Source organism: Nansenia antarctica, assembly GCF_963989245.1.
Source record: "Nansenia antarctica genome assembly, chromosome: 5".
In the NCBI taxonomy this organism is placed as follows: Eukaryota; Metazoa; Chordata; class Actinopteri; order Argentiniformes; family Microstomatidae; genus Nansenia; species Nansenia antarctica.
In genome coordinates, this window is record NC_137690.1 from 46,095,448 (window position 1) to 46,167,536 (window position 72,089).

The 72,089-nt window shown below is 43.9% G+C and overlaps 2 protein-coding genes and 1 pseudogene across 3 annotated transcripts in view; all 3 read right to left on the bottom strand.

Annotated features, from left to right (window-relative positions):
* Window positions 1–9,265: 9,265 nt before the first annotated feature.
* On the bottom strand, window positions 9,266–23,608 carry LOC308158048 (alpha-actinin-4-like; the record flags this gene model as incomplete). Its single annotated transcript, XM_080531639.1, has 5 exons — window positions 9,266–9,449; window positions 11,910–11,997; window positions 22,569–22,688; window positions 23,278–23,392; window positions 23,549–23,608. 5 exons carry the CDS (start codon window positions 23,606–23,608, stop codon window positions 9,266–9,268), a joined length of 567 nt encoding a protein of 188 aa, XP_080387765.1.
* Window positions 23,609–23,777: 169 nt separating this feature from the next.
* Window positions 23,778–41,519, bottom strand: LOC308158049 (heat shock 70 kDa protein 12A-like; annotated as a pseudogene). The gene is made up of 5 exons: window positions 41,238–41,519; window positions 40,858–41,082; window positions 40,536–40,702; window positions 39,502–40,100; window positions 23,778–23,876 (listed from the first exon to the last, which is right to left on the bottom strand). The product of its transcript is annotated as a heat shock 70 kDa protein 12A-like (transcript).
* An 18,976-nt stretch (window positions 41,520–60,495) lies between these two features.
* Window positions 60,496–72,089, bottom strand: part of LOC308158050 (calpain-9) — a gene marked incomplete at both ends in the record, with an annotated part of 44,703 nt that continues 33,109 nt past the window's right edge. The window contains one exon of the mRNA XM_080531640.1: window positions 60,496–60,522. Coding sequence (XP_080387766.1) covers window positions 60,496–60,522 — 27 coding nt within the window. The remainder of the gene's footprint in view (window positions 60,523–72,089) is intronic.

Below are 72,089 nucleotides of genomic sequence, written 5' to 3' on the forward strand. Positions count from 1 at the left end.
ACAGCAAGGACGTGTCGTCCATATAAGCATAGTGCTTATACAGTGCTTACCCAACGAAAAAATAAAAAAGGACCGTGAACATATTAAAATAAAAGTGCATGTAACCATTTGTTTGTTTTCATTAAAAGAGTCGTATTTTAGGTCCCAGGGCAGCAGGAGTCATTCATTTTGACGTTGCATTTTTAGCGCCACCTGCAGGAGTAATCACTTCCTACTCTGCTTGCATTGCGTTACATTATAAGCACTTCTCTCTCTGCTTCCCTCGCGTACATTCGAATGCGTGAAAATGTCTTTTAATTTTTTTTCTGATGCCTCAGCCCGCTGTTTAATGTGGCCAGGGTAAGCATGCTTACAGCCAATCAGTAGTTCTTTAATTCCGATAACAGCTACTGATTGGCTCTTAGCACTTTCAAGTTCACTTAACATTTCACCTCTCGCCCGGCAGAATAGCTTATGCTAGCTAGCTCAAACGATCTAAATAATAATAATCAATAAGGATAACTTGCTTGATTTTGTGAATATGGACATTACTGTCAGCGACCTAAAGGGATTTCGTAGACTGGACTGGACTGGAAAAACAGAACTACTGGCTAAATGCCGCCCAAAGCCACCGCTCACCGATCTTCACACCCAGAAAGGGAGAGTCGCTAGGGGGTTCCAGCAAGCCTGGTATGAGCGGTTTATATGATTTATATGATTCGCGAGGCTGGTGGCGATCTGTGCTTGTTTATATGGTTTGAGTACTGCTGTGCTGCTGGTTATGGCTTCTTATTGACTTCCTCTGCTTATACCTTTGAATGTAGGCCTGTGCCATTGTGTTTGGAGAGAGAGCTGCTTAATCAATCGCTGAGATAGGCCTAATGTCGCTGTCCGTGCCATTGGTTCTGGACCAAAAGTGTTTGAGAGAGATAGAGAGGGAGGGTTTGTGATGTGATGTCAAGTGCCTGTGTGACAAAGTGTGAAAAGAAAGTGTGTTGTGAGTTTACTATGGAGGATGGAAACGGTGTGTGTCTGTGTTGTGCATGTGTGCGTTTGCGATGTTGAAACTGGACTTGTAGATTTCAGCAGGCTGGTTACTTGAAAAGATCTTGGTTCAAAAAAGATTGAACAATGAGCACCCCTGATATAGTCGAAAGTGGCAACTGTTTTTTTTGTTTTTGGTAATCTGATCACAAAGTGACACTACAGTTTATTAGCGGGTTCTAGGGCATCAAAATTGCATTTCCTTGAAACTGCGTTCACTGATAGCGTGTATGTGTAATTATGTGTATTTCTATATCTTATGCTTACCCAATCTAAAAGCTCACGGCACGTGCCTGACACACAGACACACACACTGTACACACAGACAGACACTGTACACACAGACACACACTGTACACACAGACAGACACTGTACACACAGACAGACACTGTACACACAGACACACTGTACACACAGACAGACACACTGTACACACAGACAGACACTGTACACACAGACACACACACACTGTACACACAGACAGACACACTGTACACACAGACAGACACTGTACACACAGACACACACACACTGTACACACAGACAGACAGATACACACACAGTGCTTTATGCTTTTTATATTTTTTTACGCCCATTTTATATCAGGTAAAGTATTGTAGCAACCGTGTAATAATATGTTCATTAATGTTGCAATTAATGCTCAGAAATTCAATGTTAGCACTGTTACTGTGAGCTGTGTTGTGTGCCAATGCATTCCTGTGATTGGTGGAGGTCACGGGGGGGGGCGGGTGTTGCGTTGAGGAAAGGAGAGCTTCGGTGAACTGGCGGTTTTGTATGTGGAAGTTTGCAATTAAACGCACGGATTGTAAGACAACCTATCTTGTCTTTGGCTTGGGAGGACTTCTGATTTCAAGACATAAAAGTCTGAATGGTATTTGATGTACTGTACATGACCACAGATTGCGTACTTGTAGGCATCTAGTGATTTATATGCTCTCAATTTCTCACGGGCCTACACGCTAGGCAATGCAAACTTTTCAGACTTTTCACAGGCAGGTAATGGCCAGGTAATGGATTGGAACAATATCTCGTTAACTCCGACCACTCCCCCAGATTTGTTTGTTTAAAGAATAAATATGGGAGTTTAATATTACAATTGTATGGTGCCACTCTGTTGTGTTGTGATTGGTAGCACTGGGACATTTAAACAGGGATTGTAATGTTAGTAGCCTAATTAAAGTATACAATGGGTAGTGGAGACAGAAATGGTAATAAAAAGCACAAAATGGTGCATACAAATTGACCAGAATGCAGGGAATTAAGTGTTAAATTCTCAAAATTGTGCCACCCATGCCAGCCCGACAGGCGCACATAACAGGCACACCCTACCCCAATGTCACGTCGGAATTCGACGTTTGGATGCGAACGACAGACGTCGAATCCTGACGTCTGCCGTGTGAGACCAGGTTGCACACACACACACATACACACACACTGTACACACAGACAGAAAGGCAGGCAGACAGACAGACACACAGTTACACACACACGGAGACAGAACAGTTTCACAGGCGGGCCTGAATGGATGGACATGGGGGCGGTGTCACATACAGGCAGACACTCAGACACTGCGGGGGGGGGGGGGGGGGGGTAACAGAAGGGTAATGATGGGCTGGGGGGAGAAGGGCGTGGGGGGGTTAATAGAAGGGTAATGATGGGCTGGGGGGAGAAGGACGTGGGGGGGGGGGTGTAAGGGGGCTCTGTGGGTGGTGATGAACACAGCTGCAACCATACCATCCTGCTGGGGGTGGGGGGCGGGGGGGCTTCATGGAAAGGTAGTCATGTGCAGTAGAACATATTATGATCATGACACAGTAATACACACTGAACATCACACACACGCGTGTTCAGACACACACACAGACGCTCGCTCACTTCTCTCACGCACACTGCAAACACACATGCACAAGCATCCTTTTTTCATCATTCGCTCTCGCACGCACACTCACACGCACAGACACACACCCGCACAGACCCACACCCACCCACACCCACACCCACACCCACCCACACCCACCCACCCACACCCACACACACACACACACACACACACACATACACACACCTTCTGCGTCCAACATCTTGGGGATATCCAGGTACTTCTCTGCCACCTCGAAGGCGTTGTTCAGGTTGGTCACGGGGTCGTCCTGGGCAACCAATCAGAGCGTTAGGATTCCACTCACACACAGGACCAATCGGGCCAACGAGGGAGGGCGTGACAAGACCATGACTCGTCGTTCCAGTCTTCGCATACGGGAGGACTGTTTGTTTGTTTGTTTGTTGTTGTTGTTGTTGTCACTCACCCTCCTCAGCTTGTCGTAGTCGATGAGCTCGGGCCTGTGTCTGTGGATCAGGGCGTTGAACGCCATGCCATCCTTCCAGCTGAGGGGGGAGGGGAGGGGGGGTAGACACAGAGACATGGGTGAGGAGAGGAGGTGGGAGGAGAGAGGAGACGGGGGAGGGAGGGAGGGAGGGGCGAAAAGGAGAGGAGGGAGGAAGGGGAGTGAAGGACAAAGAGAAGACATTTTTGGAGGATTGGAAGAGAAAAAAACACAGTTCTAAGACGTGTGTGTGTGTGTGTGTGTGTGTGTGCCATTTCACCAGCAGAGGGCAGCCTTTCTAAAAGAGCATTGCGGTCCTTTAGGTGTGTGTGGGTGGGTGTGTGAGTGAGTGTGTGAGTGAGTGAGTGAGTGAGTGAGTGAGTAAGTGAGTGAGTGAGTGAGTGAGTGAGTGAGTGAGTGTGAGTATGTGTGTAAGTCTGAGTATGTGTGTAAGTGTGAGTGTGTGTGTGAGTGTGTGTGTAAAGCCCAATTTATACTTCTGCGTAAAATCAACGGAGTAGCCTACGCGTAGGCTTGCGGAGGCCCGCAGCCTACGCCGTAGGCTACAGCGTAGGTTGACGCGCACCTCTCCAAAAATGTAACTACGCGGCAGTGCCTACGCAACCGTAAGCACTGTGATTGGTCCGCTTGGTAGCACATGATTCCGATATGATTCTGACTCTCTCGTAGACCAAAATGCGGAAGCCATGACAGAAATGACATTTACTTTTTCTGTAATTACTTATTAATAAAGATTTGAAAAATTATGATAACTGTAGAGTATTTGGGTTTGCATCTATTGCTCTAGCATTGTTTATTCTACCTGGCCTGAGTACGTTACGTCACTACGTTATTACGTACCTGTTGGACGTACCTCCCAGCATTCCTATGTAGGACGTGACATGCAATGTAACGTTGTCATTACTCCAAGTAAAGAAGCTAGTAAACTACAGTCCGTTTCTCCGTGTTTATTTGAGTAGCCTACTAACCACAGTAGGTACACAACAGTGGCGACGAGGTGGTTGGAAAGTGAACCCTGTCTCTGATATGACCGAACTTGTTTCGCGGGAACAACAAACTGAGACTAGTGACTCCGACGTGAGTAGTGAAAGTGAAAGTCCCGTTATACAGCGTGGCAAGATGGCTAGAATTGGATCAATTGACCCGTTTGGCGGCGCGACGGATGACTGGGTCGAATATACGGAACGCATTTCACAGTATTTCAAGGCAAATGACATTGAGGATGACAAACATCAAACAGTGTTGCTGAGTGCAATGGGGGGGAAATCATATGGCCTGTTGCGCAGCTTAACTGCCCCAGAAAAGCCTTCCGTAAAAACATTCCAGCAACTGGTGGAGGTAATGAAAGAACATTTATCCCCAAACCACTACTAATTGCTGAACGTTTCAGATTCCATAGACGAAATCAACATGAGGGTGAATCCATAGTCAGTTACGTGGCTGAGCTGAAGAGACTCACTGAACATTGTGAATTTGCAAATGGACTGAATGATGCGTTGAGAGACCGTTTGGTATGTGGCATTCTTGGTGAGGCCATACGGAAGAGACTGCTAACAGAGGCCGGCCTCACGTTCAAAAGGGCAGTGGAAATCGCAGTCTCAATGGAAACAGCAGCCAGGGATGCTGTTGAACTGCAGACAGGAGTAAAGGCAGTAAATGTAAACAAAATGGCAACCGTCACACAAACAAGAGAGCAAGAACTGTGTTACAGGTGTGGGAGGGGCTCACATTCCCCATCACAGTGTAGGTTTAAAGACGAAGTCTGCAGACTATGTAACAAAACTGGACATATCCAGAGGGTGTGTCGCTCGGGAAAATCAAGAGTGAACAAAAATGAAAAAAAGACACAGTGGAGTGCGCAAAAGAACAGGAAAGTGCACAACATGGAGGAGGCTGCAGACGACGAGTCAGACGAGGAGAGTGAACATACCAATAGCTTGGATGTTTACCATGTCAAAGGAGGCGGCAGGGAAGCTATCTGGCTTGCACCACAGGTGAATGGCAAACAAGTACAAATGGAACTGGATACCGGCTCTGCAGTGTCAGTGATGGCACACATTGACTTTGTGAAGTACTTTGGAGACCAGAAGCTGAACCCATCATCTATCCTCCTAAAAACATACACTGGAGAGAAAATCAAGCCCCTCGGAGTACTGCCTGTGGATGCCAGGGCTGCGTCCTGTCTCCAGCACTATTCTCCCTCTACACCAACAGCTGTGTCTCCCGCCACCCCTCGGTCAAGCTCCTGAAGTTTGCAGACGACACCACCCTGGTGGGCCTCATCTCCGGGGGGGACGAATCTGCCTACAGGGGTGAGATCGAGGGGCTGCAGAGATGGTGCAGCTTAAACAATCTGGAGCTAAATGCTCTAAAAACAGTGGAGATGGTGGTGGACTTCCGAAGGAAAGCAGCCCTGCCCCCTCCCATCACGCTGGGAGGTACCCCGGTGGCCTCCGTGGAGTCATGCCGCTTTCTAGGCATGACCATCTCCCGGGACCTAAAGTGGGAGCAGAACACCGAGGTCCTCACAAAGAAGGCCCAGAAGAGGATGTTCTTCCTCCGGCAGCTGAGGAAACTCAGGCTGCCGAGGTCCATGATGGTCCAGTTCTACACGGCCATCATAGAATCCATCCTCACCCACTCCATCATCACCTGGTTCCCTGCTGCAACGACCAAGGACAAGGCCAAGTTGCAGCGGGTGCGACGTTCAGCAGAGAGGGTGATCGGCTGTCCCTTGCCCTCCCTCAACTCCCTGCACGACACCAGGGCTCTGAGGAGGGCAAGGAAGATCATGGCTGACCCCTTCCACCCCGGCCACGGCCTCCTCACCCTGCTTCCCTCTGGAAGAAGGTTGCGGCTGCCTAAGGCACTTAAGGCCCGCCACAGGCTCAGCTTCTACCCCTCAGCCGCCAGGCTGTTAAATGACTCTGGCTTCCCCCCGCCCCCAAGTCTGCCCAGGACTGAACTGGACTCTGTAAAAAAAAAAACTCTGCACTGCACTTTACTTTATACCGCACTATCCAATGCACTGTTGTCTGTCCTGTGTTGTTGTTGTGTTGTCCTGTTTTTTGATATGTGAAAAAAGTATAAACGCACTTGCTGTGGTGACGAAGCAAATTCCTATATGTGTAACGCATAGTGGCAATAAACGTTATCTCAATCTCAATCTCAATCTCAATCTCAATGTACAACACAATGGTCAACAATGCATTTTGGACTTGTACGTCGTAAGAAGAGGAGGACCAGCGTTGTGGGGGCGAGACTGGCTGAGGAAGCTGCAGCTGGACTGGAAATCCATTAAGAGCCTGCAGGTGGCGCCAAACCCCACTCACAAGTCCACAGAGGTGAAACTGGAGAAAGTCTTGGATGCCGCAGCACCTGTATTCCAAGACGGCATCGGGACGTTAAAACACATCAAGGGAAAAATCGTTCTCCAAGACGGAGCCAACCCACGTTTCCACAAAGCACGCCCAGTTCCATACGCCATACGACAGAAAGTGGAAGCTGAGCTGGACCGCCTGGAAGCTGATGGGATCCTGTCCAAGGTAGACTGGAGTCCATGGGCCACACCCGTTGTCCCAGTAGCAAAGAAGTCAGGGGCAGTGAGGCTGTGTGGAGACTTCAAGATCACCATCAATCCTGTGCTACAAGCAGAACAATATCCATTACCCAGGATTGAGGACATCTTCGCAAACCTGGCCGGTGGAAAACGGTTCACCAAGGTGGACCTGGCTGAAGCCTATCTACAGATGGAGATAGAAGAAGACTCGAAGATGTTCCTGACGATAAACACTTTGAAAGGCCTGTACCGATACAACAGGCTGGTCTTCGGAGTGGCCTCTGCCCCGGCCATATGGCAGCGAGCCATGGATCAGGTGTTACAAGGGATTCCAGGCACACAGTGCTACTTAGATGATATCATTGTGACGGGGGCCAACGATAACGAACACCTGGAGAACCTCCAGAAGGTCTTACAGAGACTTCAAGACTACGGACTCCGGGCCAGACGTGACAAGTGTGAGTTTTTAAAATCATGTATCACATACTGTGGCCACACCATCGATGCACAGGGCTTGCATAGATGCAAAGAGAAAATCGAGGCCGTCATGGAGGCTCCTCAGCCACAGGATGTATAGCAGCTGAGGTCGTTTCTCGGATTCATCAACTACTACAACCGGTTCATGCCTAACCTGTCCACGGTGCTCTACCCGTTGAACCAACTACTTCAGGCAGAACGGAAATGGAAATGGACCACAGAATGTGAACAGGCCTTCCAGGAAGTGAAGAAGCTTGTGACATCGGAGACAGTACTCACACACTACGACCCCTCCTTGCCTGTGAAGTTAGCATGCGACGCTTCGCCGTATGGTATAGGAGCCGTTATGTCACATGTGATGCGGGACGGGACCGAAAGACCAATAGCGTTCGCCTCACGCTCCCTGGCCCCGGCCGAGAAGAATTACTCTCAAATAGACAAGGAGGCGTTGGGCCTGGTCTGGGGCGTAAAACGGTTTAACCAGTACCTGTACGGCAGGGAGTTCATCCTGGTGACTGACCATCAACCGCTGGTCTCGATATTCAACCCCCAGAAGGCGATTCCCGTGACAGCTGCAGCACGGATGCAACGCTGGGCCCTGTTCCTAGGAGGGCACCGGTACAAGATCGAATTCAAGAGAACACTGCAACACGCCAACGCAGACGGGTTGTCCCGGCTGCCACTTGACACAGCAACAACGACAAAGGGGGACAAGGAACCGGTGGAGATGTTCACACTCATGCAACTCGAAAGCCTCCCGGTGACGGCGGAAATGATTGAGAGAGAGACCCGGAAAGATGCAACTCTCTCACAAGTGTACAGAGCAACGCAGACTGGCTGGACAACCCACAAAGGGTCTCCCCTTACTCCCTATTACCGACGTAGGGACGAGCTCACCATTGACTCTGGATGCCTTATGTGGGGAATGAGGATCGTCATCCCCACCAAGCTCAGGTCCAGGGTGCTGGAAGAGCTACACAGTTGCCATCTGGGAGTGGTGAAGATGAAAGCACTCGCCAGGAGCTACGTCTGGTGGCCGGGGATTGACCAACAGATAGAACAGCTCGCCATGCATTGCTCTGGCTGCCAGCGTGTACAGAATGAGCCGACAGTTGCACCTCTCCATGCCTGGGAATGGCCTGCATCGCCATGGCAACGTATCCACATTGATTTCGCCGGTCCATTCATGGGGACAACATTCCTATCGATGCATGTTCAAAGTGGCCAGAAGTGTTCACCATGAGCTCCACGACAACAGCCCACACGATCGACGTGTTGAGAAGCCTCTTTGCAAGAACTGGTATCCCCGAACAGTTGGTGAGTGACAATGGTCCTCAATTCACGGCTAATGAATTCCAGATGTTCCTGAAGCTCAATGGAATTCGCCACATAACATCAGCCCCCTATCATCCGGCTACCAACGGGCTCGCCGAGAGGTTCGTACAAACCCTAAAACAAGGTCTGCGAGCTATGGCAGATGCCTCTCTCTCTCTACGTCAGAAGCTGGCCAATGTCCTGCTTGCCTACCGTAACGCCACTCACGCTACTACCAACCGGACACCCGCCATGCTGTTCCTGGGACGTGGGTTACGCTCAAGACTGGCCTTGCTTAAGCCAAATCTGCGGCGGACTGTAATGGATCGGCAGATCAGACAGGGTCTAAGGGCGCACGACAGGGAAACACGTCAACTAGAGATTGGACAGACTGTGCTGGCCAGGGATTACCGTGGAGAACACAAGTGGGTGCCAGGCATAATCAAAGAAAGACAAGGGCCCTTGTCCTACACTGTAGAAGTAGCTCCTGACACTGTCTGGCGACGCCACCTTGACCAACTACGGAGGTCAGAGGTACGCACTGCAGAAGAGGTGGTGGATCCTGCTGCACGTATCACCGCTGCTCAGGAGAGCCTGAGCCTGCCTACCTCCAACACTGCTCAGGAGAGCCTGGGCCTGCCGACCTCCGACCGTGAAACGGGGTGTCTGCCTAGCCCTGGTCGGCCCCTGACCCCACGCCTGGGTCTCCCTGCTGGTGGTGCGAGCCCGGGGGTCACACCCCCGGAGGAGAGACGTTATCCAACACGCACCCACAGACCTCCAGACAAACTATCTCTCTGAATAAGACACTAGTGTTATTAGTTATCCGTTTAAAGCAAGGGTATTGTTAGTTATGTTCAATCTAGTAAATGCTATGGTGTTTAATGTTGTTGTTATCTAGAAGGGGAGGAGTTGTAGAGTATTTGGGTTTGCATCTATTGCTCTAGCATTGTTTATTCTACCTGGCCTGAGTACGTTACGTCACTATGTTATTACGTACCTGTTGGCCGTTCCTCCCAGCATTCCTATGTAGGACGTGACATGCAATGTAACGTTGTCATTACTCCAAGTAAAGAAGCTAGTAAACTACAGTCCGTTTCTCCATGTTTATTTGAGTAGCCTACTAACCACAGTAGGTACACAACAATAACCAGCGTATTATCTTAGTTTAATGTCATTTCAATGCATCATAGAACTTTTATTTACAACAAGCATAACAAAAAGAAATCGCTATTATGCCGCTTTGAGTACACCGTTCCAACGGAGCGCCCTATGGAAGTGTCAGGCACAGCCTTCCTATAAGGAGCGCGATTCACATTTACGAGATGTACAATCCTGTTTATTTAGAAATAAATTATTAGTTACAGGGAGCCCCATGGCTGTTCGTTGGGTTTAAATTATATTTATGATAGACATATTTAATGTAAAGTTATCTATAAGAACTGTGATTGGTCCGCTTGGTAGCGTCACATTCCGACTCTCTCGTAAATGCGGAAGTCATGACAGAAATGTCATTTTCTTTTTCTGTAATTACAAAAATACGTTTTTTGATCGCTATTATGCCGCTATGAGTACACCGACCAACGCGACGCGACGCGACCAACGTAGAACTATAAATTGGGAGAGCCTTGCGTAGCCCACGGCGTAGGCGCGCGTAAATTCGACGCAGAAGCATAAATTGGGCTTAAGTGTGAGTGTGTGTGTAAGTGTGAGTGTGTGTGTAAGTGTGTGTGTGTGTGTGTGTGTAAGTGTGAGTGTGTGTGTAAGTGTGAGTGTGTGTGTAAGTGTGAGTGTGTGTGTAAGTGTGTGTGTAAGTGTGAGTGTGAGTCAGTGGCGTAGCGGACGGGCCCGCAAGCGACGCACCGCGGGGGGGCCCCAGCCACTAGGGGGCCCCCTAACATTGGATCCAACTTTTTTTTTTTTTTTTTTTTTATAATTAAAAAATATATAAAACAAAGAAAATAAGTGGCCATTCATTGTTTCAACCTTAATTTCAATATATAGGCCTATATTAAAAAATATATACATAGTTAGCCGTATCCAATAGCAACATTACTTTGACGTCACACGTAGGCAGCGAGACACAAGGAAAATGAGCAAGCGAAAATACAATACAAAGTACAATAAGGATTCTTTAGGAGGTGGTAGATTCTCTATTCGGACATTATAGCCGCTATATGTGGGACTGTCGGTCCGATATTGTAAAAAAAATCTAATAAAAAATGTTTACGGAAGTACATGTCTCAAGTATTATCTCGGCGGTTAGTCGAGTGAAAGAAAAACAACATACAGATGATAATTCACACAATATAATACCACGAAAGCGTACAGCACTAAACAATAACATTTATTTGGGCAGCATCATACTCAAACTCAGGCAGAAGGGCAGGGTCCGGCCAGGTTCACAGTCACAGGCTGTCAGTGCATCATACAGGTACATACTGTAATTCAGCATGGTTAGGCTATATATAGCTGTTTCTTTTTCTATTCTACTATTCTATTCTACTTCTGCTGTCTGCGTCTCCCTGGGTATTCCTAGACCAGATGGCAAACAGTAAAGAAATGCCACAATATACCAGGACTTAAGAAACGAGATGTCCAACAAAGGATTTGACTAACCCTAACCCAATTTTACGCAACAAGTAGACTCTGATGCAGCGGAGACAGGGTTGCCAGATGGGCTGGTTTTTGGTGGATTTAGAAGTTTTTAGATTGGTTAGGTTGGAAATTCTCAATCCCATCTGGCAACCCTTAGCGGAGAGTCTACAGCTTGTAGGCCTATGTTTACAGATATCGCGCTGCTGTGCACACCACACTTTGTTAAAAGAAATAAAGCTTGTACTTTTCTACTTACATTCTACTGATGTAGTCTACCATTTGGTTTTAGTTATTGCTCTCACTTGTTTGTACCTTTTGCTAAGTCAAGCATTTAGAATGTAGAGTGCATATTGCGAAATTTCGCAACGTCAATAACGCATCGGCTTTTTTTTTACCTCCGTTGCGAAAGGGCCCCCGCCGCCACCTTGCGGGGGGGCCTCGGGATTTTGCGCTACGCCACTGGTGTGAGTGTAAGTGTGTGTGTGTGTGTGTGTGTAAGTGTGAGTGTGTGTGTGTGTGTGTGTGTGTGTGTAAGTGCGAGTATGTGTGTGTGTGTGTGAGTGTGTGTGCGTACCTGATGTGGAAGTTCCACACGTTGACGTTTTTGTAGGGCGCGGTCTTCCTCTGACACCACAGGAGCAAGCCCTCCTTGGCAGAGGTCTCTGTAGGGGGGGGGGGGGAGAGCGAGGGGGTGAGGGAGAGAGGGAGGGAGAGGGGGTGAGGGAGAGAGAGACAGAGATGGAGGCACCGCTGGACTGGCCATACAATCTTTCTGCCCGCTGGCAGATGGGCCGCGCTAGTTTTGGGCCGGTCGGGCCGCCTGACCCCCCCCCCCCCCCACCCCCCAAAAACAAAACAAAAACAAACAAAAACTAACGCGGCCCAAAATAGCGCGGCATCAACTAGCGCTGAATCAAGCGGCGGCCCCCGTTTATACTAACACATGGGCTGGCCCAATCACATGCTTAGGCCCTGCTGTCCATCGGCCCCCTCCCCCACTCTGATCCCTCGGCCGACAACCCAAGTACAGTGTCATGTTCGTAGATAAGATAGTGAAAGGGGGTGCCCAGAAAATTAGGGAGAAAAAAAGTAAGAAGCTAGCAGAGGATGCCTCAAAATGTCAGAAACTGACAGATATGTTCTCTGCATCGACTGTGGGGGCTAGGCCTACTACAGCTGCGGCTGCCACAGCAACATCTTTACCGCTAACTAACGTTAGCACTGATGTGCCGTTAGCAATTGAGGAGGAGACAGAGGACACAGCTAGAGAGGTAAGCAATGTTGTTACTTGGTTTTACAAAAGCAAAGTTATGTTAGTCGCTTGCATTGGCCAGATTAAGGGAGCAGCAGCAGAGAATGTCTTATGACTTATGCTAACCCGTACAGGCAGCATGATTGCATTGCGCTTCACCAGGACTTGGCTGGAATTCATGCACACACAGTGATCTCTCTCGTGGTGTAACGTTAGTGCTGCTTGGCTGTGGACTCTATAGCTAACGTTAGATGGGGGTGTTCTGTTCAAACAGACTGAAGGACTGCTTCTACCACAGGGCCGTCAAGGCCCTGAACAGAGAAAAGGCCTAAGTTCTGGTCCCAGGACAGTCCAGACGGATTGTATGGCAGCTAGTGCTGAGGCACAAACATGTACATTTTCAAGCCTGCAAACTGTGACACTTTAAAATAATGTGAAAAAAATACTCTTTGTGCAATATGACAACCCTAGTTGACTATCTGTGCAGTATAGTACAGTGGATTGTGTACATAGCCTTTATTGATGTAAACCTGCTCCTTACCTTCTTGTGATTCTATGCATTTATGCTTTTTCTAAAAAAAAAAAAAAAAACAATCCCTTTCCTAACACCAGGGGAGCCACCCCTCCTAAATTTCGTTGTTTGGTACCTGTACTGTAGCAATGACAAATAAAGTCCATTCCATTCCATTCCATTCCATTCCATTCTGCATTTTGTGACTTTCTATTTTGTTGCTAGCTAGCAAGTTGAGGTATCACTGTCACTGACATAAATGCAATACCAACAATGGGTGTTAATAATACTTTTTATTTGAAAATAAAATATATATTTTTTTAAATCTACACTAGCCTAGTTCAGAACTAATGGATGCTTTTTATTGCATGGAGAAATAAAACTCATGCAGTCTGCAACCCAATAATGTTGTCTTGCAACCTTCCATTTGAAATGACTGGGCTTCTGGTGTAACATAATGCAATCATGCAGCCTGTGTGTACATGTAAATGAGAACTTTGCTGATTTTGACAACCAGTTAGTTTACTTCTCTGTCCATGTCTTGTTGAACCAGGTTGAGCTGCTGCTGCCCTCCCCAGAAAAGCAGAGTGTCAGGGAAAGAGAGGAAAAGGAGAGAGAAAAAGATGAAACAGAGGAAACAGAGTGCCACGTTCAGGACTTCAATTACTTTGCCTGTCCTGAGCCTTCCATGCTAGATCACTTTTTAGATTACCACCCTCAGCAGAGAACCAAAAATACAGCGGCACAAAAGTATTTCACATGTGCAGATGGCACCAGTAGGAAGTGGCTCACATATTGCGAAGAACAGCATACATTGTTTTGTTTTGTCTGTATGGCATTTGGCAATAGCACTGACCCCAGAAAATGTAGTACTGGAATGACAGGATGGAGACGTGCGCAACAGAATGTGGAGGAGCATGAAAAGAGTGCTACACACCGAAAGTGTGCTGAAGCCTATTTTCTAAGAAGTAGAAAAGGAGATATCCAAAGCAAGTTTGCTGGCAGTCAGATGTCTGCTCATAGGCAGCAAGTAAGAAAGAAACGCCAGGTTTTGGAGTGTGTTGTGGATGTGGTGAAGGTGATAGGCAAGAGGGGCTTGAGCTACAGGCATGTGGAGAACGAGGCAGCATACAAGTGGGACGACAGTACCCTGGATCATGGCAACTTTTTGGAGCTCATCCTTATAATAGGAAAGTGCAATGTTAGCCTCAAAGAGCATCTTGAGGAGTGCATTAAAAAGAGCAAAGAATTGCATGCATCCAGTGGAACAAAAGGTAGAGGGTCCCTCACTTTTTTCCGTTTGTGTTGGTTGATCTGGAGTTCACAGGCAGCGTTTTGACTTGGTGAGTATACACTATATAGACATGCTGCAAATCAGTTTTTTGATTCCCAGAAGATTCTGATCTGAATCAGTTATGTAATCACTTATCATGTCTTCTCACTCCTTGTCTCTTTATCTCTGCAACTCCCTCTACTCTGTTCCTCTCACTATCTTTTCGGATATGGCCATTAATTGTCCAGGTGGAGATTGAAAGGGCTGAGCCTTTCGGAACTGGGTGAGTATCCAATCTTTTCAGCTATAGCCATCTTTTACATGTGTTGCTGTACCATGTCTCACATTTCTCTTGTGTGTGTGTGTGTGTGTGTGTGTGTGTGTGTGTGTGTGTGTGTGTGTGTGTGTCTGTGTGTGTGTCTTTCTCTCTCTTCCCTATTGCATTGTCTGCATTTTTTTTTACAGTGGTGTTATATTGAGTGATATTTGATATTGTTTGTATTTAAAATGTTAATAAATAATTGTACTACTTAACAGTATTAGAATGTTAATAAATAATTGTAATTATTCCTATAACTGCCGAGCTTTTTGTTATACAACTACTTAACAGTATTGATTAAGGGTATTGTTTGCTCAGCACAGCAGCCATGTCTCATCACCGTGGAGTACGTCAACAGTGAGTGAGTACACTGGTTCACACTTGCATTGGTATACTTGCTGTCCATGTCACTTACTCCGCTCTATAGGGGTTTTTACAAATGGTATATTCAACAGACTGCCAGCATGTTGATCGGCGGTGTCGGACCGATTGTGTTGGGCCGGTCTGAGCCACATGGCAGGGCCTAATTTTTGTCCCAGTCCAGCCCTGATTATGATATGTGTAGCCTATGTACAGTTATGAATGATACACTGCACAGTATGTACCTATCAAGCTGTGTGGTATTACATAGGTACCACAGCAAAGTAGTTCATCAACGAATATTATATAACAAACGGATATTTATAATATTGTTTATAATGTATTTTTTGTATATCACTGTAGACCACGTTGTAGTAGTAGCCAATTGCAGAGTGTATTCATTATTTTGTTTGTTTGAATCCTCACTGTGTTCATGTTGTGCAGTGAACAAACAATTGTTGGGAGAATAAACTGTCTCTTGCCGTGAAATGTGTACATCAAATAAAATGATGTCGGCGATGATTATGCCTGTAATCATATAACGAACTGATATTTCTGAGTGGGGCAGTCCCAGATATAGTGAAGACAGACAGGAAAGTAAGGAGAAGAAGGGAGAGAGTATTGACAATTGATAATAAGATATTGATAATGTAGGAATAAGTGTGTTCATATGCAAACATATTCAATGGCATGTAATTAGTAGGCAATTGTTTATCACAGATGAACGGGGGGAGGGATGGGGGGAGGGTTGATGGCCCGATCAATGAACAAAGACATCGGGTTTCCCCCGCTCCACCACGTCCCAACGGTGTGTTTCTGTAACCATTTTCTCCTCCTCCAAGTCGCTCCTCTCAGGAGACCACTATTTATACATAATAATCCACAGATAGGCACAGTCACAGTGCTACATGAAAATATCTAGCCACACACCACATATCATAGCTCCGCCCTATATGTATTTATCATCATATTTCTCAATATAAAACGGAGGTACAATATATGGTACATTTGATTATGTAATCATCAACGATTGATTAGTAGGCCATTGTTTATCAAAGATGAATCCTGACAATTGAATGCCATTTGAGATCGAGACTCGGTAGCCTAATAGTGATAATGAGTTCAATCTGTAAACAGTTATCATCTCAATAGGACGGCCAATGTAATGCGTTGTTTTTTTGATTTTGCATTCCTTGTTTCGTGGTAAACTAATCTCTTTCTGATCGTCCCGTTCACAAAAACCTAAGGTGGGACAACTCGTTTCTAAGTTACAAACTTCTGAGCTACAATCACTTGATGTTGATGGGGGGAGGGATGGGGGGAGGGTTGATGGCCCGATCAATGAACAAAGACATCGGGTTTCCCCCGCTCCACCACGTCCCAACGGTGTGTTTCTGTAACCATTTTCTCCTCCTTCAAGTCGCTCCTCTCAGGAGACCACTATTTATACATAATAATCCACAGATAGGCACAGTCACAGTGCTACATGAAAATATCTAGCCACACACCACATATCATAGCTCCGCCCTATATGTATTTATCATCATATTTCTCAATATAAAACGGAGGTACAATATATGGTACATTTGATTATGTAATCATCAACGATTGATTAGTAGGCCATTGTTTATCAAAGATGAATCCTGACAATTGAATGCCATTTGAGATCGAGACTCGGTAGCCTAATAGTGATAATGAGTTCAATCTGTAAACAGTTATCATCTCAATAGGACGGCCAATGTAATGCGTTGTTTTTTTGATTTTGCATTCCTTGTTTCGTGGTAAACTAATCTCTTTCTGATCGTCCCGTTCACAAAAACCTAAGGTGGGACAACTCGTTTCTAAGTTACAAACTTCTGAGTTACAATCATTTGATGTTGATGGGGGGAGGGATGGGGGGAGGGTTGATGGCCCGATCAATGAACAAAGACATCGGGTTTCCCCCGCTCCACCACGTCCCAACGGTGTGTTTCTGTAACCATTTTCTCCTCCTTCAAGTCGCTCCTCTCAGGAGACCACTATTTATAAATAATAATCCACAGATAGGCACAGTCACAGTGCTACATGAAAATATCTAGCCACACACCACATATCATAGCTCTGCCCTATATGTATTTATCATCATATTTCTCAATATAAAACGGAGGTACAATATATGGCAGATATATGTATGGTATATTATGGCAGTTTCTGGCGCCTGTCCCGTTCTGTTGTTCAAAGAATATAATATAAAACGCATCACATGTTTGTCATTGTGTGAAAATACAGATACCTGGTCCACACAGCTTCAGATTCCAAGGAAATTACTTGGAACTATGTGTGAAGGGGACAACATTGCAATATATATTACAGTTATTTTTTAATAATGCTAATCAACTTTCATTCGTTAGTAATGAAAACTCCCGCAGTCTCGATCAATCTCCTAGATCAATCTCCCCCGCGGTGTGTTTCTGTTGCGTGTTCACGCTTCTTGCGTGACATCGCCATCCAGCGATTTTTGTGGGTCAGTACACACACCCCCATTGTGATTAGTGGTCGTGTGATTCCACACCTCGTCGCGCTTTAGTAGGTAAAAAAACGTCGGCGCCTCCAGTGTTAAATGCCGACCCACATACCTCCCGAGGGAATTCAACGCGGTGTACATAACATCTGTTTACATTGCGCCTAGCGCGGATGGTAGCCTAGCATTGGCGCGGCTATATGACGTCGTCAGTGGTCAACAAAGCACAGATCCACAGGCAATTCACATTATAGCAGGAGATTTCAATCATGTCGACCTGAAGGCAGTACTACCCACGTTCTATCAGCATGTTAAATGTGCAACAAGAGGAGAAAAAACACTGGACAAGGTATACACCAACATCAAACGTGCTTACAAGGCTAGTCCGCTAGCTCATCTAGGCATGTCTGACCATGTGTCAATCCTCCTGATCCCAGCATACACTGCCATGGGGAAAAGTGCTCCCATCACCACTAAGACTGTCAGAACCTGGCCAGAAGGGTCCGCTCCACTGCAGATCTGCCTAAATGACACCCCATGGCAAGAATATGAGCATGAGGACCTGGAACAGTACACGTCGTCGGTTCTGAACCACATAGTGAACTGCACCAACTCAGTCACCGTGGACAAACGGGTCCAGGTCTACCCCAACACGAAGCCATGGATGACTGGGAAGGTCCAAAAACTGATCAACGAGAGGGACAACGCCTTCTTCGCAGGGAAGAGCACACCGCTGTACAGCACCACCAGGGCTAACCTAAAGCGCGGAATCAAAGCGGCCAAGGCAGACCACAGAGAGAAGATTGAGGAATGCCTCCTGAGCAACGACTCCAGGCGGATGTGGCAGGGGGTTCAGCACATGACAAACTTCAGAGCCAACAGGCTCACAGCCGCAGAGGACGACCCCCTGTTGGCGGGAAAGCTGAACACCTTCTACGCCCGGTTCGACGAGGGGCGAACGGAGGTAACCACAACACAAACACCACTCTCTCCAGCTCTCAGCAGCCTCACCCTCACAGAGCATGAAGTGAGACGCGTGCTGAAGGCGGTGGACCCCGGATGGCGTCCTGGGACGGGTGCTGAGGGACTGCGCCGACCAGCTGGCCGGGGTTTTCACCAACATCTTCAACCAGTCCCTGTCCCAGGCCACCATCCCACCCTGCCTGAAAACCTCAACTATCATCCCAGTCCCGAAGAAAAGCACGGTGAGCTGCCTAAACGACTACCGCCCGGTGGCACTCACACCAATCATCATGAAGTGCTTCGAGAAACTAGTCCGGGCCCACATACTCACACGCCTCCCGCCCAACCTGGATCCATACCAGTTCGCCTACAGAGCCCACAGGTCCACAGAGGACGCCATCGCGACGACTCTCCACGCCACTCTATCCCACCTGGAGAGGGGAAACAGCTACGCGAGACTGCTCTTTGTGGACTTCAGCTCCGCCTTCAACACCATCCTTCCAGACAGGCTAGTGACCAAACTACTAGACCTGGGTCTATCACACTCTATATGTGCATGGATCAAGGACTTCCTGACTGACCGCCCCCAGAGGGTGCGGGTGGGCCCCCACACCTCCACAGCCCTCAGACTCAGCACTGGGTCCCCCCAGGGCTGCGTGCTAAGCCCCATCCTCTACAACCTCTACACCTACGACTTCACCCCCGTCCACCCCAGCAACTCCATCGTAAAGTTTGCAGACGACACCACCGTGGTGGGATGCATCTCGGGGGGGGGACGAGGCGGCGTACAGGGATGAGGTAGAGCAACTGAGCAAGCTGTGCAAGGTTAACAACCTGCTGCTGAACAAGTCAAAGACCCAGGAAATCATCGTAGACTTCAGGAGGAAAAAGTCCGAGATCCAGCCCCTGCTCATCGACGGAGAGAGCGTGGAGAGAGTCTCAACCCTCCGATTCCTGGGGATGCACATGCGGGATGACCTGACCTGGAAGGACAACACAAAAGCCACCATCAAGAAGGCACAACAGCGGCTATACATCCTGAGAGTCCTCAGGAAGGAACACAGCAAGCAGGAGATACTGGTGACCTTCTACCGCGGCGCAGTGGAGAGCATCCTCACCTACGGCATCTGCAACTGGTTCTCCAGCTGCACAACCGCGGAGAGAAATGCGCTACAGAGAGTCGTGAGAACAGCACAGAAGATCACGGCGCCCCCCTCCCCTCTCTGGAAGAGCTGTACAACACACGCTGTCTCAGGAAGGCCTCCAAGATCTCCAGGCACCCAACCCACCCTGGTTACGAACACTTTACCAGGCTGCCCTCGAAAAGGCGGTTCAGGACCTTGGCCGCAAGGACAAACAGACTGAAGAACAGCTTCTACCACAGGGCCGTCCAGGCCCTGAACACTGCAAAGACCTAAGTTCTGGGCCCTGGACAGTCTGGACGGATTGATGGCAGCTGCTGGACTGAAAAAATCAGGTGTAGTGCTGAGGCACAAATATGTACATTTCAAGCCTGCAAACTGCGACACTTTAAATAAATGTGCAATAACACTATTGTGCAATATGACAACCCTAGTCGTCTATCTGTACAGTATAGTATAGTGGATAGTGTACATAGCCTTTATTTATGTAAACCAGCTCCTTCCCTTCTTGTGATTTTTTTAAAAGTGTTTTTTTTTCCTTTCCTAACACCAGGGGAGCCACCCCTCCTAAATTTCGTTGTTTGGTACCTGTACTGTAGCAATGACAATAAAGACCATTCTCATTCATTCATTCATTCATAAAGAGGTTCTCAGTATATTTCTCAATATAAATCACAGTATATTTCTCAATATAAATCACAGTATATTTCTCAATATAAATCACAGTATATTTCTCAATATAAATCACAGTATATTTCTCAATATAAATCACAGTATATTTCTCAATATAAATAACAGTATATTTCTCCTGGGTCAGGGTCCTCTTGAGTAGAAGGACCTGGGTCAGGGTCCTCTTGAGTAGAAGGACCTTCAAGCAGACATATGATAATAACCAGAAAACCTTTACCTTAAACGGACATACTGTATATCTGCAATGTCACACAAATAATTGTGCTCCTACATAACACAGTATAAAGTATGAAACATTACTCACCAGCAGCAGTAGTAGGATCTACTGGCTGGGTTGTCACATCAGCTAGAGGTGGGGGCCCACTCAGGAATTTCAACAAAGCTCCTACAGGAATACAGCCAAAGCATACCATTAATTAACTTAATCAAATAAGTGTAACGTTACATGATGTAGGCTATATTGAGAACATTTCAGAGGGATTTATTCTATTCTGATTTTTTTAAATAATAGGTTTTTAAAAATATATATAATGTAAAGAAAATCATTTTATTTGTATTCACATTGAATAAAACAATGTAGGTTATGTTTTATCATCTTGGGGTATGGGCATACATTCGTTACGTTTTTCAGTCACGTATTCACACACCCTCCTGTCAATCTCCTGGAAGGGGAATCTTTTTGGTCTCACCATCTTCTAACATTACACTCTGTAATTAGGGCTGCAACGATTAGTCAACATAATCGACGACGTCGATCATAAAAACTCGTCGACGTGGAATTTTTGTTTCGACGCTTCGTATAAAAAACAACGTTGGAAAACAACGTCTCATGGACAGGGCTGTACATGCTATGAGCGTTTGTGCTATTCATTTATTTGCCCTGTGGCACGCGTGTGACAGACAGAGGCGCTTGTATGTAACGTTACGTAGCAGGGGTTTTCCATGTTGAAGCCAGGAGAACGCGAGATGAAATGAAGTGAGGGGTGGTCGCTATTAAAATACCAGGTAGTCATGGTGGATGATCATGAATGATGCTTGATAAGTGAATGCTATTTCAATTATGTTGAGTCCACCAGCGAGCTGTCTGTAAGATAAACAGCGCCAAGCGTAGCCTACTAACGTGAGCTGTCTGTAGTCTAGCCAGCAATGCTAGCTAGCCAATCAACTAGCTCTGTGAGCAGCTGTAGCTTGGCGTAACGTTAGGTTAGATAGCTAGTTAAGCCGGATTTATGCTTCTGCGTCGCCATTTACGCGCAGCGAAAAGCCACACGACTAATCGGAAAAATTATCGACAGATTAGTCGACTACAAAAATAATCGTTAGTTGCAGCCCTATCTGATATCATATTTCTGGGCTGCTCGACAGTTGTTTGATGCCTCTGCTTCATTGATCATCATGGTCTTAAAAATTGGCATCGTAACTTGACTAACTTTAGAGCCACTTTGTCCGAGCTGGTCCTAGTGTGTCTCCATCCCTCAACTGGCTAAGCAGCAACATTAGCTAGCTAGCTAGTTAGTCAGCTAGAGTTAGCTACCATCCTCCTCCATGCAGCACACATAAATATTAAATAATGAAATTCAAGGACAGGACATACATACATACCTCTACTTTTGGCTTGTTTTTCTTCATCTTCTCTTTTTCTTTTTGGGTGCCAGAGTGATACCCGACATACTTGCACAGACAGGCTCTTGAGTGACGGAGTTGACCGTTGCCCACTCAGCCCCGCCCACTCACACCCCAGTGATCATTCAAAATACAAATAATAATAATAAACACAAGACTTGTTTGGCTCAATTGCGAGGTTTCACAATTCCCGACATTAGGACCGTGTCACACATATATATATATATATATTTTTTTTTTACTATGAGTGGGCCCCCCCCCCGCCTTTCAGGCCCCAGGCGACCGCCTGTATGGCCTATAGGACGGGCCGGCCATGGTCACGGCGCTGAAAGGTCAAGGTGATGCCGTCAGGGTCGGACACACACGGTCGTTTCTCTCCTGATTCACTGCCTTACTGAAGGACCTCCCTGCCCCCTACCCCCCCCTGAGCCCCCCCCCCCCCCCCCCAGAGCTTACTCCCTCTCCAGTTAAATGTCTTCCTTCCAGCGTGGGAGCTGGATTGGCACAATGTTTACCTCGGAGTGTTTGTCAAGTGTGTGTGCGTCTGTGTGTGTGTGTGTGTGTGTGTGTGTGTGTGTGGGGGGGGGGGGGTAAACTGACCCTCTGCACCGATGGACGCCAGTTTGACGCCCTTGCCGGCGATATAGGCCAGCGCTTTGTTGACGTTGCTGATCTTGTGGAGCCTCATCTTGCCTCTCTCGGGCTTAGGTAACCGTTCCCCTGTGGACACACACACACACATACACACACACACACACACACACAGAGAGAGAGAGCGAGAGAGAGTCAAACACAGAGAGAGAGAGAGAGAGAGAGAGAGAGAGAGACAAACAGAGAGATAAACAAAACGCAGTGAGCCCAGAGACTCCTGTGACAAAAACATCTCTTTCCACTGGATCAGCAAAATGACAGGCAGGCCGAGCTCCAGTTAAAGTCACAGCATCGATATTAAAACAAAACATGGCTGCCCCTCAGACAGACAGACAGACAGCATCCTTTCCAAAGCCCTGGGGTCCCCCAACAATCTAGCATGACCCCAAGTCCCATTCAGAAGTCTAAGTCTCATTCCGACACTTCCACTTCACTTGGTTTGGACGACGGCAAACGGTCGGAACAGTTTCAGAAGTGCAAAATCTAACAAGGTGAACCAAGTGCACCTGGACTTGGGATCGGTGCAGGAAAAAAGTATATGATCTTAACATCTGGATGCAACGAACTAATGGGCCTGAGCTATCCGCATGGCACGGCGCTTACCCCCACCCACCCCCTTACCCCCACCCACCCCCCTTACCCCCACCCACCCCCTTACCTGATATGACCTCCAGGAGGAGCATGAGCTTGAGGCCATCCCTGAAGTCCTCCTCGATGTTCTCGATCTGCGTGCCGGCCTTCCTCAGTTGGGAGTTGCACCAGGCCGTGAACGTCTGCAAAAAAACACACAGGGAGTGAGGTCAGAGAGAGGGCCAAAACACAGGAACAGGAACACATACAGATAGATTCGGCGTAAAGTAACCAGGGCCCAGATTCAGTCCCCGACCTCTCCCTGTTCCCAAAGCCCTGCTTATTCCCACTCCTCCTACCTTCCGCTGCTGCTTCTCCCAGGCCGGGTCCAGCAGCAGGTCGCGGTCCCAGTCGGACATGTCGGTCCCCCAGAAGAATTTTAATTATTTGTCGCGTGATAATCGACCATATCAGCGACGCCAGTGAGGGTTTCGACTAGTTGATGAACTATCAAGACGACAAACAAAAGGGAATATGACCCAGTTGCGGTACACAACTCTCCTCTCTTCTTGAACTGCGTTCGTTCGGTCAGGAATATCCGACAATATCCCCTCTCTTAAAGAATGCTTTCTCCACCCGAGCAGGGAATGGTGTGGTGCAGGGAATGGTGTCGTCGACTCCTACAATCTGGAGTAGGGAAGGCCCAAATAGTTCATGAATATTCACGACTGTTTCCTGACTTGTAGAAACACTGCCCCCGATTGGCTGAAGGAGACATGAGTCTCAGTTACATTGTTGCCGTAAGTGTTCCCATAATAGTGTCAGACGCAAACCTGTTCATGCAATTTATTTCTTTATGTCTCAGATATCAAAATGTATAGCCAACATTTGGCCTCTTGAAATAATAATACAATAGCAACTATTAGCAACGGCAGTTAGACCTCTCTGCACAATTTAAAGTTTGATTGGTGTGAAAGGCTTCAAAGTTGAAGGAGGCAGCTCATCATATGAGCGTATCTGGGATCTGTTGAGCTTGATATTGGAAAACAAAGGGTTGGAAACTGTGTAGTCTGGACTTATGTAATGAAAATATGGTTTTGTAAAATGAATGTATTCAGTTCTATGTGTGGTTTCCTTATCATACTTAATATATCGTTTGAAACTGATTCTGCTACAGTATGAATAGCCTTATAGCTCAGTATTTCCTCAATGCCAAAAATAAATAAATAGTGGTACCTGTTTTCTGGTAATTAAAGGAAAAGTTGTATTTGTCATAAAAAGTGAAGTAAGTAAAAAACCTTGTCTGTGTTTATTTTCGTTCTTTTTTGAGAGCTCTCTTTTCATTATTTCAGTTTATGTTCAGTGTCCTGTCATCGTCCTGCTTATTGTTTTGTAAATACGTGTACAAAAATGCCAACAATATTTCTACCTAGTTCCACCTAGTTTCTACTAGTTCCACACCTTGGGCATGCACCTCAACATTGTTGTCCTCTTCCCCTCTCACACCACCATAACAGTGTCTCCCTGACTAACACATTTTCTAGTTTATGCAATATACTGGCCATCAGGGCACACACAATAAAGTATTTTCACACTGCACTTCAAGACGTTTTCGCTAAAGGAAGTCATGCCAATGCCACTATCTAAGTACCAGATAATGATCTGTGAGATACTATCATCACTGCTCAAAATAGGAATGTAATTTACTGATAAGACACATAGTTGTGTGGAGGATTGGCATTAAGGTATCTGTACAGAATGCTGTAGAGAAAAAACATCCTCATATTTGCAGTGGAAAATTCAGATTTGAACGTATTCCAAGTCTTTGATGTATCTCAACATCGTAGATGTCTCTGATGAGGAAGATTAATTACATTTACATTACATTTTTGGCATTTAGCAGACACCTTATTTTATTTTTATTTATTTTTTACACAAGAGAGACAGTACAAGGGGAGGAAGTATAAATCTTAGGAGACACAGTATAGGGGGAAGCAGATGTCTCAGGAGGCACAGGGGTAGTAGATGTCTCAAGAGGAGCAGTTAGGTGTAACCTGAAGAGATGGGACTTGTGGAACATGGGGAGTGACTGCAGTTCTGACAGCCGTGGGAAGCTCATTCCACCAGCGGGGAGCCAGTATAGTGAAGAGAAGTGATCGGGCAGCGTGACGGCCGTGTTGGCATAGAGGTGGTGGAGCCAATCGGCCAGCCGAGGTGGAGGAGCGGAGTGAACGGGCTACTGTTTAGGGGGTGACCATTGCCCGCAGGTAAGCAGGGGCTATCCGTTTTGTTGCCTGGTAGGCAAGCACCAGGGTCTTGAATCTGATTCGAGCTGCTATCGGGAGCCAGTGCAGGGTGAGAAGGAGCGGGGTAACATGAGAACATTTGGGGAGATTGAACACCAGACGGGCAGCAGCATTCTGGATGAGCTGCAGAGGTCTGATGGCGGAGGCGGGGAACCCGGCCAGGAGTGTGTTGCAGTATTCAAGGCGGGAGATGACCAGTGACTGGGTCAAAAGTTGCGCTGCTTCTCTGGTGAGGAATGGTCGTATCCTTCTGATGTTGTAAAGGAAGAATCTGCAGGAGCGTGCTATCACTGCATGTTCTCCGCACAGGATAGGCGGTTGTCCAGGATCACGCCAAGGTTCTTGGCTGTCTGGGAGGGGGTTACAGTAGAGTTCTCCACTGTGATGGAGAAGTCTTGTTGAGGGCAGACTTTCCCAGGGATGAAGAGTAGCTCAGTCTTGTTAAGGTTGAGCTTGAGATGGTGGGCTGATATCCATGTGGAGATGTCAGAGAGACATGCAGAGACATGTGTTGCCACATGTAGGTCAGAGGGGGGGAGGTACAGGAAGAGTTGAGTGTCATCTGCGTAACTGTGGTAGGAGAACCCATGTGAACAGTAGGGGCCCTAGGACAGAGCCCTGTGGTACCCCAGTGATGAGGGTTCATGGAGAAGACAAAGATTGTTTCCAAGTCACCTGGTAGGAGTGACCCGCCAGGTAGGAAGCAAGCAAGGAAGCAAGTGTGTGGTGCCAGAGATGCCCAGTTCTGAGAGGATGGAGAGAAGGATCTGGTGGTTGCCTGTGTCGAAGGGAGCGGACAGGTCCAGGAGAATGAGAACAGAGGAGAGGGAGGAAGCTTGAGGAGAGTGGAGGGCCTCTGTGACAGCAAGGAGAGCAGTCTCAGTGCAATGGCCAGCCTTGAAGCCGGATTGGTTGGAGTCCAGATGTTCCATCTTCCGGATATAGTCAGTCAGTTGTTTAGATGCAGCACGTTGAAGGGTTTTGGAAGGGAAGGAGAGAAGGGATACCAGTCTGTAGTTGTGGACAGAGGACAGGTCACAGGTAGGTTTCTTGAGGAGAGGCTTGACTCTGGCTACCATGAAGGCAGCCGGGACAGATCCTGTGGATAAGGAGGAGTTTATAACGGTGGTACGGTAAGAAATGGATTGGAGAAGAGAGGAGGGGATGGGATCGAGAGGGCAGGTGGTTGCCCGCTTGGATGTGATCAGTGTGAGAATCTCATCAGGGGAGAGGGGGGAAAAAGATGATAAGCCAGAGACCGAGTGTCGAGCAGAGAGTCTGGAAGGGGTGTTAGTAGCGTTGGTAGGAGGAGGGGAAAAGTTGCCGCTAATGTCACCAACCTTTTTTTCGAAGTAGGTGACAAAGTCATGAATGTCATGAATGTGCTGCTGGATGTAGTCTGATCCAGAAAGACAAGTTTCTCTCGAACATTGCTGGCATACTGCAAATCCATCCTCACCAACACCAGGGGTGTCAACACACACACACACACCAGGGGCCTCATTTCATTTGGAATGTTCACTGAAATCCCTCAAAGCTACTCCCTAGTAATTGGTTTTGACAGAGAGAGAGAGAGAGAGAGAGAGAGAGAGAGAGAGAGAGAGAGGGGGAGAGAGAGAGAGAGAGGGAGAGAGAGAGAGAGAGAGAAGGGGAGAGAGAGAGAGGGAGGGAGAGAGAGAGAGACACACAGAGAGAGAGAGACAGAGAGAGAGAAAGGGAGAGAGAGGGTGAGAGAGAATACATAAAGGGGAAGGAGGAAGTAAGAGAGGTAGAGAGGAGAAATAGAAAGTGTGTGTGTGTGTCCTAGCCTCCAGGACCTGGGGCCTCATTTATAGAAAGTACTTTGGATCAAATGTGATCATACCCGTGTTGTACGTAGAAAACCACGTCAAAGTAGTGATTTATAAAATGTCAACGTGAGTCAATTTCAACGTGAGTCAATTTGACCGTGGAAACGATCGTAGCTCTACGTCAGGTATTGACTTGACGTATGCACATTACCTACTGGTTATGCAGAGTTATTACAGGCCTGTGAGCCGCACTGCCTACTGTAATTCATGTGAAGTGGCTCTTAATAAAATTAACGATGTTGTTATCAGCCGAGAAAATTCGTTTAATTCAAGATTTAAAGGGAACTGATGTTTATGATTGTATTTCAGTCTTCCTTTATATCCCTCCGGAGCTGTCAAGGCAACGCCATCTCCCCTTCAACATGCCTATAGTGCGCTCCACAACGGACCTTGCCCGGCCATGCGCTAAATTATACAGGATTTCCTCTGGTGTCTGGGGGTTCGCAGGGAGTGAGCAGCCATGTTTTCAATGTCACCTGAATAAGACCATTATATTATTACATTATAAGCATTTGCCTGGTTAGTTGTCATGATCAAACGTGACAAATGCAACTTACAGAGAAGCCACCCTTCTCTGCCCTCTCCCGCTTCCAGACGAACGTCTACCCTATATTATACTGGTTCTCCAGCTGCACAGCCGCAGAGAGAAATGCGCTACAGAGAGTCGTGAGAACAGCCCAGAAGATCACCGGCGCCCCCCTCCCCTCTCTGGAAGAGCTGTACAACACACGCTGCCTCAGGAAGGCCTCCAAGATCTCCAGAGACCCATCCCACCCTGGGTACGAACACTTTGCCCGGCTGCCCTGGAACAGGCGGTACAGGACCATGGCCGCAAGGACAAACAGACTGAAGCTCAGCTTCTACCCCAGGGCCATCCAGGCCCTGAACACAGCAAAGACCTAGGTTCTGGGCCCTGGACAGTCTGGACGGATGGATGGCAGCTGCTGGATTGAAAAATCAGGTGTAGTGCTGAGGCACAAATGTGTACATTTCAAGCCTGCAAACTGCGACACTTTAAATGAATGTGCAATAACACTATGAGCAATATGACAACCCTAGGGTACATAAGGTTGCAGAGAAATAGGAAATGTTAGAATAGGTATAGCATAGCATAGAGTACAGCACAGTGTTTTATCTGTACAGTATAGTATAGTGGATAGTGTACATAGCCTTTATTTATGTAAACCAGCTCCTTTCCCTTCTTGTTTTTTTAGTTTTTTTTTCTTTCCTAGCACCAGGGGAGCCACCCCTCCCAAATTTCGTTGTTTGGTACCTGTACTATAGCAATGACAATAAAGACCATTCATTCATTCATTCATCATTCATTCATTCATTCATTATAGCACTTGGCTTAATTCAGCCGCTATAATTGAGCCGCTATCACAGGGCGTAAATACAAAGCTCATTCACCTGCGTTCAATTTCAAGTATATTTGGTATTTTTAGACGGAAGTACGTACGCAATTTTAAACAAGCGCAGCCCGTTTTATAAATAGAAAAATGTGCTTACGTGCAAGTTAAAGATGACCTTGTTCATATTTATAAATCACTACTTTGACATGGTTTTCTACATACGACACAGATACGATCAAATTTGATCCAAAGTACTTTCTATAACCCTTTAATTGCCAGACCAAGAAAAAAGCTATGGAAAAAATATTTCTTTGCATTTTCTTGTCAATTGGGACACAAATAACCACAGACACATTTTTTTTATGAGCCTCTACTAAATGGTCGAGCTGGCCTTCTATGGTAAAAGTGCATTTTCAACAATTATCATACATTTTTACGCATTAAACTGAAATAAAATACATCTTTGTCTTAAGGTGTTTCAGTAGATTAAGTCCCGTGGAAAGGAAAGATTGTCAACTTAGAAACATAATGTGAATTTTGACATCAAGTTTGATTGTCTCAGTTGTATTTGAAGTTATTTGAAGTTATGTCCGTGGCTGTGGCTTTCATTTCTGTGGAGCCAAACTTGATTTCTAACCTGACTTTGCGGGCCTTGCCCCCAAGGATGTCAGGCATCGGAACAGTGAAGGAGCCAATCTGTTCTATTCCCCACTCATCTACATACTTGATAGATTTAGGATTACGTCTACACTGTAAAAAAAAAAAAACTACGCTTTATTCAGTAGAGTTAGTATTCTGAATTGTTCAGATAGGAACATTTAAATTACTATGAGTGAACGTAAAAATGTACATCAGAGGAATGGAATGGACCCCAATAAGTTCTAAACATACAATTGTGAATAAACTGAATTTGCAATTCGTTGTTGGCATATCTGGTTCGTTGGTATAACAGCAGCGCATGCGCACAAGGCAGAGACCGAGTGTCGAGCAGAGAGTCTGGAAGGGGTGTTAGTAGCGTTGGTAGGAGGAGGGGAAAAGTTGGTAATGTCACCAACCTTTTTTCGAAGTAGGTGACAAAGTCATGAATGTCATAAATGTGCTGCTGGATGTAGTCTGATCCAGAAAGACAAGTTTCTCTCGAACATTGCTGGCATACTGCAAATCCATCCTCACCAACACCAGGGGTGTCAACACACACACACACACCTGAAGACAAACACACACACACCAGGGGCCTCATTTCATTTGGAATGTTCACTGAAATCCCTCAAAGCTACTCCCTAGTAATTGGTTTTGACAGAGAGAGAGAGAGAGAGAGAGAGAGAGAGAGAGAGAGGGAGAGAGAGAGAGAGGGGGAGATAGAGAGAGAGAGGGAGAGAGGGAGAGAGAGAGAGAGAGAAGGGGAGAGAGAGAGAGGGAGGGATAGAGAGAGAGACACAGAGAGAGAGACAGAGAGAGAGAAAGGGAGAGAGAGGGAGAGAGAGAATACATAAAGGGGAAGGAGGAAGTAAGAGAGGTAGAGAGGAGAAATAGAAAGTGTGTGTGTGTGTGTGTGTGTGTGTCCTAGCCTCCAGGACCTGGGGCCTCATGAGTCATTTTCAACGTGAGTCAATTTGACCGTGGAAACGATCGTAGCTCTACGTCAGGTATTGACTTGACGTATGCACATTACCTACTGGTTATGCAGAGTTATTACAGGCCTGTGAGCCGCACTGCCTACTGTAATTCATGTGAAGTGGCTCTTAATAAAATTAACGATGTTGTTATCAGCCGAGAAAATTCGTTTAATTCAAGATTTAAAGGGAACTGATGTTTATGATTGTATTTCAGTCTTCCTTTATATCCCTCCGGAGCTGTCAAGGCAACGCCATCTCCCCTTCAACATGCCTATAGTGCGCTCCACAACGGACCTTGCCCGGCCATGCGCTAAATTATACAGGATTTCCTCTGGTGTCTGGGGGTTCGCAGGGAGTGAGCAGCCATGTTTTCAATGTCACCTGAATAAGACCATTATATTATTACATTATAAGCATTTGCCTGGTTAGTTGTCATGATCAAACGTGACAAATGCAACTTACAGAGAAGCCACCCTTCTCTGCCCTCTCCCGCTTCCAGACGAACGCCTACCCTATATTATACTGGTTCTCCAGCTGCACAGCCGCAGAGAGAAATGCGCTACAGAGAGTCGTGAGAACAGCCCAGAAGATCACCGGCGCCCCCCTCCCCTCTCTGGAAGAGCTGTACAACACACGCTGCCTCAGGAAGGCCTCCAAGATCTCCAGAGACCCATCCCACCCTGGGTACGAACACTTTGCCCGGCTGCCCTCGAACAGGCGGTACAGGACCATGGCCGCAAGGACAAACAGACTGAAGCTCAGCTTCTACCCCAGGGCCATCCAGGCCCTGAACACAGCAAAGACCTAGGTTCTGGGCCCTGGACAGTCTGGACGGATGGATGGCAGCTGCTGTATTGAAAAATCAGGTGTAGTGCTGAGGCACAAATGTGTACATTTCAAGCCTGCAAACTGCGACACTTTAAATGAATGTGCAATAACACTATGTGCAATATGACAACCCTAGGGTACATAAGGTTGCAGAGAAATAGGAAATGTTAGAATAGGTATAGCATAGCATAGAGTACAGCACAGTGTTTTATCTGTACAGTATAGTATAGTGGATAGTGTACATAGCCTTTATTTATGTAAACCAGCTCCTTTCCCTTCTTGTTTTTTTTAGTTTTTTTTTCTTTCCTAGCACCAGGGGAGCCACCCCTCCCAAATTTCGTTGTTTGGTACCTGTACTATAGCAATGACAATAAAGACCATTCATTCATTCATTCATCATTCATTCATTCATTCATTATAGCACTTGGCTTAATTCAGCCGCTATAATTGAGCCGCTATCACAGGGCATAAATACAAAGCTCATTCACCTGCGTTCAATTTCAAGTATATTTGGTATTTATAGACGGAAGTACGTATGCAATTTTAAACAAGCGCAGCCCGTTTTATAAATAGAAAAATGTGCTTACGTGCAAGTTAAAGATGACCTTGGTCATCTTTATAAATCACTACTTTGACATGGTTTTCTACATACGACACAGATACGATCAAATTTGATCCAAAGTACTTTCTATAACCCTTTAATTGCCAGACCAAGAAAAAAGCTATGGAAAAAATATTTCTTTGCATTTTCTTGTCAATTGGGACACAAATAACCACAGACACATTTTTTTAATGAGCCTCTACTAAATGGTCGAGCTGGCCTTCTATGGTAAAAGTGCATTTTCAACAATTATCATACATTTTTACGCATTAAACTGAAATAAAATACATCTTTGTCTTAAGGTGTTTCAGTAGATTAAGTCCCGTGGAAAGGAAAGATTGTCAACTTAGAAACATAATGTGAATTTTGACATCAAGTTTGATTGTCTCAGTTGTATTTGAAGTTATTTGAAGTTATGTCCGTGGCTGTGGCTTTCATTTCTGTGGAGCCAAACTTGATTTCTAACCTGACTTTGCGGGCCTTGCCCCCAAGGATGTCAGGCATCGGAACAGTGAAGGAGCCAATCTGTTCTATTACCCACTCATCTACATACTTGATAGATTTAGGATTACGTCTACACTGTAAAAAAAACAACTACGCTTTATTCAGTAGAGTTAGTATTCTGAATTGTTCAGATAGGAACATTTAAATTACTATGAGTGAACGTAAAAATGTACATCAGAGGAATGGAATGGACCCCAATAAGTTCTAAACATACAATTGTGAATAAACTGAATTTGCAATTTGTTGTTGGCATATCTGGTTCGTTGGTATAACAGCAGCGCATGCGCACAAGGCAGCTCAGACCTCAACGCTAACCCTAACCCAAAATGTGTTCATGGACATTGGCTCTGATTGCACACAGCGCGTGGGATCTCTGAAGAACAAACTGTTGATTTAATGCTTGTTTGGACAATAACTTATTTGATTTGTTTTGTTATCTTGATTTGGCATATGTCCACGGTGACATACTTTTAATTTAGGGTGGAAAAAATATTTCACCCCACTTTTTCACCCAAATGTTATCGCCTGGTTACGCGTTACAGCGAGCTAGCTAGTCACGGCTACTGTTAGGTTCACGACTGTTGTTCGTTGTGTTGTTGTTGTTCATTGATTGGTCGCTTGGCCACAACTGATTTGCACATTAGCGGCCCCAAAGGATTATGGGCACATTCTATGTAAGTTTTATGGGTCAAACCGTAGCTGCGTCGTACAGGGGGAAGTATGGGGTAGTTCGAGTTTAAAGGGATAAACCAAGCAAAAACCGTGCCTTGAAATGTGACTGTGTCAGTGTTCGATGCCATGCAACAGCCAAAAAAAGCTAGCGTGATTACACTTGGTGTGCGGAGTTAAATCTATTTCCACGCTCCAGTATTAGTGATTCATTTCAGAATTTAGGTTATATAATTATCTTGGCTAATGACACCATTTATTGAACAAAAAAATCTGCATTGGCAGAATGAAGAATTAAATGTGATGACCATTGGCAGGACAAACTAATATTAGTTGATTGATTGATTGATTGTACTTTATTGTCCCCGAGGGGAAATTTGTCTTGGGCATGATGGTACTTTCATGCTTCAAGTGCAACAGTGACGATACATACAACATACAGTAGACAAAGTAAACAACAGGACAGCAACAAACATTGAGTGACATTGGCAGCAGTTTCCACCTGGACATGGCATCATTTGGTATAAATATATATTGCACATAACCCTTCAAGTGGTGTTTTCGAATATTGCACATGGCCCTTCAAGTGGTGTCTAAGATAAAGTGCAGGTGCTGGTGATCATGTCCTAATCATCGTTTCTGCTTGAGAGAATTGATTAGTTTAATGGAGAATGGGACAAATGATAGTTTTAAGAGCTTATAGTTACATCTTGGCATGCGAAGCCTTCTACCTACGGGGAGAACTTCGTATTCTGTGGAGAGCGGATGTTTGGGGTCTGCGATTATCTTGTTAGCCTTGTCCAGGACAGCTTTTTCATATAGTTTATTTAGGATTCACCTACAATTTTCATAGCTGTTTTGTGAATGCTGACTAGTCTGTTTTTTTGTTGTACAGTTAAGTTGCCAAACCACACAATTATTCCATATCTGATTACACTTTCAACAATGGACTGATCGAAAATTCTCATGATCTGCTTTCTCACCCCATAAAGTCTGAGTCGCCATCAGTGTTTCTCAACCCTCTCCTCGGGGCGCCCCAGCCGCTCCACATATTTGATCTGTTCCACCACCAGCACACCTGATTCAACTAATCAAGTCCAAATCATAATTGCTTTGGACTTGATTAGTTGAATCAGGTGTGCTGGTGGTGGAACAGATCAAATATGTGGAGCGGCTGGGGCGCCCCGAGGAGAGGGTTGAGAAACAGTACTTATAAGAGGGCACCTGGATGATTGTTTGGTCTTTAACGACCACAGGCTCATGGGGTGCTTAGGTGGCGTAGCGGGTCCCCGGTTCGACATATCCCCGGGGACATATCCTGCATGTCATCCCTCCTCTCGCTCTCACCCATCCTTCCTGTCATAATCTATACTGTACTGTCAATAAAAATGAAAAATATGAGTGGGACTGCCCCACTCAGAAAATATAACTTATAGATAGAAAAAAAAAAATAATATTAGTTGGAACAACATTCTAATATTAGTTGGACCAACGATCTAATATGAGTTGGACCAACATTCTAATATTAGTTGGAACAACAAACTCAAAATTCTTAGTTGGAACAACAAACTCAAAATCCTTAGTGCATAAGGTTGCCTTGAATTTTTTAATATTCTCAACTATTCTTTTTTTAGAGTGTATCTGTGCTGTAAAAGGTGAAGGTCATTCCTGTCTGATCAGGGACCTCATTTATAGAACGTGCTTAGATCAAATTTTGATCTTACCCGTGTCGTACGTAGAAAACCACGTCAACGTAGTGATTTATAAAAATGTCAACGTGAGTCAATTTGACCGTGGAAACGATCGTAGCTCGACGACGTCGAGTATTCATTTGCTTACGCACATTACCTACTGGTTATGCGGAGTTATTACAGGCAGGGTGCGAAATAAGGGGGAGCTCGGGGAGCTACAGCTCCCCTAGTGGTGACATGAGCTCCCCTGGAAACATGGTTTGTGAAATTTTGGGGGAGCTCTAAAATATTCCAAATTGCGATGGATTTATTCCAAGTTGTGACGGATTTTACCTGGTGTAATATGATTTGTAGAGGCATACAATCTATTTTGATGTTGGTATTAGGTATATAAATGATATATAATAGCCTATATAGCCTACATATAGGCCTTTATTGGCTACAACTATGCGAAGGTAACAGAGCGGGGTGCACTGACGCTGAACCCCTCATAGTGATAAGTAGGTGGACATGGTGCGTGCTGCTGAAATAGCCGACATGCGGTGTGTGGTTTGAAAAAAGTAACGCCAGCTCAGTAAATAATTCAAACTTAATGTTTACTTATAGGCTATGTGAATGTGACTGCACCACACATGTGAACAGTAACAACGCAAATGCAGTTTAATTTTATGAAAAACATTGACGCTGAATCCGCTTAGCCTATATACTAATTTTACTAATTTTGCCATTTAGCAGACGCCTTTATCCAAAGCGACTTACAATTACGAATTATATGCTCCTGAAACGACAGAGCAAACACGCTACATTACCAGGGATAATAATTACAATGAGCCATTCATTAAAAATAGAAAAAATAATATTAGGCTATTAAATCTCACTTAATGAGAAAACTGGCATCTCCCATCGGTCACTATTTGTTGGCTATCTGGTGATATGGACGTCTTTGAGTGTCTAGAAAAGCGCTATAAGTCTAATGTATTATTATTATTTATTATTATTATGGACGTCACTTTAATCCGGCAGTTCTCAAGGTTTTTATGCACAATCGATTCCTCTAGTCAGTGCGTCTTTATCACATTCATTGACGAAAAGGACGACTCGCATGTATAGGTGGAAGGGAACATTCATTGTGAGCACGGAAAATGTGAGTCTCACAACGGCTTTGCATTGATGAAACCAGGTAGGATGAACGCATAGTTCACTGTCCATTCCTAAATGCTCTGTTTCCACCGTCAACTTTCCTCTTTAGACCTTTGGAGAGTGAGTGACATGATGTTTCTCTTGCTAGCAGGTTAAATGTTTAGCTAACTTCACCCGGCACGCAAACAACCAATCCAATAATAATGTGACCTTGTAAGTCTGGGAGGAGGGGGGAATAATTATCACAATAAAACTATGTTAAATAATTATTAGAATAAGTTAGGCTGCGCTACATCGTCAGTCCACACATTTATTATTCAAAAATATGGAAAAGGGTGAAACTACGTTTCAACGTTGTTGAGAATCACAACACAAACTTGCTAGTCAAGCCAAAATACTGCAACGTAATGGATTGGACTGCTACCTAAATAACTACAACACTACTTTACATTGTTAGCAGGCTCATAAAACAAGCCGTGTTAGTTGACTAGCGATGTGTCATTGATTTTCGACAACGCGGAAATGTATTCACATTTTTCGAAAGAAAAGTCAAAGCATTAGAACGTAGAACGGAACATCGCACGCGCGCTTTGCGCACGGAAAGCCACCGGCCCCGATTTGGCCAGAAATTTTTTTTCCGTCAGGAGATTTTGTTTGTTTGTTGCTTTAATCCCTGGGCTCCCCCGCACACCGTGATTTAATTCGCACACTGATTACAGGCATGTGAGCCGCACTGGAAAAACGTTGCCTACTGTAATTCATGCGAAGTTTAAGTGGCTCGTAATAAAATTAACGATGTTGTTATCTGCCGAGAAAATGAGTTTAATTCAAGATTTAAAGGGAACTGATGTTTATGATTGTATTTCAGTCTTTCTTTATATCCCTCCGGAGCTGTCTATCTCCCCTTCAACATGCCTAGTGCGTTCCACAACGGACCTTGCCCGGCCACGCTCTAAATTATACTGGAGTTTCTCCGGTGTCTGGGAGTTCGCAAAGGGGGTTCGCAATCCTGTTTTCAATGTCACCTGATAAGAATAAGACCATTATATTATTACAGTATAAGCAGCACTCGAGTTGAGGCGGGATGAAAACAGTCAAAATCGTCCCCCTTCTAAAACTGCCCTCCCCTCTTTCCATACGTTATGTCATTTATCAATGAACGTGGTATTACTGCTATTTCAAGGTGCGAGGGGGCACGCACACATGCAATGACATTTTTACTGACACTGAAGTCACTGACTAGGGCAGGGGTCCCCAAACTTTTTTCTGTGAGGGCCACATCATTTTTCCTTTCTGTGATGGGGGGCCTGGGTCGGTCTCTAACATAAAATAATATGGAACGGAGTGAAATGGAGGCGGTTGCGCAAAGCAATTGCGCGCAGGAGAGCACTGGTGGATGCAAACAAAGTCTAAACAGTTGAATTTGGATGGAATTTATACCTATAGTGATATGTCAATGAAATATAATCAGTTTTACAGTCTGATACATGAGGGAGGACCCTCATCATACACGGGGGGACCCATGAAGCAGGGCTGTCTGGGGGTCCTTAAACGAGCATCAAACACTTAATTTCTACCATTCTGGTGAATTGATATGCACCAATTTGTGACCTTTCTGCATCAATTTATGGTGGAAGTCATTATTTATGTAAAGGAAAACACAATATTCAGGCACCAGATGATCAAAATATAATGTAATATAATGCAATATAAGGCTCTCAGGCATTCTGTACTTTCAAATATGTATTCTCCTTGAGCAGTCAACATCAACTATCAGCTATTTCGCTAGCAAAAACGAAAGCTAACTTATTTGTGAAACAGCGCCCCCGCCACCACGTCGGCGCAGTGCCGCTATTGCAGTTAGAAATGACAGAAACGCTTGTAGAAAATACGACCGTCAGAGTTTTGTTGAGAGCTGAAGGCGGCTAAAATATGACGGAGGCGGCCGCCTCATAATTCTCTATGCAGGAAAAACCCTGCTTGACACAGATCATGAACAAATTATTTTGTTTTCTCTTGCAGCTGGGCATCTACACTATCCCCCATTGTTTCAATTCATCTGGTGCCGCGGGACACACCTCCTCCGCGATCACATTCATACATTTATTGACAAACTTCTTTGCATTTAACAATAATAATCACTTGTGCACTGTTGGTTAAAAACCCTGCATTCTGAATCAACTTTTCTCTTTACCAACCGTTTGGCCATTTTTCATCTCTCTGAATTTTCGTTCTAGCTCGCGTGCACCTGCTATAGATCCGCATTCTGTGGGCGGGTGAAACTACGGTAACTAATAATGTTATTAATGAAAATAGTTTATAACTAAGGGACATTTTAATTTGAAAGCCAACCTTTAATATCAAATACAGATATGATATGATTAAAACATATATTTAAAGTTTAATTTTCAAAATATGTTTCTGGCATTGTTGAGAGTGTGTGGGGGCGACGTTGTTCAAAGGGCCGGTCCAAGTGTGGGGGCGGGCCGTGTTCGGCCCGCGGGCCGTAGTTTGGGGACCCCTGGACTAGGGGATGCTAAAATTGTCCTCATATTATGATAAAATCCACCATCCCCCCTGATTTTCTTTTACAACTTGAGTAGCCTACTGAGTATTAGCATTTGCCTGGTTAGTTGTCATGATCAAACGTTACAAACGCAACTTACCGAGAAGCCACTCTTCTCTGCCCTCTTCCAGACAAACGCCTACCCTATATTATAGCACTTGTCTTAATTCAGCCGCTATAATAGAGCCTCTATCACAGGGCGTTAATACAAACCTCATTCACCTGCGTTCAATTCCAAGTATATTTGGTATTTATAGAAGGAAGCACGTACGCAACTTTAAACCATCTCAGCCCGTTTTATAAATAATGCTTACGTCCGTTTAGAAAACTGTGCTTACGTGAAAGTCAAAGATGACGTTCAAGTACTTTTTTATAAATGAGGCCCCTGTTTTTATGGGAGAGAAGGTGTGCTCCCTGACTTCATCACAACCCACAGACTGATCCATATAAACCAGTTTCTCATATATGTCATCACACCACTCTCCGTCTACATTTGTGATCTTCTTTTCAGGTTTGTGAATGAATGAATGAATGAATGGTCTTTATTGTCATTGCTATAGTACAGGTACCAAACAACGAAATTTGGGAGGGGTGGCTCCCCTGGTGCTAGGAAAGAAAAAAAACTAAAAAAAACAAGAAGGGAAAGGAGCTGGTTTACATAAATAAAGGCTATGTACACTATCCACTATACTATACTGTACAGATAAAACACTGTGCTGTACTCTATGCTATGCTATACCTATTCTAACATTTCCTATTTCTCTGCAACCTTATGTACCCTAGGGTTGTCATATTGCACATAGTGTTATTGCACATTCATTTAAAGTGTCGCAGTTTGCAGGCTTGAAATGTACACATTTGTGTCTCAGCACTACACCTGATTTTTTCAATCCAGCAGCTGCCATCAATCCGTCCAGACTGTCCAGGGCCCAGAACCTAGGTCTTTGCTGTGTTCAGGGCCTGGATGGCCCTGGGGTAGAAGCTGAGCTTCAGTCTGTTTGTCCTTGCGGACATAGTCCTGTACCGCCTGTTCGAGGGCAGCTGGGTAAAGTGTTCGTACCCAGGGTGGGATGGGTCTCTGGAGATCTTGGAGGCCTTCCTGAGGCAGCGTGTGTTGTACAGCTCTTCCAGAGTGCGCCGATTCATCAAAGATGGCAGAAACAGAAATCCCATAAGTCAGGCCACTTACTCGTGCTGACATCACCTTAGGGTTTACCCCAAAAAGGACAGCTCCCTTGACAATGACTTCCTGGGGATCAAGAGGGCAAAGCACTTTGCACTGATTTCCAAACTTCTTCTTAATGTGACTCTGCAGGATCTTACTTGAGGCATAACCTCCCACTAAGACAATTAATTCAATCATGAAACCTTTTTTCAGGATTTCCTTAACACTAGTTATTCCTCTAAGGCTCTCCTCAAAGAAGGAACACAGTTTCTTACTTGTGATTTTGATTGACCCCTCATCCCAGGATGCCCCATTGACCTTCTTGAAGAAGCTTTCCATGTCTTGCCTTTTCTGAGCTAATGTTGCCAAGTTAAAAGGGCAGGGTACCTCTATGTCATCATCTGTACGCTTAAGTACAGAGAATTCATACATTAACTTTTGCATCTCGCTAGGATACTCTCTCTCATACTCATCCCAAAGACCATCAGAGAATATTTCTCTGAGGAAAAGTTTGAACTTCTTGTCCACAGTTTCTCCTCCCATGTCATTTCCAGAGGCCCTAGTGAGCTCCTTCAGTTCTCCACCTGGCAGCATCTCATGAACAGTGATGTCGATAGTTCCACCTGGGGAAGCACAATATTAGACCTATAATACAGTACAACATGCTTTAAGATAGACTTCTCCTCTAGGCATTTTTAATAATGTACCTGAACTGAAGCATTAGTATATATCAGCAATATATCAGCAGTATATCAGTTTATTTTTAAAACAATTGGCTAACGTATGTACAGTATATATACGTATGAATTAATAAGGATATGCATAGTATTTAAATTGAAGCAGGACCCCAAACTGAAATGTCCATATTTATAGAGATTGAATGACAAATGCCACTAATTAAGGCAGTCTTAGGGATGAACAGCGCAACACAAAACAATAGTAACAGTAATAGTTACTACATACAAATGTTATTACTGTGGCCATTCATATCAATATCGATTTTGTTTTGTCACAATACCAAGTTGTGGCTGTCATAATAAATACTTAAATGACCATACCTCCGCAGTCTACAACGATGTGTCCCAGGTTTTTGCTCCAGTGTGTTCTGGTTTATCTTGTCTGCTATGAAGCCATCAGATGGAAGCTGCTTACACCAGACTGAAGCTGCCTCTGGCTCCAAGGCTATAATCAACTTGTTGGAGTTTGTCTCCATCACAAGACCAGCCTAGAAATGAGATAGTAGAACATAATACTTTAATGTGTCGGAAATATGGACTGTTTATGAAACCTCTCAGCAATACAATCAAACAATACAATCAAAGATAATAGAACACATTTTTGCCTTGAATGGGGAATTTGCATGTAACTGTCCAATCTCACCTCTGTTGCTGCTTCTCTCGTGAACTGCTTGGCTGCACCGTCCCATATGGCTGGAACAGTCAGAACTCAGGAGAAATCAGAGGCCAGGAACTGTCTTCCGGACGTGTGTTCTGCGATTGTTTTCAGTGCATGGTCCTTGAGATACCGCAGACGCTCTGTGATCACCTTCATGGCGCTCATCGATTTACCATTCTTTGCAGCTATCATAATATCATTATTCAAAGCCTGTAAAATAATGAAAATTATATGTTTTTTAAAAGAAAGAAAATAAGTATATATAATTGTTATATATATATATATATATATATATATATATATATATATAGGCTATTCTAGTGAATAGAAGATAATCATGAAGATAATTTATTAATAGGCCTTACTTTGCCGTAAAGGTCCAATTTGAAGTTTTCAAAGAGATAATTTGTCTTCGCATCTGGTCCTTTCATTTTTGTGTATGCCATTTTAGCATAATAACCACATTTTTGGAATTCTTCATTTTGATCAAACAAAATGCAGGTAGGAGTCTTCGGGGTGTTGTAGCCATGCTCCTGTCCCCAGCGCGGTACCCTGGGTTTTGGTTCCGAACCTTTTGTCAACACACAAAAGGAATATCCACTATATGCAGTGCCAAAGTCAATTGCTACAATAAATGAATCACCCATTGCATAACCAAAGGCTAGCAGATTTGAGTTAGAGAAATTATAATTCTACTGTAGGTAGACTGTAACAACTACAGTATATCTCAAAAGTGAGTACACCCTTTAGATTTTTGCAAATATTCTGTTATATCCTTTCAGGGGATAACATTATCCTACTGAAACTTTGATATAACTTAAAGTAGTCAGTGTGCTGCGTGAATAACAGTATAGATTTATTGTCCTTTGAAAATTACTCAGTACACAGCTGTTAATGTCCAAACAGCTGGCAACAAAGGTGAGTACACTCCATAGTGAACATGTCCTAATTGTGCCCAATGATGTTGTTTTCCCGCCCTGGTGTCATGTGACTCGTTAGTGTTACAAGGATTCAGGTGTAAATGATAAGCAGGGCTGTTAAATTTGGTGTTTTGGGCACAATTCTCTCTGAATGCTGGACATCATGGCACCTCATGGCAAGGATCTCTCTGAGCGGCTGAAAAAAATGATTATTGCGCTTCACAAAGATGGCCTTGGCTATAAGAAGATTGCCAACACCCTGAAAATTAGTTGCAGCACAGTGGCTAAGATCATACAGCGGTTTTCCAGGACAGGTTCCACTCGGAACAGGCCTCGCCAGGGTCGACCAAAGAAGTTGAGTCCACGTGCTCAGCGTCATATCCAGAGGTTGGTTTCCAAAAATAGACGTGCGAGTGCTTCCAGCATTGCTGCAGAGGTTGCAGAAGTGGGATGTCAGCCTGTCAGTGCCCAGACCATACGCCGCACACTGCATCAAATCGGTTTGTATGGCCGTCGCCCCAGACAGAAGCCTCTTCTGAAACCGATGCATAAGAAAGCCTGCAAACAGTTTGCTGAAGACAATGAATCCAAGAACATGAGTTACTGGAACCATGTCCAGTGGTCTGATGAGACCAAAATAAACCTGTTTGGGTCAGATGGTGTCCGGCGTGTGTGGCGGCACCCTGGTGAGGAGTACTGTAAGGCGATCAACTTCTCCAGAATTTATTTAATTGAGTCGTCACTTACAAGCGAGTTCGTTTAATCTCAACGAGACGTCCTTGATATAACTTCTTAAGATAAAATGATCCAATCAAATATTAGGCACCACTACTGAACTGTTCATTAAGAGAATATTTATTCAAGCACATCAGCAAGCAATAATAGTTCATTTCCATGGAAAAGTGGTCTCATCTAGTTTCACCTCCGCAGGCCAGTATCATCTAGCCGTCAACAGGTTAACTGCAGAAGCTCCACCAAACAAGAACCCCGTTTAGCCTTGGTACATAGTACTTTATACATTTGATTTAACATTTGGGGCTGGGCTGTCCCTCCCCCTGCTATCTGGTAGTTTTTTAATTGTCAGCATAAAATCTGTTGCAGCTGTGACCATTTGATTTGTAAGCAAGTGTTTTAATTAGTCATGTGGCCTTCAACTCTTTTCTGTGTGTTATCTTCTTCTTCTGGCCTCCCGTTGTCATGATGATATACTTGTGTGAGCACTGAGCAGGTCAGTGTGTCCTTATCAGAATAGCTTGTGAAAACATAACTGTTGAAGTTACACAGTCCTATGACTTAGGATTCGATTAACAAGTTAAAATATAGTATAGAAGAATAGACTTATCATTAATCATTAGTTATGAAAGTATAAAATCAGTACAGAAAAATAGAATATCATAACAGCAGGTGTCTCGGAAATGAGAAAGACGTCAAATTCGTCTTTAAAGTTTTTTTTTTTTCTTTTTCAGATTTTCGTTTTTTTAGCTAACATTCAACTCGAAGATGTGAAGTACCCACTCGTTATTTTTCCGAACAGTTTTACGTTCATTAAATAACTGTAATCTATAACACAATGACTTCGTTTCTTGTTGTTTGATGGGGATTCATTATCTTTGATGGGGATTTTCTGTGCTTAGTGATTTCCGGTATAGCAACTTTCAAATACTCATGTCGTCTTCAATTTGTTTCCGATTTCAATGTATGATGCATCATTTGAAAGCTTACAATCTGTAGTTTAAGCACATGTAAAAAACAGAAAAATGATTTCGCCTACAGGTAGCCCTTTTCATTGGGCTGTGTCACAAATGGTTGTTAGCACATAGGTAAAAATAAGTAATTTACAGGCGGTTTGAGTCATAAAACTTTCTTTTAGTCAGGAGCTTGTCTTCTTCTTGTCGCTCAAAAACAGAACCTCTCTTTTGGCTAATTGCGAGACCTTCCTATTGTTCTCAACTGACCTCAGTCACATAGTATTTAAATGAGCACATAGTACATGATTTATCACTTCTAGTTATTTTAATACAAATTCCCAACAAACCCCCCCTTGGTCATAAACAAAATTATGACCATTACAGATCATTTGTAGCCAGACATGGTGAGATGGGTCGTAGACCGCAAATGCCTTTATTTACACCATTCCTTCACAAACCTCCATAATCACAACATATCTTCAACTCCTGTTTCATGATCCATGATCTCGTCACCCTCAAACAGCGACTGCTGCTACTCAGCAATAAGCATTTGTAATTGCATCTGTGTTCCAGCATCAACCTTGGTTAGGGCCTCAGTAATCAGTCGCTGGGTCAGGCCTCTAATGCAAGGGATAATACAGCAGCCAAACAGGATCAACACCGTGGCAGAGATGAGGAGGGCAGTGAGCATAGACATAGACAGATTTTTTCATTTACCAAAAACAGAGTCGAACCAGTCACCAATAACAGTGCTCCAGCGTTTGCATACACCTCTTGTAAACATCCTCATCACCATCTACCAAATTTCTCATTATCAGCGCCCAAGTGTCTCGCACCGACCCATGAGTGGGACCATGTGCCTCAGCACCAATAAAATAATTTAAATTTAATAATTTTGCCATTTAGCAGACGCTTTTATCGAAAGCGACTTACAATTACGAATTACAGGGACATTCCCCCTGGAGTAACTGAGGGCTAAGTGCCTTACCCAAGGGCACACTAGTAGTGGTGTGGCTTCAGGCGGGATTTGAACTCACAACCTTCGGATCACAAGTCCAACTCACTATCCACTAGACCACCACTACCCCTAATAACATTAATAACTGTTAATAACAATAACATTCATTAGACCTGCACGGGCCACTATTCTTCCGTCATGCGCTCTCCACAACCCGTAGCCCTTTTCAGAGGACCAGCTTTGCGTCACCCCCCTTGTTACCCACACTGACCTTTATTGGGGGGAGGCGGCCCCCTGTATGTCATCTATAGTCTGTACAGAGCATTTAGGTTTGTCTAGCTGGATTGAAACCAGCTGATGTTCTCTGGGGACATATCAATGGACTGCACTTACATAGCGCCTTTATCCAAAGCGCTGTACAATGGCTTCTCATCCACCCATTCACACACACATTCACACACCAATGGTGGCAAGCTGCCATACAAGGCGCCGGCCCGCTCACTGGGAGCAATTTGGGGTTCAGTGTCTTGCCCAAGGACACTCTGACATGTGGCCTTCCGGGGCTCGAACCGCCGATCTGCCAACCTTGCAATCATTAGATGGCGGCTCTACCTCCTGCGCCACAGCCACCCCCTCCTGATTTAGCTGCTGCATCTGCAGCATCATTTCCTTTATCTTCGTCTGTGTCGGCTTTCGAGTGTCCCTTCAGCGGTGCCTCCAATCTAAAGGCAGATATTCTAAGGAAGCAAAACAAGTTGCAAGGCACTTGGACAAGAAACTGTAAAGTGATGATTAGGCCCAATGGATCTCTTGAAACCTCCAAAGGGATTATGGTGAGAGAACAAATAATGACTGTGAAATACCTGAACAGACAATTGACTCAAATCTGAGTGGAAATACTTGAACAGACAATGACTGCCAAAATGGGAATGGACAAGGATTATTCCTTTCCACTCAACGATATAAATGATGATGAGTTTGGAGAAATGGGATCACTGGACTGTGTGGATTATAATCCAGCTGCACCTAAAAACTATGAAGAGTTGAACTTTGAAAACCTTTGACTTTACAGAGCACAAGATGTATGACATTGAGAACAACATCGACCCAGAGAACCACTTCTACAACAATAATAACTGTCTGCAACTGTGAATATTACACAGAGGAACAATTCAAAAGTAATATAATATTGGATGGTATCTTATCAACAATACACTTCAACAGTAGAAGTCTTTATAGAAACGTTACGAAAACTAAGGACTATTTGAGACAGTTCACCAAGTTCAGCATCATTGCTGTATCGGAGACATGGCTCAGTAAAGAAAAAGAAGCCGATGTGGAACTTGAGGACTATGAACTATTTACCACCAACAGAACAAACAAGAAGGGAGGAGGAGTTGCCTTGTATGTAAATAATGACTTTGACTGTAAAATAGTAAAAAAATATGTCAATAACAATAGAAAACATTATGGATTGTGTCACTGTAGAAATAAAATATGGAGAAATCTAAGACCATAATAATAAGCTGTGTATATAGAACTCCAGGATCCTGTCTTGACACATTCAAAGATATGATGGTTGATATGTATGATAAACTAAATGACAGAAAGACGGTCTTTGTATGTGGGGACTTAAATATAGATTTGTTCTTAATAGATGGAAGATAACACCTGAATCCTTAATGAGTAGAGTAGAAAGCGTCAAAATGATGATCCTTCCACAGTTTCTGTTTTTATTTCAAACATTACCAGTTCCCATTCCACACGGTAGCTTAAAAAAATGGAATACAATGCTCTCAAATTTCATTTGGAACTACAAAAGTAAACGGAAAAAACGTAGTATACTAACTCAAACCAGAGAAAAAGGAGGGTTTAATTTCCCTGATCTAATGTCCTATTTCCATGCAACTCAAATAGATACAATAATGAAATGGATGAATAACTCGGTTCAAACCAAATGGAAAGACATAGAAAGACATAGAAAAACAAGTAATATCATACATAGAAAAACAAGTAATATCAATATCAATATCAATATCAAGGCCGTCAAGGCCCTGAACACAGAAAAGGCCTAAGTTCTGGGCCCAGGACAGTCCGGACGGATTGTATGGCAGCTAGTGCTGAGGCACAAACATGTACATTTTCAAGCCTGCAAACTGTGAAACTTTAAAATAATGTGAAAAAATACTTTTGTGCAATATGACAACCCTAGTTGACTATCTGTGCAGTATAGTACAGTGGATTGTGTACATAGCCTTTATTGATGTAAACCAGCTCCTTACCTTCTTGTGATTTTATGCTTTTATGCTTTTTCTAAAATGTGTTTTTTTCCCTTTCCTAACACCAGGGGAGCCACCCCTCCTAAATTTCGTTGTTTGGTACCTGTACTGTAGCAATGACAAATAAAGTCCATTCCATTCCATTCCATTCCATCAATAGGAACACTACCTTTTCTGAGTCTAAAGGATATTCAAAAATATAGTGGGAATAACAGATGCATAGAAAATACCCTCATAAATTGGAAAACTATTCGTAAAATGTATAAATGTGATGACAAATGTATTTATTTGAGAGAGATAGCCAGTGATCCAGACTTTTTACCTAATAAAACAGAAAATATTAGAAGGATGGGCTAGGAAGGGACTACAAGTGTACTCACAGATGGTTACAAATGACATGATAGACTCATTTGAAACCTTGGTTAATAAATGTAATATAAGTAATAGCCATTTCTTTAAGTACTTACAAATTAGAAGCTACCTTATAACACAGCAGAGGAGACAGGAACAAAGATCACATATACTAATGGAATATCTGAGCAAAAATAGAAACAGTGAAAAGACAAAAATCTCAAAACTTTACAAAATCATGCAAGAAATCAAGACACAAGAAGATAACACTAAAGAAAAATGGGAAAACGAATTAGCAATAACAATTACGGATGACGATTGGAAAGAAGCATGCAAAATAATATTTAAGACAACACAATCAAAATTCTGGAAAGAATTTGCTTGGAAAATAAATATGAAGATCTTCCTAACACCGAAAATGTTGTCAAAATATAGGCCAACAGGCAATGCAGAATGCTGGAGGAAATGTACGGAACGAGAAGCCAATCACACACACATTTTCTATACATGCCCTAAATTGAAAAGGTTTTGGGAGGCAGTTCAAGTAAAAATAAAAAATACATTTACCTTACAAAATCCTATACATCCAGTCAATATTATACTCGGTCTTATTCCATTAGATATACACAGGGAGGGAGATAAATATTTGTACACCATATTACGTATCGCGGCTTTAAAGCAAATCACACGTAAATGGTTGGACTTAAACCCACCATCTGTTAATAATTGGAAAAAAACTGTTGAAGAGATAAAAGAAATGGAAAGAATTACTTATAAAGTGGGAAACCGTGAAGAGCAATTCACTATGAACTGGAGTAAATGGACCGAATGAATGAGTAGGAAGGAAGCCCCCCCCCCCTCCCCGATCCCACCCCTCCCACCCCCTCCTTTTATCTCTTACTTTTCTATCTCTATCTCTATAATTTCTCTCTTCTTTTTCTGTATTTTCTCTCTATTCTCTATTCTTTATTTTTTATTTTTTGTTCTCTTTATAAAAAATAAAAAACAAACAAAAATGATGCAGGATGAACTTAAACAAGTGAAGAAAACTTGTAAAGTGTATGAAATGAACTTGTGAAATGTAATGTACAGCCCTGCAATAAAGTATATATATTAATTTAAAAAAAAATATATATATATATATATATATAGATTTGTTGAACCCAAATGAACACAAATTTTTTTTTACAGACTCCATGGACACAATGTACAGTATAAGTATATTTCCTACAATCTTAAAAGCAACTAGAATAACAAGTAACAGTGCTACTTTAATAGATAACATTTTTACCAATGAAATTGGGAGTAAAATAGTAAGTGGAATGCTATTAAATAAACAGAGCTGCCTATCAAGACCCAACTAACAAATGATTCATAAACACCTATGATCTCAAATTTAAAGAATTGGTGGACTTCAAAATGGCACAAGTAATGTACAAAGTAAAAAATAAGATGCTTCCAGACTGTATCCAGAGACTGTTCCAAGTTAGACAGACTAATTACGAACTCAGAGGAATATGTATGTTTATGAAAACAAAGATTAGAACAAATGCAAAACAAAGATGTATAACAGTTAAAGGAGCCAACCCATGGAACACCCCCAAGGAAATGAAAATGTGCAGCACCACTTTGTTCCTTCAGACCTCCCCTCTTCCCAGGGCGCAGTCTCAGGCTGGAACCCTTTCCGATGGAGGTTTACTGCCCTCCAACCCCTTCTTGGGTCAGGTCTACCTCCACCCCTTCCGCTTCCCAGACGTCTCCTTTTCAGAGCTCTGATCACGGAAAGCACTGCTCGCTTACTAACGCATTCGGTTTCAGCTTACAGTGGCCTGACTGTACATTGAGCTGAGCGCAGCCGCCATTTTCCTATGGCTTAAGGCTTTGCGACCCAACCGACCGGTGACCCAGTCGATAGCGATCCCCAGTCAGTGTCTAAACACCAACCCTGTAGCGGTGATTGGCCGCCCAGTTGGGAACCGACGGTCTGATCCCTAGCCCACTTCGCTATGGGTCTAGAAACTTTGACCGTTTACACCAGCCTTGCCTGTTCACGGGTGTGGCCCTCACATCCCGCTAGGTGTGGGCTGTCGCCCACGTACCACGCACTGCCCACACACCTAGATGCGACAGGTGCGCCGACTAGGCGATACCACGGTAGTATGTTCATTCATACTTCATCAGACACGGGGGCCTTCAGTCCTCTCCCCAGCACTATATGGAGTCTTTAACGTGCCCTCGGAACTTTGCAATTCCACCGTCGCCTGTTTTTGGCTAGGTTCGGGGTGCCTAATCCCCTGCCTAACCAAAAGGACTCCAAAAATCACTAAAAAATAAGATGATTAACAAGTATAAAAACAGAGGCATAAACACAGCCCTTGTTTGGTATCCTTGAACCCCCCGCCAACATGCGCAAGTAAACTCCTGTTCACAAATGTTTCCCTGTCTTGACCATGCACTCATGAACATACTACAGAAGTGCGTAGCATTAAGGCGTCCCACACCACCCCCCTTTCCCGTTCTCTTAATGCAGTCATAGCCTTTTTCTAAAAGTAAGGGGTGATGACCCTCATATATCATGGGGCCTTTAGTTCTATTCATACCGGGGCAGTTTTTTCTATAGAGAGAGTGGCTGACAGGTAGGCCCATCAACAAATTGCAGTCGTACATACCCTCACTACCAACACTAATTGAAAATGCCCCAAAACCAGCTATTTGTTTTCCCCCTTGTCCTACCCCTACTGGAGAATTTGAACAATTATCAGGCTTGTAGGGGGAGGGAAACAGTCTATTCTCTCTAGGTTGTTTCAAGCAGACTAAACATTTCACCTTAGAAATGGTGGATATTGTGTAGTTTACCCAGTTGTACCAAACATTTTAATTTGATTTGATTTGCTCTCCATTTATCTCGAACATTTCAACCACAAAAACACACAAATCTGCAACAACAAAAAACAACAAATATGTGTGGTTTCCAGCAGAGTTTGTGGTCTATTTAAGACACCCAAAAACTTGATTTCATATACTCTATCGATTTTGACATTTTCAATTTCCAGATGGAGTTCAGTATTTATATTGCAATTTCCAAATAGCATGAATTTGTTTTTATTCAGATTTAATGATAGCTTGTTTGTATCAACCCAGCATTTTAATTTGTACAATTCCTTCTTTGCCACCTTTAAAAGCTGCTGCAGATCATCCCCATAACATAAAATATTTGTGTCATCTGCCAAGACAACCAATTTGACCCCTGTGGGACACCACAGGTAATATTTAAGCACCTTGATTTGTTCTGGCCTATTTGAACAAATTGCTGTCTATTACTAATCGTGCGACTAATAAGTGCGACCCCTCTGACACCATACCTGTCCATCTTTTTAAGTAGAAGCTCATGATGTATTGTGTCGAATGCTTTTTTAAGGTCAATGAATATACCCAATGCGTATTTCTTTCTCTCTGTACAAGTTGTTATTTGCTCTACTAGCTCCATTAATGCCATGGCAGTAGATCTAGCTGTTCTAAAACCATACTGATTATCCATTAATAGTTGATGTTTTTTAATGAAATTGGCCAGTCTTTCATCATATAGTTTCTCAAGTTTCTCAGTCTTTCATCATATAGTTTCTCTAACCCTAACCCTAACCCTAACTGTTATAATAAGGATACCGGTCTGTAATTGGTGAAGAGGTGTTTATCTGTTGAAGTTTTGTTCATACATTTGTTTACCATATCAGTATATCCAGTAAAATATTTTTATTATTTCCTATAGTTCCCAAAGATATTGAGTCAGTGATTCTCTCTCCAGTCCTCTTTTTTTTTTTTTTTTTTCCATCCACCACCTCATTTATAAGGCTCATTTTCCTGTCATTGTCTGTAAAATGTTCCACTTTGTTCCTTTAACATTATTTTTTATTCTCATCTAATACTTTGGTATAATAATCCTTCTTACATATTCTCATAATACTAATTCTTTTAAATATATATAGATATTTAACCCCTGCCTCCTTTGTTTTATGCTTTATAAATAACCTGTATAGAGTATTCTTTTTCTTGTATGCATTTTGAATGTCCTTGGACATCCACAGATTTTCTGAATATTTATTCTTATTGCTACATTGTTTTAGTGGGCAGTTTTTGTCATATAGAACTTTAAATGTTTCTAGGAATAACCCATACGCTTTGTCCACATCTGATTCTTCATATATACTCTTCCAATTCCATTTTAATAACTCATTTCTAAAAGCAGATATGGATTCCTCAGTTCTTATTCTCTTGTATGTTATTTCCTTTAACTCCCTCTTCTTTCTATAATTACATTCATAAAATGAAAAGACAGGCAGGTGATCGCTAATATCATGGATTAATACACTTGTTGTGTTACTTTCCACATTATTTGAGGCTAAGTCATGAAATGCTTTATCGGAACCCAAACCCCCCCCCCCCCCTGGGACCCCAGTAAACATCACCATTGAAAGGAGGGTGCATGCTGACAGTCGCCAGGAATTTGAAAATTGTATACCTCTTTCTGGCCTTCTCTGATTTTCAGCCAGATTTTATGTGGTGGGTCTGCTTTGGTACAGTGTGACAGGAGAGGCCACTCTGCACCCGGTTTACCTTCGACTTTGACAGCGTGTGAGGTGGTCAATACTACCTCCCACGGTCCTGTCCACCGCGGTTCGTTCCACTTCCTTTTGTGGACTCTGATTCTTACCCAGTCGCCTGGGTCTAAAATAGGAGTCTGTTTTGCGCCGTTGTCTGCTTTCTCCGCAGCATTCAGTTCCTGTGAAGAGAAAACTCGATTGAGATTAGTTAGAGTTTTGACATATATACATTCATTTCCATGGAGAGAAGGTCCAAGCCACCTCCCTCTGTCTCTGTATCATGCCTGTCGGCAAGCTTTCTTTTAATAGATTGGTTAGCCCTCTCAACCAGCCCCTGTGACTACTGGGGGTGGTAGACTGAACCAAATCTATGTTTAATCCCCATTGCTGTCTCAATTGCAGCCATATGGACATTTTTGTTTGTTTGTTTTGTGACCCATTATGCCATTTTGTGACCCATTATCAAAGTGTATTATTGTAGGGAAACTAAACCATGAATTCCTTTAAGAGGCACTTTATTACAGACTGCAGCATCCTCCCGTTTACACGGATATGTGACAGCGTCTGATTAATAGGTCCCCATCTCGGCCATTTTGAAACCTCGCAATCGAGCCAAACAAGTCTTGTTGTGAAAAAATGTGTTTTCCGGTTTTTGGCATAGGACGACAAACGAAGCGATGAAGAACCCACTCGATATCATATCCAACAGTTTTACATTCACTAAATACCTACATTTAGTTAGCAAAGTCGGGTGGGGGGTATTATTCGTTTCAGTGTGACAGTGTGTGTAGCCACGCCCACCCCAGCTGTATGTAAGGATCCACCTGCGTTTGTTTACAAGTTTACAAGATGGATGCTGAACCTCTCGCTAACGCTATCAACTGAATTTCAAAAGCAGGCAGAAATATCGACAGTGGGCAATTAATGAACTCATATTGGACTATACATAATGGGAACTCCGAACTCCGATGACAACGGAATGTCAGACATTGATCTCCACATCAGTTCACTATTCTTGGGACAGTTGTCTGCACAGACCTTCTGCTGTGTTCTTGGGTAAGTTTTAGTGAGTTACATGTGTTGTTTACTAGGATTTTGTGTTGTTTACTTAGGATAGCCAAACAGTTATTTGTTGTTTTGTGAGTAAGGTAGCATCAGCCCCGTTGTTAGCATCAGTTATCAGACCACCTCCCACCATCACTAATGAGATGGTGGGAGGAAGAAATACGTTGTCAAAGATAAAACATAATGAATAAATACAACTGTTGCAGACCTACTAAACATGCAACATAGTGTAATATGTGTCATGCACCATTTTAGTGTGTTTGTGTGTGTGTACCAGCTAGCCAAACAAGTGTTAGCTTGTTAGCTAGCTAGCTAGCTTTGTTAGAGATGTAATAGATTATAGAAAAAGTAAATGCTTTTGTAATGAACGCTAATGTTATGTGGAATCAAAAATAATGATTCATTCATTGATATGTAGATTTGCTGTAGAATAATACTGTGAATTGAAATGATTTCACTAGCCTACTCCTTACAGTACAACAATAGTACACTGAGTCTATGGAAAACCTATACTAGAGAAGAGTCCACACCTCTGACCTGAAATGTGTGTTACAGAGAATGAGGAGGTGAGAGGTTCTGAGAGATGACACCTTGATGAGAGTCACCAGCACTTCAGGTATTTGTCATTGTCATTGTATGCAATTCTATTTTATGAAGATAGTAGTAGGCTATTTTGTAAAAGTGGTGTTGGTCACAGTGGGCAATCATTTTAAATGTACTGTCTTCTTTTTTTATTACAGCTTTGATGCCCAGATGGGATGGGAAGGAACTACACCGAAGTCCCACTAGATGCTTTATGGACTATAATGATAAATGCATACACACAGACACAACATTATAATTTTTTACCATTCTATTATTGTATTGCTCAATTGTATCTTGCCAAAAATGTTTCATTGCCATTAATTTTACTGTTGTACTTGTAATGGGACGTAATAAACTTTTGGCACACATGGCAATAAAATGATGATGAATCATGAATCTTGAATTATTATTATTATTATTATTATTATTATTATTATTATTATTATTTAGCTATTTAAACATGTCAGCCCTGCAATTTTGCTTCCTGAGGGTTAGCTGACAACCCCACTGACAGATGACAGGTAGGTAATGACAGGTAGTGTAATGAGGGAGTGGTTATCTTGAGGGTGTGGTTGTCTTGAGGGAGTGATTAGGGTGGAGTTAACCAGCTATTGTTCCCACTCATTACCTCTGTGAAAAACGTCTCTGAAGAAGTTTGAGGCTAGATATCTCAGTACGGTGGTTCAGGGGGTATCACCATTAAACTATCCATGACTTCTTCAACTTGTTTCAGATTTCAATGTATGACACATCATTTTAAAGCTTACAATCTACCCTTTCATAATCTGGAAAAAACAGAAAAAATATTTTGCCCTAGTTGAGGACTTTTTAACCATGCCCTGTCACATATGCTTCAGGCCACCTTGAAAATCTATCAATCACTCCCATGTCCGTGAAGTCAATACATATCTCTCGGAATGGACATCGGATATGTGTACATTTAAGTACTGTTTTAACGGGTTGTGTTTGTTACACACATCACAGTCTGAGATGACATTCTTAACCATCTCCATACCATATGGGGTCAATTCCAACAATATTATTATTGCCAATCAATGCTAAACAACCTGAACAACTAAACAAAACCCCCATTTAATCAAACACACCAAAAATACTACTATTACATAGACGGCGAGACACAAATCACTGTGCGTCAATAGAGACACTCCTGCTGTCTGCGCTTCAATGGTGGACCACACCCGCAGCACAACACTTCTTTAAACACCTTGAACGAGGCATTGATTGATTGATTGAAAACTTTATTAGAAGATTTGCAGAAGTAGGTACATGAAAGTACATATTACATACAAGGTCAACTAACAGGATAAAAACCCAAGAAAGCCACTGGCTTATTTCAATTGGGGTCCTTGATTCTCAATTCATCGTTACATGTAAGACAGACAAAAAAACTAGTACTATCTACAAGATAATACAGACAAATAACTAGTACTATCTACAAGATAAACATACATCCATCATGGGAAGAACAATACAACAAAACATAAGGTATGTACAGCGGGTAGGACAGGTGGGGACATACACCACAGGTGGGGGCGGGGGACAAAACACAAAGTATGTACAGTGGGTAGTTCGGGTCTTTTAATCTGATTTAGAGGGTCCAGTTACGGATTGCAGCCTCCTGTAAATGTTTTTTGAGAGTGGTTTTGAAGGTGGGCAGTGTTTTGCACTCCTTTAAGATTATAGGAAGGGCGTTCCACATTTTTACTGCATAGTTTGCAAACGAGTTTAACCCCTTGTTTGTGGTGCAACGCGGTTGAACGTGGTTCGTGGAGCTTCCTCTGGTATTGTATGTGTGGACGTTGTTCACTTTTTGGAAGTATGTTGACAGGTACTTGGGTGTCTTTGTGGTGTAGCGTATCTTGAAGACCAGGCCCAGTGCAAGCTGCTGCACTCTGTCAACTACTCGTAGCCAATCAAGGCTCAAAAAATGAGCAGCGGTTAGATGTGTCCTAGGGTTTAGGCCTAGCAGAAGCCTAACCAGTTTATTTTGGGCTGTCTGGAGTCTTGTTTTTTGGGCCTTTGTGGTTCTATAGTACCATGATGTTACGGCATAGTCGAAGTGACATTGAATGAGAGCTCCTGATAGGGTCGTCAGTGTGTTTTTACTGACAAGTGAGGATATCCTGTACAATAATCTAGTTCTATGGTTCACTTTTTTGATTACTTTTGCTGCCATTTTATCTCCGGAAAGATTTGCCTCTAAGATGGAGCCCAGGTATGTAATATCCTCTTTTCTTGTGATATTAATGTTACCCACTTTTATTTTGAAATTTACAGCCTTTCTGAGTTTAGATGGGGATCCGTATAGGATGGTTTCAGTTTTACCTAGGTGTATTGATAGTTTATTGTCAGCTAGCCAGATGCAGATTCTACTCAGTTCAGTGCTTAGCGCTTTTTCCACCTGCAATATGTCCCTGTCAGAGACCAGCAGAGCCGAGTCATCCGCGAACAGGAACAAATTGTTCTAACAAACAAACAAATTGTTATAACATATTTTATAAAGTTTGCAAGTGATATTTGAGTGATACCAAGCCAGGGAGCACTCAGCCTAGACCAGTTGCTCCAGGGCGCTTTACTCAACTATCCATTTTAATGACAACAATGACAATAATAATAACAATTCTAACACTATTATTTACAATATACAATTTGTCTCTTACACACTATGTGATACATGTCATACATTCATACACTACTATATATTATTTTAGCCCCCCCAGTGAGTGTAGTCACGCTAGTATGGGACCTGCACCTGTGGTACACGCTACCCCACCCGCAATGTACTACACCCTCAGTGAGTGTAGTCACGCTAGTATGGGACCTGCACCTGTGGTACACGCTACCCCACCCGCAATGTACTGCCCTCTCACTTGGTTGCAAGGTATTTCAACCGGGGCCTGGTTACCCCTGGGGCCTGGTTACCCCTTAATATCCAGGACCTAGTGTCCCTTCCTTAAGCCTAACTTGGATCTCGGCGGGCCTGGTTACCCCTGAAATCTAGTATCCAGGACCTACTGTCCCTTCCTTAAGCCTAATCAGATCTCGGCGGGCCTGGTTACCCCTGAAATCTAATATCCAGGACCTACTGTCCCTTCCTTAAGCCTAATCAGATCTCGGCGGGCCTGGTTACCCCTGAAATCTAATATCCAGGACCTAGAATACTGTCCCTTCCTTTAGCCTACTTAGACCTCGGCGGGTCGAGGTCCATCACACGTTAATACATGCTTATATCAGACAGTGGTGCTCAATCATTTATAGAATGTCAATTTAATTCATTTGTCAATTTAATTAATTATTCTCCTTACTTTGTGACGGATCTTCACAGACGCAGATCAGAATGGGTTTGACACACGATTCAGGCCCAGCACTTTCACCTAAAACACTATTGTCTACCTAAGCAGATTTCATCATCAATGGCTCTGCTCACCTGATAATCATTGGATCCGTGAAAGTGCTCAGCCCGAATCCAGCCTCGCCCACTCCTCCTTGCGTCCCGTTGAGATCACGTCGGGGTCACCAATTTTGTAAGGCGATCAACTTCTCCAGAATTGATTTAATTGAGTCGTCACTTACAAGTGAGTTCGTTTAATCTCAACGAGACGTCCTTGATATAACTTCTTAAGATAAAATGATCCAATCAAATATTAGGCACCACTACTGAACTGTTCATTAAGAGAATATTTATTCAAGCACATCAGCAAGCAATAATAGTTCATTTCCATGGAAAAGTGGTCCCATCTAGTTTCACCTCCGCAGGCCAGTATCAGCTAGCCGTCAACAGGTTAACTGCAGAAGCTCCACCAAACAAGAACCCCGTTTAGCCTTGGTACATAGTACTTTATACATTTGATTTAACATTTGGGGCTGGGCTGCTATCTGGTAGTTGTTTAATTGTCAGCATAAAATCTGTTGCAGCTGTGACCATTTGATTTGTAAGCAAGTGTTTTAATTAGTCATGTGGCCTTCAACTCTTTTCTGTGTGTTATCTTCTTCTTCTGGCCTCCCGTTGTCATGATGATATACTTGTGTGAGCACTGAGCAGGTCAGTGTGTCCTTATCAGAATAGCTTGTGAAAACATAACTGTTGAAGTTACACAGTCCTATGACTTAGGATTCGATTAACAAGTTAAAATATAGTATAGAAGAATAGACTTATCATTAATCATTAGTTATGAAAGTATAAAATCAGTACAGAAAAATAGAATATCATAACAGCAGGTGTAAAATGGTTGTTAGCACATAGGTAAAAATAAGTAATTTACAGGCGGTTTGAATCATAAAACTTTCTTTTAGTCAGGAGCTTGTCTTCTTCTTGTCGCTCAAAAACAGAACCTCTCTTTTGGCTAATTGCGAGACCTTCCTATTGTTCTCAACTGACCTCAGTCACATATTATTTAAATGAGCACATAGTACATGATTTATCACTTCTAGTTATTTTAATACAAATTCCCAACAGTACCAAGACAAATGTGTTTTTCAAATGTGTTTTTCAATTATGGTGGTGGCAGCATCATGGTCTGGGGCTGCATGAGTGCTGCCGGCACTGGTGAGCTGCATTTCATTGAGGGACACATGAATTCCAATATATACTGTGACATCCTGCAGCAGAGCATGATCCCCTCTCTTCGGAAACTGGGCCGTAGGGCAGTTTTCCAACATGATAATGACCCTAAACACACCTCCAAGATGACAACGGCCTTACTGAAGAAGCTGAAGGTTAAGGTGATGGACTGGCCAAGTATGTCTCCAGACCTAAACCCAATTGAGCACGTGGGGCAACCTCAAGAGGAAGGTGGAGGAGTGCAAGGTGTCCAACATCCGTGGGCTCCGTGATGTCGTCATGGAGGAGTGGAAGAAGATTCCAGAAGCAACCTGTGCAGCTCTGGTGAATTCCATGCCCAGGAGGGTTAAAGCAGTGCTAGATAACAATGGTGGTCACACAAAATATTGACACTTTGGGCACAATTTAGACATGTTCACTATGGGGTGTACACACTTTTGTTGCCAGCTGTTTAGACATTAACAGCTGTGTACTGAGTAATTTTCAAAGGACAATAAATCTATACTGTTTTTCAAGCAGCACACTGACTACTTTAAGTTATATCAAAGTTTCATTAAGATAGTGTTATCCCCTGAAAGGATATGACAGAATATTTGCACAAATCTAAAGGGTGTACTCACTTTTGAGATATACTGTAAATACAAGACAGTACCAGTCCCCAATGCCAACAACTATGTTCCTGTAGTCATAATGTTGCCAGATTTAACAATGTAATCATGTGCTCTGGGAGTACCCTATAGTCAAAAAGTAATAATTAAAATTAAAAAATAAAATAGAAAATCATGTTAGCTTTTGGAACCTGTTAGATTTGATCTTAGAAAAAAAATCGAAATATTTTTCTTACCTATGATAGCACCCTTTAGCAGAGGTTGCGAAATCTAGCAACATTTCCTATGCTATGTTCTATTATTAGATTTGTTTTATTGGAACCCTACAGTATCCTAAAGGAGTCCAATAGGGTTGTTTCGAAATTTGATCTGGACTGATTTGCGTGTATAGTCGCCCCTACAGACTTCTCTCCTTACAAAATTGCCTACCCATGAACTGAGTAGTCACGAACTATAACATAATTCATGAGGTTATGCAACAGAGAGCAAATGAGACCATTATTGTTATGTCCACCCAGATTTCTCATCCCCTTTTAGAAGATGCATGTCACCTCACTGTCACCCTCACTCCCTGACAGCAGGTGCATTTAACCTTAAACCGGGTGCAAATTCGCGGTATGTTTTTGTTTAAAAAATAATAATAAGTTGCAGCTTGTCTCGAAATAAAGCGGCTTGTAACCATTAACAATGTCTTTATAGTCTCGGTGTAGCTGACAGGCCCAGACACTACATAAAGTAGGTCATGCTCTGGCCGTGTCCATGTCGATTATCATCAGCAGGACTCGGCATACCATATAGATGATCGCACTTTCGCCACTTTGATGTTTCGTGATGTTTTCAGGTCGGTCGGTCACGTAGAGCCACATTCTTCACCGTTTTCCGATTCCCAAGAATCCTCGATCATTCCAACACATCCCATAATAGGAGGCATCACTGTCTTTGTTTCTGTGTAGTGCTTTCCATACATAATAATCGGGATGGGCCCCTAACTGGGTCCAAATTCTGCTTTAATTTGATTACTGATTACTGACTTTATCTCCTTGTCATGTGTAGTATGTTATTGAGTTATGATCTGATAACTGCATATCCACATACAACTTCAAGATGTTCGAATGGCATCCTACCAAACGCCAGGGCCTCTTTACAGAACATAATTTCTCAAAACATTCCCAGTGTTACACAACCGTTTCTGTACACTTATTCAGTCTGGAAATACAATGAGGCGGAGTGAGGGTTATGTAGAGAGAACATGTTGTTTTGTTGTCAGGCATGACCATGACATTGTTGATTCAAATTAATGGTATGTCTGAAATACGATGTTTGGCACAAAGATGTGAAAAATAATATGCATTATAATTGCCCAATGAAACCTTTTACAAGGCAAGGCAATTTTATTTGTATAGCACATCTCATTCAACAGGGACAATTCAAAGTGCTTTACATACAGCAGTAAAAAGACACATCAAGATACATGATAATTAGATAGATAGATAGATAGATAGATAGATAGATAGATAGATAGATAGATAGATAGATAGATAGATAGATAGAGAGATAGATAGATATATAGGGTTTAGATAGACAGATAGATAGATAGATAGATAGATAGATAGATAGATGGGGTTTAGATAGATAGATAGATAGATAGGTCGTTAATTGATCCCAGAGGGGAAATTAAGGCGTTACAGCAGCTCACATCAACATCAACAACAACAACAACAACAACAACAACAACAACAACAGTGACAATAGAATAGAATAAGAGTATAAAATAGACATCCGTAAACATTAAACAGTAAGAACAGTCCAGTATGATTTAACATCCCCCAACCTGACTCTGATCACCCCGATCCAGCCAGCCGGAGGAGGAGTTGCAGTGCACTTATAGTTATAGTACAGTACAGTCTTAATAGAGAAAAACCTAATAGAGAAAAACCTAATAGAGAAAAAACTGCAAAAGAATCCAATGGTGGGCTTGAAATCCTGGAGTCAGTTGTACATGGTCATGTGCAGCCACTACAATAGGAAGGAAAAAAACCACAATAACACGGTATTACACACAGGATATCACCCACCCACTCAATCTGTACCTCGCCCCACTGCCATCCGGGCGTAGGTAGAGAACGCTAAGGTGCAAAAGCGCTCGCTTTGGCAAAAGTCTGATCCCCGCAGCCATTATTGCCTTAAATAATCAAATCAAATGAAATACAATTTTATTTGTATAGCGCATTTCTTACAAGATGCAACTCAATGCGCTTCACATAATGAACATTCTCAGTCAATCAATCAATCAATCAATCAATCAATACTGACAGAGCCGCAAGCAGGCAAAAGTAAAAACCTGTACACTATGTAGCCAGGAAAATTCCCTTGCAGCCCTCTACACATAGAGCGACTACTAGCCAGTTTGCCTACCAGCACCCAGCGGTGGGCCCCCACACCCGGACGCGGGGGGGGAGCATCCTAACAATTCCCAACCAAGTTGGGCGCTCCGCCACGCCCCCAGCGGGCTGCGTCCTAACGATTGGCTCCGCCACGCCCAGCGGGCTCCGCCCCCCAGGCTGCGCGCACTCAGGTCAGTGTGTGCTCAGATGTCGGGGAAAACGTGGAGGAATATCCTCAATTGAAGGCTGCGCATCTCTTTCCTCGCTGCAAGATGTCGATGCCTCGCTGCAAGATGTCGATGCAAGACTGCCGAGGCAAGGGAGTGGGTGAAGGCAGCAAAACACTCCGGGGTAACATGGAGAGTCCAAAGAACCATTCCATGTCTGGCAAAGCGCGTTCTTTTCAGGGTAACAGTTAAAATGTCTTGTGCCTGCTCCAAACAGTCACGTATCAGGCGGATGGCATTCACATAGGTTCTCAACTCCTTCCACTTTACGTTTATATAGTGAATATAATGTTTTGGGGGTCTCTAAAGCTAGACAAGCGAATAGAGAGCACTCAGCATCCGTGCATGTTGATGTGGCGTGGCAAACACCTTCTCGTGGTGCCCCCCGTAAGTAGCTAATGACTGCCAAAAGCAAGAAGCGAAACAAAGTTTGCCAACCAGGGCCCCTCACCCGGGCTGGTGTTCGGCAGCAGCCGGGGGAGAGGTCTGCTGACCTCGAACCCAGAATACTGCAGCTGAACACCGAAGGACTAACCCCCAGTAAGATCGACGTCATCGAACACCTGGCCAATACCACCAAGGCCCTCGTCATTCTCCTCCAGGAGACCCACTGCATATCAGCAGACAAGCTAGTTCTACCAAACTTTGAGCTAGCTGGGTCTACCCTGAGCAGGAAGCATGGCCTCGCCACGTTTGTCCAACAAAGGTTGAGCTGGACTCTCGCTGACCAATCCCCGGCTGACTCGGAGATTGAGTGGCTGTGCGTGGACGTTGCCGGTCTAAAAATCATCAACGTCTACAAACCTCCACCCTCGCGAATCACACCAGTGTGTCTACCAGTGTTCCCCCACCCCTGTATCTATGCTGGTGACTTCAATTGCCAGCATGAAGACTGGGGCTACCGCACCAACTCACCCGACGGAGAGAACCTGGCTGTCTGGGCAGCTAATAACAGCCTGGCCCTGTTGTACGACCCCAAGGGCGCAGCCAGCTTCCGCTCCGGTCGTTGGAACACTGGGACGAACCCTGACCTGGCATTCGCGAGTGCCAGCGCTGACAACCGGCTCCCCGATAGACGTGTGCTAGGAAAGTTCCCGAGGTCTCAACATCGACCCTCACTGATAACAACGGCCAAACTCGTGAACCTTGTTCCGAGTGAGCCAGTGAAACGGTGGAACTTCCGAAAGGCCGACTGGAAACGCTTCCGCCTCCTTACCAACAAATCCACAAGGCACCTCCCATCGCCTAACTCTAACAACGTGGATGAGGCGTACCGGGACTTCTGTGGCATGTTGGTGAAAGCGGCAAAAAAATCCATCCCACGCGGACGTTGCATTAGCTACAAACCGTGTTGGGATGAGGAGTGTGAGAAGCTCCACTGTGCTTTCCTCCAGGCCCCTGCAGGAGCTGAGTCGGACAGGCTCGCAACAGCCTTGCTGTCAAGACTCAGCCGTAAAAGACAGGAGCGCTGGGAGGAGGCCATTGACTCCATCGACTTCTCGCACTCCAGCCGTAAGGCATGGAGTATCATGAACAATCTCACTGGTAGGTCCAGACACTCCCCCCGTCACTGCCCCATCTCTGCAAATAAAATCGCATCACAATTTGTGAAAAGTGGGTCATACGAGGGCAAAGACCGCGAGTCGTCTCGACTTGTGGCAAAAGAAGTGTCAGACCTCTGGAGGGCCCCAACACCTAGCAGTGACTACATCTCCGGTGAATTCACCCCGGAGGAGTTCGCTGCTGCCCTCCAGCATCTAAAGCCAGGGAAAGCTCCGGGCCTGATTCCATCTGCCCGGAGCTTATTCTCCATGCCGCACCCGCCTTGAAGTCCTGGCTGAGAGCGTTCCTCACTTCCTGTTTGCGCCAACTCAAGATCCCCAAAATCTGGCGAAGAGCCCTAGTTGTTGCGATCCCTAAACCGAATAAGCCTGAAGGGGACCCTAAGAGTTACCGTCCCATCTCTCTGTTATGCATCCCCTTCAAGATCCTCGAGCGTCTCATCTACGCCCGCATCGAACCAATTGTCGACCCGCTGCTCCCACGTGAGCAGGCCGGGTTCCGACGCGGGAGGTCGACCGTAGATCAAGTCACCCTTATGACTCAAGACATCGAGGATTGCTTTTCGGCAAAAAAGAAGGCCGGGGCCGTCTTTATAGACCTGACGGCTGCCTACGATACCGTATGGCATCGCGGCCTCTCCTGCAAGCTGCTCCGCCTGCTGCCGGACAGGCACATGGTCAGAATGATCATGGAGCTCATCCGTAACCGCAGCTTTACCCTCACCACCGGTCGCGGACAGCTAAGCAGGCTTCGACGCCTTAAGAACGGCGTCCCTCAGGGATCGGTCCTGGCCCCCCTCCTCTATAATATCTATACCTATGACCTGCCCAACACACTCTCGCGGAAGTACGCCTACGCAGACGACCTCGCAGTGGTGTACTCTGCTGGAAATTGGCAGTCTGTGGAGGGGATTCTGAGCCAGGACATGCAGACACTAGTGGCATACTTCCGGAAATGGAGATTGAAGCTTAGCGAGGCAAAGACGGTGTCGGCTGCCTTCCACCTTAACAACAGGGAGGCTAAACGTGAGCTTAGAGTACACCTAGATGGAACTCCCCTGCCATGTTCCGCTGAGCCAATCTATCTCGGCGTGACATTGGACAGGACGCTCACGTTTCGCCGACACCTCGAGTCACTGCGCAAGAAGTTAACAGCTCGTGTGGCGTTGATGAGGCGACTGGTTGGCTCGGGCTGGGGCGCCGGCGCAAGGACCTTGCGCACGGCAGCCCTAGCCCTCGTTTATTCAACTAGTGAATACTGCGCCCCAGTATGGTGTCGCAGTGCCCACACCCGCCTCATCGACTCGCCTATAAACGAAGCCTTGCGCATTGTGACAGGATGCCTGCGTCCTACCCCCGTGGACAACCTTCCCATCCTAGCAGGCATCCAGCCCGCAGGCCTCCGCCGCATGGGAGCCACAGCACGTCTCGCCTGCCGGGCCGCGGAGCTTAATAACCATCTGCTCCATGATAGGCTCACTATAACAGCGGAGCCCTCCCGGCGTCTCAAGTCGAGACACCCATTTGTGCCTGCCGCACAGGATCTCAGGCAGCAATGCAGAGATCTCAACATCAGTGCGGCAGGATGGGCGGATTATATGTGGCGCGCGGAGTGGGAGGCTAACACCTCCAAACTCCGCGACCACATCCCAGTCGCCGGCGCTGAGCCCCTCGGGATGGACTTGCCAAGGCTATCCTGGGTGAGGCTCAATCGTCTCCGGACCGGCGTCGGGCGTTTCCGCTCATCAATGCACAGATGGGGCTTGGCCCCAAATGCGTCGTGCGAGTGTGGCGCAGAGGACCAAACCGCAGACCATATTATCCTGGATTGCCCGGTGTACCACCCACCCAACGGGATGCATGGTCTGTCGGTATTAGATGACGAGACGATGACGTGGCTTCTGGAGGGGTGTCCAGAAATATAGCCCGGGTGAGCCCCTCAACCAGGTCTCGGGGTGGTAAAAGGGTAGCCCCTCGGCCCCGAGCCTGGTGGAGTGGAGAGGAAAAACAACTACCCATACGCCGAAGAAGAATGTTTTGTTTAGGTGGACTACAAGTGTCAGCACCATGTTGATGTGAGGTCTATGACGGCCAATTCGAGACCTTCATCTAAAAACACATGCTGTCCAGCCACAATGTCTCTCACCCTGAAACAGTGCCAGCCTCTAAGGCGGCGGATTAGCCGGTGAGTTGAGAGATGTATGCAGGTCTACTGTACGCTGATAATCATGTTGTTATATTCATCCTTGGCTTAAACTTAACATCCTCGTTAGCAGAGTATTTTTTTCCATTTTAAACTGTCCTGTATCAGCTTCTCTCACTCCAACCATCTGCAGGTCCACCCTCACCACACCATATACCTTCTTTTAGGCCTCCGCCTTTTCCTTCAGCTCTATCTCCAGCATCCTTACCCCTACCAGCTTGTCTCCTATCTGCCATGTCCAAAACCAAGCTCTGCCTCTTGTTTAGTTATTTGTCAGACAATGCCACCACGTGTAAACTTTCCTTTTCACTATTGGTGGTAGAATTCTGGTAGCATTCTGTCACAAATCATTCTTAAGACACTTCTCCACCCACTCCACCCAGCTTGCACTATCTTCTACACCTCTATTTTACGCTCTCCATTACTTTGGATTGTTGACGCCAAGTATTTCAACTCATCCACATCCTCCTTGTTACCTCACCAATCCACTGATTCCCTCATTCACTGGCTCAAACTTAACATAATGTTGATATGATTCTGTCAACAGCTGCAAGGACAGACACATGCCTGACTTCCCATTGGAAGTCAGGGTAAAGAACACCCACAACCACAACCTGTTTGTGGCCGAGGCCCTTGGGCACAGAGATGTGGGGAAGGCATCAATTGAGAGCCTGACGAGGCTTTTTGAAATCGGCCACTCTCCCACATCAGCACTTTGTGTGTTGAAGCACGACCTGCAAATGCAGTATGGCGTGAGATATGTCCATGCCTCAGCGAACAGAGAGATCTGCCCAGACCTCCAGTTTGTCCAAAGGTGCACCTTTTTTTTAAGATCATATTGTAGTTATTATGTATGTATTGTCAAAAGACCCCTCACATGATTGGGGTTGAGACTGTATAATACTATGTTGATGATGGTTGTGTATGTGTCACACATTTGAACACATATGAGCAGTGGAGTGGGATGTATAGTTTGAAACGGTATACAGCATGCATATTATAACTTTATTGGCTAACATTTTTTTGTTCAGACTCTTCCAAAAGGTGTGCAGGGGAGAGTATGGTGCACAGCAAGGCCCTTCTATGCTGGAAGCTCTGGAACGACAGGTGGTGGAGTACAACACCAAGTGTGGAGAAGTGTGTGCCAGGATGACCACTTCCTCTGCTGGAGCTCCTCTCATCGCGATATGCTCCCCACTGATGAAACGCCTTCACACATTATTTATTGAATGTTTTCTGTCTGCCCTACTAAGCTGTTTGACAACAAAATTTCCCCATTGGCGACAATAAAGGTTTTTTCATTCATAATATTTTGGTGCTCCTCTACCCCCTTTGTATATATTGAAGACCCAAAGACGGCTCAAAAGGACAGTTTTGACTGCCATTGTATTTAATAGGCCTGCTATTGTCAATCTGTTCACTTCAATCTGTTCATATCAATAGGCCCTTTTCAATCAGTTCATATCAATCGGTTCTTTTCAATCAGTCCATTTCAGGTTCTAATGTTCATTTTTACAAATCTATACAAAACCTGATCTCACATGTTTTATCCTCAAGAGGATACATAGGCAGAACAACTGAAATAAATGAAACTTTAATCGACTCAAAAACTGCTTAGCTGGTGGGATGGACTCACACTCATGGACGCACATTTGCCATGTCTCTCCTGTGATGTTTTTATGCTCTGATATTGTAATTTAATGTAACTTATCGCTCGTCTCGTTAAGAGAGGTCAGGGAATATTTTTTTACAGCTCACTTTTCTGGCCCCTCTGTTGTCCTCTACCTCTGTTTTACTAGTTCTGGTGAATAAATATCTGACAGTGACATATTACGTGGTTGATTGAAACGGTAATGTTTAGAATAGCCACGCAGTGCGCGAAAATGTATGCAGTCCGGCAAAATGTATGCCGTTTCGCAGTCGAGCCCGCTGGGGGCGTGGCGAGCCCGCTGGGGGCGTGGCGGAGCGCCCAACTTGGTTGGGAATCGTTAGGACGCCTCCGGCGAGCCCCCGCCGCCCAACACACCCAGCCCGCCCCACCACCAGCACACCCGGCCCAGCCAAGCAAGCACAGACCGAATAATAGACCGAGTGTGTGTACTTGGGTATCTGTCATGTGTAGTACTGTCTGTTTATTGTCTGTGTTATTGGGTGTTGTATGTATATATGTATACTGTACAGTGGTGTGAAAATGAATTTCCCCCTGGGGACAATAAATCTAATCGAATCTAATCTGTTTTACATAAAATGGCTGACCATTCTGAATATGCCGTTCATATACCATTGTTCACACAGACTGTTACCTCTGTCTAATTATATGCAAATAAATAATTAAATAATAGGGTCGGGGAGGAAAATCCCAGGTCTTCTAATTAGGGCCCAGAGTATGGAGAGTGATTTATATCATAAATACACACGTACGAAAGTATAATACGCAACCGTGTTTTGCTATCCATCAGTGTCGTAAAAAGAATTCAGGCGTGCGTGAACAGACCCACGCAAGCGTGTTTTGCTATCGACCCGCAAATATCTCTCCATTCGTGAACCGTGTTTTGTGAACCGTGTTTTGCTCTGCTTGGATTTACGTATGTATTTTTGAGACATTTCCCTGTTTTGCCGTCTCGATTCGTAACTCGTAATATTCATTAGCTGATTATAAGGCGCTATCTGATATTCTAGGCTGAAAGTGGAGGTTGTTTGAAAAGTAATCAAGGGTACGCCGGCAGGGTACGCCGGTCTGCTGAATAACATTTGCTAGGCGCTATCTGGTGTGAAAGACATTACGTTTGCCATCTTAACATCAACCAGATGATCGGTAGCCTACTGTAACTAGTGATGGGGGAAACGAAGCTTTCGACGCATTGACACATTCACCACAATTGTGTCGGAAAAAGTGTCGATCTATCGATGCAGTCGATACAGCAGCTCCATAATGCCATCTGCTGGTCAGGTCATGGTACAGCAGCTCTATACTGCCGGCGGCTGTATCGACTGATTCACAAGTCAGGAATTTGGGGCAAAATACAATAAGCTCACCGTCATCTGTGATGTCTTGTTCAATAAAGGTGCTGTAACAAACTGTGTCGATGAGTATGTGGCCGTATATGTGGTCTTAAATGTTGGTGTCTAGTAGAATATAATAAATACATATGAATAAATAAATAAATGCAACTGTTGTGTCCATTTCTGATATGAATAGAATAGAATTTGCCATTTAGCAAACGCTTTTAATCAAAAAGCTACTTACAGGGACATTTCCCCTGGAGTAATTGTAGTACTCAAGGGCACACTAGTGGTGGTGTTTCAGGCAGGATTTGAACTCACAGCCTTCCAATCACCAGTACAATTCACTCCACTATCCCCTTGACATGTAAGGATACAAATCTGAATGACATTTCGGCATGTGTGGGACATGGCTGTTTGACAATTGGAGCAGATATAAATGGTCAACATGTCATAACAGGGCCAACAGTGTTGGGACGTGCTCGTGGAACAGGGAGAGTGGAATAAAGAAAACAAGCATTATTATTCTACGCTTTAGAAAAAGTTTTATTTTGCTAAATAGAATATCGTGCAAAAGTTCATTTATTTCAGTAATTCAACTTAAAGGGTTAAACTTAAATATTATATAGACTCATTACATGCAATGTGAGATATTTCAAGCCTTTATTTGTTATCATTTGGATGATTATGGCTTACAGCTTATGTATTATTATTATTTTTTACAATTTTCTCCTCTCCTCTCCTCTCCTCTCCTTTCCTTTCTTCTCCTCTCCTCTCCTTTCCTTTCTTCTCTCCTCTCCTCATCCCTCTTCCCCTCTACTTCCCCTCTCTCTTGCCCTCTCCCCTACCATTACCTCCTCTCCTGTCCTGTCCTGTCCTTACCCCCCCCCCTCCCATCCTTGTTTGAAAATTGTTTTATCACATAGTTTTCATATCCAAAGCTCAAAACTCCAAATATGACCTGATATAAGAAGTCCTCTTATCCAGCTTGATAAAATCCCCAAACCAGTTGAGATGTGACGTTGCTGACTAAGTTGGCGCAGGGCCCAATGAGGGATGACATTACATGGTGTAGAACCACCTGGTCAGATGCCCTAGCCTCCCTAGCCTCAGTTCTCTATATTGCCATAAGGCCAGGTGTGTTTATGACAGACATCTAACCCCAGACACCAACGTATAGCTGGTTCAGTGCTTGATCCCAGACCCAGATCTAGAGGGGTACCCCTTGGTAGCATAGTCAGGTACTCATCCAGTCAGGGCATGACTGGTGTATTATACAGTTTTTCCCAATTGCTAAAACACAAAAGCCAATTCTCTAAACCAAATGACCAGTTCTCTAAACACATTTATTAAAACTAGCTCCCATTTGCCAAAACCATAAACACATTTCACATGAAGACACAATTCACAAAACACAATCCTCCTTTTCTCATACATCTAAACACATTTTGTCTTGCTAAAACACAAGTTGCAAAAAACTCTGCTCAAATTCTCAAATTAAAGCTCATGTGATGCAAAATGCTTGCCACAGTCAGCAAAATTTGAACACAATGAACACACCTGGCTTCATTCATTAAACATAACGACTCAAAATTTAAGACACTTGTTGCAAATGATTGTGGTGTGTGTGTGTGTGTGTGTGTGTGTGTGTGTGTGGTATAGTTCCATAAATAAATTTAAAAACATCACACCCTGAAGTTTTCAGTGAGTATTGTTGTGTGTAATGGATCCTCTGTAGTGTTTGCATTGATTTGTGATACAGTACAGTATTGTACATGTTACGGTACATGTGGGAATACGGTACATTTTTCAAACCTTTATTTAAAACTCGATAGGACAACAGTGCAACAACTTCGCGGCTGAACTTCAGTAAAATTTCGGACATCATATGCCATTTAAAGGGGGGAAATAGATATCTAAAAATGCATGACTATCATGCAAAATCAGCCTTAAAATATGTAACGTTAGATATAACGTTAGACAGGGAGCGCAGATTTATTTTTATGCATGACTATCATACATGTGGGAAAACTAGGGTTAGGGTTAGGTGCTAGGGTGCTAGGGTTACAGTAAAGTTAGGGTTAGGATTAGGGGTAGGGTTAGGGTTAGGGTTAAGGTTACGGTTAGGGTTAGACATGCCAGCATGTACCAAGTCACCCTAGCACCTAACCCTAACCCTAGTTTTCCCACATGTACCGTATTCCCACATGTACCGTAACATTGAAGGAAGTTATACTATTTCAATTACTGTAACTCTCACCCACCCCTGTGGGTGAATGCGTACTTCAGAATGGTCAAGAGATCCCTTTAGAAAGAAGTCGATTGTCCACACGTAAGATCAAGTTCGAATTACTGTACTGTAATGTATTTTTGTTATATAGTAAAAATTAGCCAAGCATTACAGTAAAACATTCATGAAGAACATATACATACTGTAAAAGGATATTTTCCAACAACATACATACTGTATTTTCTGTAGATTTACATACTGTTCATATGAAACACACAAATCTATGAATGCCCAATACTCTACAGTGATATATTCTGAGAACAGATACTGTAAGGTTTCTAAAAATGTGCTTTGGCAGTTGTGAAAAAAATTAACATTCTCACACACTGAACATTGTGTTTTCAGTTGTTTTGTTGTAGTCTGTAATGATGCTTATAGTGTTTACATTTTTGCAGGCTTTGAGCAGCTGTTTTGGTGTGAAAGTTTGAGTTTTGAAGAGAGAAGGTGTGGTTTTGCTTATGTAGCTTTAGAAAAGTGTGTTGTGTTTAGAGTTTTGGGAAAATGGAGGAAATGTTTGTGAAATGTGTTTCAGCAATTGAGAAAAACTGTAATATCATAGAGAGGGAGGAGGCATCTGGTGTGGGGTTGCAGTGTGCTTCAACTTGTGGATGCCACTGCCAACATCACTTCATATGGTAGCGTTTAGAAAAACGGTTTGATTGGGATAAATGGATAGTAAGGCATTGCCTTACATTTAATAACAGTTTCCTCTGCAGTTTTCTTTTTGCTAAATTGACATCAATCTGCAGCGTCAGCAAAGAGCGGGCGAGAGAAAACTTGAGACGGCCCCAGTTTACCACTGTGACGGCTGGGGGATGAGAGATGGGGTTTGGGGCTGGGGATGGGGTGGGAGCTCATCCGTCTTTCTGACGAGGCGCTCCTCTCCGATGTGCTTACCTACTTTCACCCACAGGGAGCTGCATTTGATAAACGTCCCGCAGGGAGAGACACAACAAATCTTTCCCATCGCTACACACAGGGAATGTCTCAGCATTCAAAACCAAAGTTGATGGGACTAAAGAAAGAGACTGAAGAGACTGCTCTTGAGCTAAACCCATAGGGCTCAATCTGTTATTTATACAATACTGACGCAAGTCTTATATCACTGTCAGTATTCTACAGCTCCAGATATTGTTTTTATTGTGCAAAGTAATAGATTATTAGATAGGCCATACTTGTATTCTTTGGTTATTTATTTATTAAGTCTCTGGCAGTACTTTCTATATCCAATAAAGGAGGGGGAAAATAACTATTGAACTGGAAGAGAAAGGAGCTATCAAAAAGCAGAGTGAAGTGATGCTTTGCCAATCGGTTCTAGGGCTTTAGTGAACACTAACACAAACATCCAGCTACAATATGGAAAGAAAACAAAATTTCACAGGGAGTTTGACGTTAAGTGAGATTCATATCAATCATTTATGTTTGAATGGTCTCTGGAAAACCTTTGGGGTATTGCCAAGAGAAAGATGAGAGACATGAGGCCGAACAATGCAGAAGAGCTGAAGGCTGCTATTGAAGCATCCTGGTCTTCCATAACACCTCAGCAGTGCCACAGGCTGATAGCATCCATGCCACGCCGCATTGAGGCAGTAATTCATGCAAAAGGGGCCCAAACCAAGTACTGAGTACATATGCATGATTATGCTTTTCAGAGGGCTGACATTTCTGTATTTAAAATCCTTTTCTTATTGATTTCATGTAATATTCTAATTTTCTGTGATATTTAATTTGGGGTTTTCATAAGCTGTAAGCCATAATCATCAAATGTATAACAAATAAAGGCTTTAAATATCTCACTTTGCATGTAATGAGTCTATATAATATCTAAGTGTAACCCTTTAAGTTGAATTACTGAAATAAATGAACTTTTGCACGATATTCAATTTTTTTGAGTTGCACCTGTATGTGGAAACA